General features: G+C 32.6%; 1 protein-coding gene across 1 annotated transcript; it reads left to right on the plus strand.

Annotated features, from left to right (window-relative positions):
* Positions 1–3616: 3616 nt before the first annotated feature.
* On the plus strand, positions 3617–55307 carry LOC143229339 (heparan sulfate glucosamine 3-O-sulfotransferase 5-like). Its single transcript, XM_076461537.1, is given in 3 exon segments — positions 3617–4010; positions 51378–52439; positions 52442–55307. Coding segments are annotated over 2 exon segments (891 nt in total). The 5' UTR covers positions 3617–4010; positions 51378–52000; the 3' UTR covers positions 52894–55307.
* Positions 55308–72089: the final 16782 nt, after the last annotated feature.

The raw sequence follows: 72089 nt of genomic DNA on the forward strand, positions 1-72089 counted from the left end.
CTGTCCAGTTAAAAGCTTATGCTGAAATCCTTTCAATAACATTGCCTCTCACGTAATGAGTTACGTAGAAGTTAGAAAGACGAAAACGACTTTTAAAATCCATCCATCATAGTTCAGATGCCTAAAGGTTACAAGAATGATATGTTACTTCTGTAATACTTGTTTGTTTTAATACGTGCCAGGTTGTAGAAACGTCATACTTGGATAATTTATTGATGCCTTATACGACCATTGCTGTAATGCTAAACGAGAGATACAAAACAAAAGACAAAAAGTTACTAGAAATCTGATAGTAATAAATAGAATATAAACCCGTTATTTATACAACAATCTCAACAATATGAAGTGTTGTTTTACGGTTAGAATTCGATGTCAATCTGACTAGTACATACAGATATATATTATTACACCGCTTTATTCAAACTTGAGTAAAAACAGTAATCACTAATTACCGTTATGGTCACCAAGAGGTAAAAAATAATAAAAATCAGGATTTGGAAATCTTATTGATTTTCACAGATGATCATTGCTTCCGTGTAATGTCTAGTGGACTGGAGTATGGAGATCATTGTGTGACTATTAGCTGAAGCGTCAATAAACATATTACAACTGTTAAACCAAAAGACGATTTTTATATCAAATTCGCAAACTAGATGGCTAGCTTACGTACCTTAATCGGAGTGCAAAATATTACAGAGGGTGAGCACGTTGTACTAAAATGAATTTGTACCCATAAAAAGCGATTACATTCCATACTGCCACGTCAGATTTTAATTTGTCTGACGACTATGCATCTTGACAATAGCCCTACAACACAGTTTCCGTTAAAAAAGGCTCCGTCGTAATACAGACATATCCAAAGAACTGCATCTCAAAACGGCTGGTGTTAATACCCATACCAGCCGTTCCGAGATACAATTTTTACTTCAAGTGAGTTTCTCGTCATCAAGAATATCCAAAACACATTTCTCATCCCTGTGGTAAGCTTTCATTTTAACAATCCAGTCACATAGAAATCAATATTTACCGTGTTCAACAACTTGACTACTATGTTTGCATATAGAACAGCTTAAATATATATTTCATTTTCCAAGTGTTTATGGTATGCTGCATTTAAATGAATATGTTGTAGAAACACGCTGTGTACGAATAACATTTGTCACTTCCACAGAAGAAGATCCTTCTTGATTATTTGTGTACTGCTGTCTGGAATCTGGTCAATTTTTATCACGGACTTTTTTGTTTGAATATTCTCACCTGTTAAAATACAACACACACTTTTCTAATGACTGCCGTATGGTTTGTTGCATGTTTCTTTGTATAGAATCTTAGTTCCTCAAGTTGATTCAAATTCCTTTGTTTTCTAATGTTATTAAAAAAAAAGATATCCTTGGTTAGTGAAATCTAAATGCTTGATCTGAGCATATTTTTCCAAGCCGACCAGTTTTGGGCAGCTTCACATTACCCATATGTCAAATATACTTTTGATACATTCCCTTCCACCACGACTTTATATCAGCTTTGAATGTTACGTGATTTGCTGCTTTTCATATTTAAACTAATTTTAGTAAACACAGTTAATCTTTTGTATTTTGTATTAATCTTTTACGTAGTAATGATAGAGAGAAACATTATCCAATGAAACATACGTACTTTACTTTAATATTGTTTGGGTATCAGAAATTGAAATAATGAAACATAACTTCCAAGATTTTTACCAGTATTTACGTAAATACTTTGAAATTACAACAATATGTTTAAATTGTTGAATCTTTAATAGAAAGTTTAAATTATTCTCTGAATAATTAGTCTTATTATCCTTAAAAATAACCTACTTTTTTTTTCGTTTCTAAACGAAGCCCGGCATGGCCAATGTGATTAAGGCACTCGACTCGTTATCTGAGGGTCGCAGGTTCGAATCTACGTCACACCAAACATGCTCACCATTTCAGCCGTGATGCGTTATAATGTGACGGTGAATCCCACTATTCGTTGGTAAAAGAGTAGCCCAAGAGTTTGCAGTAGGTGGTGATGACTAGCTGCCTTCCCTGTAGTCTTACACTGCAAAATTAGGGACGGATAGCGCACATAGCCCTCGTGTAACTTTGCGCGAAATTCAAAACAAACAAACGTTTCTAAACGAAATCAAATGTTTAAAGACAATAAAAAGAAACTCCTCCACAACGGAGTCTATTTTTAGAAACTTATTTTATGCTTTTATATCAAAGCTTAGACTCATATAAGCGTAAGCTATATCAAGCAATAATAATAATGATATCATATTAAACTTTTAAACTTGTCTTATTTTATGCTTCAAGAAATACACAACAACTGCGTAAGTTTTCGGTAATTTACTCCTTTAACAACTATTTGTAATTTGTAACTTCTGACTTGTGTTTCTTCGTGTTAAAAGTCTTGGCCCAATCACTACTACATTTTTCCCTTTCTCTGACGTGGGGTCTAATTTCGAGTAGTAAAGATTACGTATTATTCCAGACTGATAGCAGACCATGGTTAGCTTCTATTAAAATATACTAATGTTTGAAGTTGTGAACAGTTTGTAATCTTCTAATTTTTTTTAGGTTGAAATTGAGATAGAACTCAATTTTTAGTTCTGGTTTAATTGATAGGTGAAAATAAGAAAAAAAATATTTGGCTGGGCTCTTAAGATATGCCAGAATCCTTTTATTTCAATTTTGTATTCAGATGTGTGATTAAAAACATTTAATGAAGAAATCTTCGAGTGGCTCAGGTTTCAATAATTATGAACACTGTTCATATTTCTCACTCAATATTTGATTTTTATCCTCAAGACAGCAGAATATGATTAGGAACCACAAATAGCACCAGAAGTTTACACATTTTACACACTATGGATGTCTAAATCATTTGTTAAAGTATTTTGACAACCGTAGCCACTTAAGTAAGAATCACACGTAATATTTGGAATATCCTTTATTCACCATAAATAACTCGTGTTTGTTTATATAATCACAATTTAGGTATTGAGAAAAAAATCATTCTATCTAAGATATTCTGTTGTAATGTATAATCTTTTAATATCAATGCAACGGGATAGGTGTAAGAAAAAATTACGTTACTTCAACAATGTAACGTAGCTACATTTGGTAAAATTCACCATTTCAATGTGGAAAACAATTAAATCATAACAATTCACATAAAAGTAACACATTTAATTAAAATTTCAACACACTGTACTCGTAAACGTGAAATTTGCTTCACAGGTGAAAAATATGGAAAAGATATAAATATGTTTTTTATTTAGATTCGAAAGGATATATATAAACTTATGTATAGTAGTTGTTTTTTTCTAACCGTCTTATTTCTGTAAGCATGATCAAATACACAAATATGCTGCAATTTAGTGTGGTACATCTTCATTCTCATAATACCAGTGTAATAGCAGTATTTTGATATTACATTACATTCAAAATTACATTAGAAATTATTGTGTTTATCTCTTTTGCTGCTGAACTCTCTTAAATTGTTAATTATTTTAATTTGCATCTTCACAAGAAAGCGACGCCACCTACAATATGTTCACTTAACCAACAGCAAATAAACCTTTTCGTCGTCCACTTGCTTTTCGCTGATATTTGGGAATTTGAGTAAAGCACAAAAGCCATTGTAACAAGATTTTTTCATATTAGAAGCTGTTTTCCTGATTTCCTTATTTCAAGTTCTGTTTCGAGGCTATTGACTTGAAATAAAAGACTCGACCGACTACACAGGAAAAAATTACGTGCTCCTCACGAGCTCGAGAACGAACGCAAGGTTGTTGATGAGTAAGTAAGTTGCCTACCAGGGGTCCGGCTTCGTCGACCAGGTGAAGCATTTAGAATATATGCGCCTAAGAAGCAAGCGCAGTTTAGTAGCACATTCCATTCGACCTGCCTACTCAAGGAGGTATCACGTTATCGCAGTCCATCGACAAGGACCCCAACGTCTGAACTGATTCAGTACTGTATGCCCACAAGTTTAATAACAAGGTATGAGCCTATTTAGATATGTTCTAACTTGTTAATTTGCGATATTTTATTTTATTTTTTCAAATATTTTACCAACGCTTTTCTATTTTTACCTAACATAATAGAAATACATACATTGGAAAATATTAAGATCTCACTCTGTTATAATGTAACGATCATTAACAATAAATGTTTCTTTTTAGGAAAGGAAAAAAGGAATATATTAGATGTAGAACCCCAAAGTTTGTAAAAGCTTATATTGTATTTTTGAGTTTTTCTACCCTAATGTTTATGATTTTGTTTTACATTTTGTATTATCAATATATTGCACATATAATCATAAAAGTAGCATTATTATTTGTATGCTTGACATTATTTTATCTGAATTTTGCAAAAGAGCGTGACATACAATTTCTGATAAAGGTTTTTGTTCACCTTTTTTCATTTGTAAATCGTGTTATTGATACACGATTCTTCTTTTCAGAGCTACAAAAATTTAATGAAATATTTTTGTTATAGGGTTTCTGGTTACCATTGACTTTTATAATAGTTCTTATTTAAATAATTTCGTTAGAGAATATTTATAATGTGCTTCTCAGAAAAATCATAGAAGGTGATTTTGTAAAAGGCATGAAGAGCTGAATTCACCATTATCTTTAGTAAGAGATACGAAGAAATAAATTCACCATTATCTTTTGTAAGAAGTATGGAGAGCTGAATTAACCATTACTTTTTGTAAGAGGTATGGAGAGCTGAATTCACCATTATCTTTTGTAAGAGGTATGGGGAGATAAATTCACCATTATCTTTTGTAAGAGGTATGGAGAGCTGAATCCACAATTATCTTTTATAAGAACTGAATTCACCATTATCTTTTGTAACAGGTATGGAGAATTGAATTCATTATTAAGTTTGTTAACAGGTATAAGGAGCTGAATTCACCATTATCTTTTGTAAGAAGTATGGAGAGCTGAATTCATCATTATCCTTTGCAAGAGCTATGGGGAGCTGAATTTATCTGATTTAGTTATGAAGATTATTATTTGATAAAATTATGAAAGCCTGAAAAAACTTTGTTTTTGATTAAATGAAATTTTATGATTTAAAAAAGTCTCAACTGTTAAGAAATTCTTTATTAGAACCATTTTTATGGCATACTTAGGTAAAGTTTAAAAGTGAATTACTTTACCTTTTAATTCCATGTGCTTTTCTTTGTTTAAGAAACTATCTAAGATATCGTGTGTTTTTTGTCAAAATGCTGGAATCCAAAGCATTTGTTTCCTTTCGGGTTTGAAAAGTCATTTGAATTTTTAACCTTCTATAACTATTTGATACAGAAGTTAACATAGTTACCAATATTTGACTGTATATTTGTTCTTACACATTTCAACTAAAAATGCACATGGAAATAAACTAACTGAGCATTGAAACAAAGTGTGTTTACTTTATATAAATACGTAGACACACTTTGTTGAAATTTAAAAACAATTAATACTCAGCTTCGAAATTATCTTCTGTTTCTGACATCTATGAAATGCAGGAAAACGGTTTTCCTTCAAGCCCTTACTTAATGTGTATTATATTAACCTTTTATTGAATAATAGAGAGTTGGCGAGCGTTTCTTCCTTTTTATGAAATTCATATGCTTCAGAAGTTAACTATCTCTGTTTAAATCAATTCATCTAAAACTTAGTTTGAATTTCTAATTTGGAACTTCAAGATTAGGCGGGAAACACTGCTCAGTTGGTGAAACAACTGTAACTACGTAAGAGAGAAACTAAATTTACTTGTACTGTATATGACTACAGAGAATAAGTAAATAAAGAGAAAGGAAGGACATTTACATTACAAAATTTATTGAGTGAGTTTAATGTATAAAATATTATTTCTATTTGTCACAAATTTCAATGATCGTTGTTCCATTCGCCGGTTTTATCAAATTATAGAAGTCTTCACTTCGTGCAATATATAAAAAAGATCAATTAACTTGTTAATATTTATACGCGCAACATGTGGCTCTGTTTTCATGTTTTGAGCTTCTGGAGTTAGATAAGAATGGGACGTGTATTATAACATATTTTCACACTTACATCTACGCCAAGTATTCGATATCATCCTTTTCTCAGAAATTATTAGATACTACAAGTGTATCCGTACCTACTAAATGGAAGTTATATAAATTATTAGATAGTAATGGAGTACCCGTACACTGAACGGAAGTTAAATAAACTATTAGATATCACTGGAGTACTCGTACACTGAACAGAAGTTATATAAATTCATGATTAACCAAAGTTTATCTTAGGACAGGAAGAGTTGCTTCCTTTATATACAATTGTAAAAAACGCACATAAAAACTGCAAAACACAAAATTGAAAATGTTTTATATCTCTCCATGGAACCATTGAACCTCCATATCAAATTGGTGAAGATTCATCAAACGGGGTACTAAGTATTGGTAAAAACGCTCATAAAACCCAAAATACGAAAGATAAAATGTGAATATACCACTTGCATGAACCTAATGAGCCTCCATACTAATTTTTGTCAATATCATTCTGCACCTTGAAAAGTAGTTACATGGACATACAACAGACAGTGCTATTATATTTATATAAATACAACTAGTTTACATATATCTTTTTGCTCTCATCTGTTGTTTGTCTATCCATTTATGAACTATCAGCGAAATATTATTTATATATTCTAGTCTTGTATCTATAAATAGTCATTTCTTAGCTTAACAGCTTATCATTCAGAATTTTCGAATAAAAAAGTTGATGTACTGCTCGGAAACTATGCATCAAAATATGTTTCTAATGGTAAAGAAACACTTGTTAATTTTAGTATATCTGATGAATATAGAATATCACATAATAAAATATTCTTATTTTGTTCAATATTTAATTACAGAAAACTAGGCAAAAAAAGAAAAAATGCAACACGTAACTAGGAAAGAAAAATACAACGTATATGTTGGTAATTTCAAGGTCCAACTGTTGCTAGAAAAATAATAATCGCGCTTCTTACTTTGCAGCCATGGGTGTATTATAAGAGTAACGTTCGTATTCCGCTACTCGTTTATGGTAACATTCAAGTTGGCATTGAGTGTTGTCGATTAGCTTGTTTCCCTTTACGCTACCAGCCCAAAATTAGAGACAACTAGCGTAAATATTCGAAACGAGTGAATAATAACAAAGTACAAACTACAGGACTTACTTAACCCATAACATTAAACTCAGTTTAGGAATGTCTAAACTTATTTTTATTTATTTTTGTCAGGATTGTAATATCCGATTCTACATTACATTTGGTTTTTTATACATTACTTATTCAGTAAAATGAAATTATATTTCTCATTCTTTTGTATATTTTATAGTTTACAATTTATTTGTTTATGATTTAAAGTAGTTACGACAAATGTATACCTCCCCTGCAGATAGTAGCCTAAATAAAGTCATATTTACGTATTAGATTAAAAGTCGTCAATTATTATGCATAGGTCGAAACGCTATTGTTTCATATCGGCTCTTGGAAAGTGTTCTAGAATAACAAGATATCCAAAATTTTCTATAGAAATTTTGTTTTGTTTGTTTATTTGCGTCTTTAAGTACAAAGTTATACAATAGGCTATTTGTGCTCTACTCACTGGGGGTATCGAAACCCAACATTTAGCAACAGACCTTATCGCTAAGTCACTAGAAAATGAAATCTAATGATTTCAAATAGCGAAATGCACGATCAATCTATATAAAAAAATCCTTTCTCTTAACCAGGTAAATAAAAAGTATTTGAAACAAAAACAAAACGTAAACGTTATAGGTCTTTATTTTGAGAAAAGAGTTAGCAGAATTTCAAAAATATTTTAACAGAGTTTAATGTTTAACTAAATGAACATATAATTAAAGAAGACAAAATCATCAAACAAACCTTCGAGATAATACTAAACACAATAGAACGGGTATAATTAAGAATTTGTTGTTGAAATAAGCCATATTAAGCTGCCTGTTGTGTCCGTCGGGGAGAATCGAACACCACCTCTTAACATTGTAAATCTGTAAACTTACTGCTCTCCAGCAGGGGGCCGTAACCAAGAAGAGCTAAACATAAGATTGCTTTGCATTTGAATTTCGCGCAAAGCTACACGAGGGCTATCTGCGCTAGCTCTCCCTAACTTAGCGGTGTGAGACTACAGATAAGGCAGCTAGTCGTCATCACCCACCACCAAATCTTGGGCTATTCTTTTACCAAAGAATAGTGGGATTGACCGTCACATTATAACGCTCCCACGGCTGAAAGGGCGAGCATATTTGGTGTGACGAGGATTGGTACCCGCGACCCTCGGATTATGAGTCGAAGGCCTTAACCACCTGGTCATGCCAGGACAAAAAAAATTAAAAAAAGCCAAATGTAATGTAGAATCGGATATTACAATCCTGACAAAAATAAATAAAAATAAGTTTAGACATTCCTAAACTGAGTTTAATGTTATGGGTTAAGTAAGTCCTGTAGTTTGTACTTTGTTATTATTCACTCGTTTCGAATATTTACGCTAGTTGTCTCTAATTTTGGGCTGGTAGCGTAAAGGGAAACAAGCTAATCGACAACACTCAATGAATAGTGTTAGGGAACTACTTTAAAAAAAACATTTAAACGATGTAAATCAGAACTAAAATAATTTAAAAATATGGCATGTATTAATGAAACAAAATACTTCTTAGCAAACTAACTAGAAACCCTTAATCACTACACTAAAAATACTTTTAAAGTTCACATCACTTAGAATTACCAGTTCTATTGACAGTATTTTTGGCCATATTTCCATTTTTCAAAGTAATCCGAAAACATTTAACAGAAAGGTAAGAAGAATGTTAAGTTGAGTATTACAAGCTATAAACGGTTAAAGAGAAAGCTACAGTAAAGGACTGGTCAAAATTTCAGCTCCATACAGACTATGAGTGAATTTTAAATTAGCAACTTCTCCATTATAAAAATTATAATCGAGAAACATACGAAAAGTTTAACAAAAAAATGCTGAACTTTTTCATTTGGTCTTTTCAATTTCTTTTACTGAAAACTCTTCGACCTTTCAAAGGTAAAATTGCTTGACGTGGTTCTTTTCGGAACGCTTTACTTAACTTCATATCCAAATAACTTCTGAAATGTAAAACAGTCAATCGTTTACAAAGGATGAACTCTTATAGATGGAAAAGCAAATGATAACATCTACGACTACAATTGCGCTACTAAAAAATTTAGTTTTTTTTTTAAAAGATGCATATGGTTATAACAGAAAACTGGTTTGGTTGTGAATCAGTTTTCAGTGAGGGTAACGTTAAATAAACTGGTTGACTTTAAGCATGTTACAAAGTAGCAGAAAATTAGTAAACTAATTAAAGCTACAGAAATTCATTACTTCGTGAAACAAGCAAGCTCTTATTATGCGAAACGATGTTGGTGGTTACATCAGTGAAGAAGAAATGTTTTTACTTTAGAATTTACTCTGTTCTCTCTTTAATAAAACGGATAAAGAGATATTAATGTAACCTAGATGATATTTACAAAAACAAATTCCAAAGTGTACGATATAATCGTATTCGTAATAACGCAACAAAAGAATGTCTGGGTTTCAAGTAGAAACAGAATGAACACAACAGTCAAAACAAAATTTAGAAAAATGCTATCCGTTAGCTACTTCTTTGATCATTATGAGAGGGGTAGTGTAATGAGGTACTCCATTGTCTTCTAGTATTGCGATAATATACCATCTTTTATATCTGGCCTTTAATAAATTCAGTAGTTTTGTCTGTACGTTACATTAATGAATTACCCCTAACCAAAGAAAATTTTAGAGATAAGCATATAATTTAATATTTTCATTTTATTATGGGGGTTCTTTCTATAGGAATGCCTTTAAATTGTGAAATAACAATTATTAAATGAAAATAAAATGTATGGAGTAAAACAATGTTAATTCAAGTCACAATTTTTAACATTTCCAGAAAGAAGTGAGAAGTTGAAAAAACTAAATTTATTATCAAAACACTATTATCTTGAGCATAATATATGACACATTATACTAACTGCATGCTTTATTAATACTTCATATACAATATTGAAAATCTATATTTCTTTCATTTTTATTTTTTTACTTGTTTTCCCTGTACGAACTGAATATCTCTCTACATATGTATATACAATGATGTTTCCATGAATATTTTCATGATAATCAACTGTTTTGAAAACGGGAGAAACGTCTGAAAAAAAATGAGGCTTTAAAAATGGCCAGAATATAATTTTCTTTTTGTCCAAATATATTTTACTTTAAACTATATCTGCTGTTAGGTTTGAAACTAATCTTCAATTGATATAGTGTCAAGGACGTTCACTAATTATTCCTAGCCCCCTGTTTTTACATTTAATTTCAGTGACAAATCACTGATGGATAATTATCTTAAAATGGTATTTCTTACCGGAGATAGAAGAATATTTAATAATATTCTGAATATTGTTTGTTTCTACGCATATTCTCTGTACTAGTTTCTTAAGCATAATTCTTTCACGTTACGTGGCAAGTCAATGGATTTTCCATTATGAATATATCTTGAGTTTTCAGATACTCCTATTGTGTTATATGCATAAATTCTCGTTCTCGTACAGAATATTGATTTCCTATTGAGGTTTTGAAACTATTGAAGATTCTACTTGAAATTCTAAAGTTTCATAATAGTTATTTTAACACATATTTCATTTCCGAAAAAACAAACAAACTACTTTTGGAAAAGGAAGTAGTTTAAATGGAAATAGCGTTTTGCTTCTGTGATGAGAAGTTAGTTTTCACAACAATGTATTCCAGTTCATTCGTGATTTCTCCACACGTTTTATTTATGGTTTTCGTGTTTTTTTGCTGTCAAGGTGGAGAAAGATTGGTAAGCATATGCTGATAAATTATAACAACGAAGTTACTGCTCTTGACTTTCCTTTATCACTATAACTACGTGAACAATAAATACAGATAGAAGTGCTGTGTGAAGCAAAGCCTTTCCTTTCTTTCTTCTAACTATTTCTAAGTTGTACATTTGATACGATATAAGGCTATTTTAACACACACTCTGCACAAGTTGATGAAGGTCTGATATATTCGTTTATTTTATTTTTTGAGTTGTACTTTGCTTGTTATTAAGCAAAAAAAAGCTGCACAATGTGCTATTTGTTCTGTGCCTCAAAAAACTGAATTCCTTAACATTAATTTCATGCCAGTCTGTCAACAGAAACAAAATGATGAACTTTTGCTTTTGCCCATAAAAGTAATGATTTTGTACAAAAATTACATTATTGTGTATGTAAGTAAAATATTTATAAAAGAATATTTCAGTATGTTTCACCATTCTAGCTAATTCCATAGATATTGTGATTTTATTTGAATAAATTAATTTTTACAGTATTATCTCTCAGATAAAGAAACATACTGGTGAAAAACAGTAGAAAGAAAGCCCAGAAATATCAAACAGTGAGATCTCTTACAAATATATTTATTCAAAGTTTAGCTTGTCTGATGGTATTCCTTTACTCAAAATAGTATTTGAAGAATAACGTCCTGAGAAGCTTCAATCATGCTAAAGCTAGTTGGTCAAACAGTAATTAATAGTTCTCAGTCTCTAAACAAAATAGAATAAACGGCTAAACATGATTGAATAGAAAACTCTAGTGATTATCTACGTCACTATAAAGTAAATAATACTGAGTAAGCTCACTAAAATTGTAATTTATTATTTCTCAATAATTGACCTGCAAAACTTTTTATAGTGGGCGCGAAGAATTCTAATAGGAAGCTAACAAAACTGAGTAACAAATCAGACACTCAGGATTTTTTATAGTTTCTTTAGATGATGCTTTCATTCATGATAATCTTTTTTATATTATATTATGTTTGTTTTAAAACTGCAGTAATATTATTATATGATAAAACATAAGGTAAAAACATTTAAAGTTAACGAATACCGTACTCTAAATGTTTCGTGATGGGAAACTATTTAATTGGCAGAAAATGTCTTTTATTTTTGTGTATCAGTCAATTTATTAGTATTTGAATAATTGTTTGTTTGTTTGTTTTTTAATTTCGCGCAAAGCCACTCGAGGGCTACCTGCGCTAGCCGTCCCTAATTTAGCAGTGTAAGACTAGAGGGAAGGCAGCTAGTCACCACCACCCACCGCCAATGTTTGGTCTAGTCTTTTACCAACAAATAGTGGGATTGACTGTCACTATATAACGCCCTCACAGCTGAATTGGCGAGCATATGTAGTGTGACGGGCACTCGAACCCGCGACCCTCAGGTTATAGTAAATAAAGAGAAACTGTTAGCAGACATTTTGTCTTAGATTACGAGTCGAGTGCCTTAACCGTCTGGTCATGCCCGGCCGGCTTAAGTAGAAAACACACAAACTCTATTTATTGTGTTGGATTACAGTCGTAGAAGTTGTTTGTTTGCTGTTAAATGTAAAAATAGTTAAGAGGTTTTCTATCTTTGGCTTACCACAGATATCGAAACCCGATTTTTAATGATAACGGGGGCATCTTTTAAGGATATTTTTGTGGAAACTGAAAAAGCAACATAATTTCCACAGATCAGCTGGACCTAGCAAATCCGCTATTTAAGTCTTAGTGATAATAATATTTTTTGTGTGTACTTAGTTTATTAGTTTTTTTTTGAATTCCGCTCAAAGCTACTCGAGGGATATCTGCGCTAGCCGTCCCTAATTTTGGAGTGTGAGACTAGAGAGAAGGCAGCTAGTCATCACCACCCACCGCCAACTCTTGGACTACTCTTTTACCAACGAATAGTGGGATTGATTGTAACATTATAACGCCCCCACGACTGAAAGGGCAAGCATGTTTTGTGCGATGGGGATGCGAACCCGTGACCCTCGGATTTCGAGTCGCACACCTTAACCCACCTGGCCATGCCGGGCCTTCGTGTACTCATATAGAAATTAATATACGTCTTTCTACATTTTCGTGTTCCATTGCAGTGGTTATCAAGACCTCTTTGTAAATACAAGTAGAAAGTGAGAAGAACATGGTTTCCATGCTTGTCCTCTTCATGACCTCTTCATTTTGTTTTTATTGTTCAACAAACAAATAAAGCAGAGAAAAGATTCTCATGAACCTGCACGTATTGTAAATCTAACAGAATTCTTTAACATTGATCGGGACAGGACAGCTTCCTAATCAACTGTATTTCATGAAGTATAAAATGTGAACACAAACTTAATTTAAACGGTTAATTACACAGTGAACTAAACGATTGCATAATTAATCTTTATTATGTTAAACATTGTAAGTCTTACGTTATGGTCTGTGAATATTTTTCTTCAGCCTGAAGTTTCAATCAATTTGTTAGGCATAAGGAACAATCAGAATACAAAGAGAGTAAACAAAAGCTTTCGTGTAATTCAAATTTAATTTGCACGCTACCTTAACTTGAGGAGTTTTTATAAAACACTCTTCATGACACTTAGATAATACGACATGATTGTAGCTGCAAAATTACTTTCAAAAGTGATAACTTTCTTTTAGTTATTTATAATCATTCTAGTGTTTCGTGAAGACAAGATATTGAATGTGTGCGAGATACAGGACTTATGATAAATTTTACAAAGAAATGAGCAGTTGGTAGAAGTAATAAATAATATATGCAAGTTTGTTTAATTTCGCACAAAGCTACGCGAGGGCTATCTGCATTAGCCGTCCTAATTTAGCCGTGTAAGACTAGAGGGAAGGCAGTTAGTCGCCACCACCCACGGCTATTCTTTTACCAACGAATAATGGGATTGACCGTCACTGTATAACGTCCCCATGCCTGAAAGGGCGAACATGTTTGGTGCAAACGGGATTCGAACCCGCAACCTTCAGATTAACAACAGAGCGCCTTAACCACCTGACCATGCTGGGTGGTACAATTAACTGAAAGTTTTCCTCTATATTACTTCTCTTGTTTCAAGTGACCATGTTTCTGATAGTTTTCCTCTATATTACTTTTCTTGTTTAAAGTGACCATGTTCCTGATAGATTTTCTCTATATTACTTTTCTTGTTTAAAGTGACCATGTTTCTGATAGTTTTCCTCTATATTACTTTTCTTGTTTAAAGTGACCATGTTTCTGATAGTTTTCCTCTATATTACTTTTCTTGTTTAAAGTGACCATGTTTCTGATAGATTTTCTCTATATTACTTTTCTTGTTTAAAGTGACCATGTTTCTGATAGTTTTCCTCTATATTACTTTTCTTGTTTAAAGTGACCATGTTTCTGATAGTTTTCCTCTATATTACTTTTCTTGTTTAAAGTGACCATGTTTCTGATAGTTTTCCTCTATATTACTTTTCTTGTTTAAAGTGACCATGTTTCTGATAGTTTTCCTCTATATTACTTTTCTTGTTTAAAGTGACCATGTTTCTGATAGTTTTCCTCTATATTACTTTTCTTGTTTAAAGTGACCATGTTTCTGATAGTTTTCCTATATTACTTTTCTTGTTTAAAGTGACCATTTTCTGATAGTTTTCCTCTATATTACTTTTCTTGTTTAAAGTGACCATGTTTCTGATAGTTTTCCTCTATATTACTTTTCTTGTTTAAAGTGACCATGTTTCTGATAGTTTTCCTCTATATTACTTTTCTTGTTTAAAGTGACCATGTTTCTGATAGTTTTCCTCTATATTACTTTTCTTGTTTAAAGTGACCATGTTTCTGATAGTTTTCCTCTATATTACTTTTCTTGTTTAAAGTGACCATGTTTCTGATAGTTTTCCTCTATATTACTTTTCTTGTTTAAAGTGACCATGTTTCTGATAGTTTTCCTCTATATTACTTTTCTTGTTTAAAGTGACCATGTTTCTGATAGTTTTCCTCTATATTACTTTTCTTGTTTAAAGTGACCATGTTTCTGATAGTTTTCCTCTATATTACTTTTCTTGTTTAAAGTGACCATGTTTCTGATAGATTTTCTCTATATTACTTTTCTTGTTTAAAGTGACCATGTTTCTGATAGTTTTCCTCTATATTACTTTTCTTGTTTAAAGTGACCATGTTTCTGATAGTTTTCCTCTATATTACTTTTCTTGTTTAAAGTGACCATGTTTCTGATAGTTTTCCTCTATATTACTTTTCTTGTTTAAAGTGACCATGTTTCTGATAGTTTTCCTCTATATTACTTTTCTTGTTTAAAGTGACCATGTTTCTGATAGTTTTCCTCTATATTACTTTTCTTGTTTAAAGTGACCATGTTTCTGATAGATTTTCCTCTATATTACTTTTCTTGTTTAAAGTGACCATGTTTCTGATAGTTTTCCTCTATATTACTTTTCTTGTTTAAAGTGACCATGTTTCTGATAGTTTTCCTCTATATTACTTTTCTTTGTTTAAAGTGACCATGTTTCTGATAGATTTTCTCTATATTACTTTTCTTGTTTAAAGTGACCATGTTTCTGATAGTTTTCCTCTATATTACTTTTCTTGTTTAAAGTGACCATGTTTCTGATAGTTTTCCTCTATATTACTTTTCTTGTTTAAAGTGACCATGTTTCTGATAGTTTTCCTCTATATTACTTTTCTTGTTTAAAGTGACCATGTTTCTGATAGTTTTCCTCTATATTACTTTTCTTGTTTAAAGTGACCATGTTTCTGATAGTTTTCCTCTATATTACTTTTCTTGTTTAAAGTGACCATGTTTCTGATAGTTTTCCTCTATATTACTTTTCTTGTTTAAAGTGACCATGTTTCTGATAGTTTTCTCTATATTACTTTTCTTGTTTAAAGTGACCATGTTTCTGATAGTTTTCCTCTATATTACTTTTCTTGTTTAAAGTGACCATGTTTCTGATAGTTTTCCTCTATATTACTTTTCTTGTTTAAAGTGACCATGTTTCTGATAGTTTTCCTCTATATTACTTTTCTTGTTTAAAGTGACCATGTTTCTGATAGTTTTCCTCTATATTACTTTTCTTGTTTAAAGTGACCATGTTTCTGATAGATTTTCTCTATATTACTTTTCTTGTTTAAAGTGACCATGTTTCTGATAGTTTTCCTCTATATTACTTTTCTTGTTTAAAGTGACCATGTTTCTGATAGTTTTCCTCTATATTACTTTTCTTGTTTAAAGTGACCATGTTTCTGATAGTTTTCTCTATATTACTTTTCTTGTTTAAAGTGACCATGTTTCTGATAGTTTTCCTCTATATTACTTTTCTTGTTTAAAGTGACCATGTTTCTGATAGTTTTCCTCTATATTACTTTTCTTGTTTAAAGTGACCATGTTTCTGATAGATTTTCTCTATATTACTTTTCTTGTTTAAGGTGACCATGTTTCTGATAGTTTTCCTCTATATTACTTTTCTTGTTTAAAGTGACCATGTTTCTGATAGATTTTCTCTATATTACTTTTCTTGTTTAAAGTGACCATATTTCTGATAGTTTTCCTCTATATTACTTCTCTTGTTTAAGGTGACCATGTTTCTGATAGTTTTCCTCTATATTACTTCTCTTGTTTAAAGTGACCATGTTTCTGATAGATTTTCTCTATATTACTTTTCTTGTTTAAAGTGACCATGTTTCTGATAGTTTTCCTCTATATTACTTTTCTTGTTTAAAGTGACCATGTTTCTGATAGATTTTCTCTATATTACTTTTCTTGTTTAAAGTGACCATGTTTCTGATAGTTTTCCTCTATATTACTTTTCTTGTTTAAAGTGACCATGTTTCTGATAGTTTTCCTCTATATTACTTTTCTTGTTTAAAGTGACCATGTTTCTGATAGTTTTCCTCTATATTACTTTTCTTGTTTAAAGTGACCATGTTTCTGATAGTTTTCCTCTATATTACTTCTCTTGTTTAAGGTGACCATGTTTCTGATGCCTCTATTCGAATGTTTTTAAGTTTGTTCTTCCTATTTGTCGACTTTTTTTTTGCCAGACTCCTCATATGAACGCCCCCCGTTAGTATAGTGGTAAGTCTGCGGTGTACAACGCTAAAGTCAGGGGTTTCGATTCTCCTCGGTGGGCTCAGCATATAGCACGATGTAGCTTTGCTATAAGAAAAACACACTCATATGAATGCGATAATACTGGACATGAGCAACATTTACTGTTTTATTTCTGTCCATGCACAAGCCTGTTTCATTAACACCTGCAGCGTTTTCTTAAAATTTTCAAATTGTCGAAGGATTTTAAAGACTGAATTATATCAATTGCATTAGAAAATACAAACATCAGTTTAAAATATAAATACATTTTTACTGAAAATAAAGTGGTTTATTACTGCAAGGATATATACTTGAGCTGTATCACAATGTCGACCGTGACGAATGTATCCCAAATGTATGCATTGCTAGTCCTTATGCTTACCGTTTGATCTATAGGGGAATGATTTCCCCTAACTCCGTAAAATATTTTTGAATAGTGTTTTCATGCATTGGAACTCCTGTACGCGTACATAGAGTGTGTGCTTGTAGACGTTCTTATAAGTTTTTGATGTTTGATAACTTGAGGCCAAAGGTTATTTGTCGTTGTTTTTTATTTTCGCGCAAAGCTACAAGGGGGTTATCTGCGTCAACTAGCCCTAATTTAGCAGTGTAAGACTAGAGGGAAGGCAGCTAGTCATCACCACCAATCCCCAACTTTTGGGCTACTCTTGTACCAACGAATAGTGGGATTGACCGTAATATTATAACGCTCTCACGGCTGAAAGGGCGAGCATGTTTGGTATGACAAGGATTCGAACCCGGATCACGAGTCGATTGCCTTAACCACATGGCCATGCCAAGTCGGGAATAAACACAATGAATCAAATAACTTTTATAATAAGAAATAAACGGTTTAAAATGTTATTTTGTAATCTCAATAAAAACACAAAATCTAAGTCTTAAAAATACAACATTTCGAATTCAACAATTTTGTTTAAAAGGTTTTACAAATGAAACAAAGAAACAATGAAAGTAGATTAATATCTTAGTTAGCTTAAAAGGTTTATTCTTAACCATTTTGTTAATAGCAAAATTACAAATGCACTCTCGATTAGTTCGTACTTCACTTTACAATGGTTACTAGAATTACAAAAATTTCACATGATTACCAAGCAATGAATGATAAACATTAAGCTATGCAGTGCAGAGAACCTCTTAAAGTGTTTATTTCTTTATTATAACACTATACCAAAATCCTTTACATTTACCATTTCTACATCTTCACTATCCAGGTTTCTATGGGGAAGTCTCTTGTTATACATCTTTTAAAGCATTTTAATGTTTAATTTTCTTAATACAGAGAGTTTATGTAATTGTAAGTTCTTACTTTTCGTCGAAAACATCCTATAGTAAATTATTTTTAATTCGCGTTAGTAATCTCCACCGACACGTTGCTAATAAATATGAAGAAATAGAAAATGTAATGTGTTATGGTACAGCAGAAATTTAATGTATTATGGTATAACAGAAAATGTAATGCTTTATGGTATAACATAGGAAAATATGGAAGAATTTAATAGGTTTCTGCAATAAAAAAACACACTAAAACTTGAAACTAATTGCAATAACCTATAATGATTACAACATCCCTGAATTTTCATCATTAATTATTGACTTGGTTATTAAGTATTACACCAGTCACAGGTACTGGAACAATGAACATTTAATTTATATCTCAAACGTTTGGAACCTACTAATGAATTTCTGTTAACATATTACTGGTACCAGGTGCTAAAGTAGTTAATCTGAAAATTTATCTTAATGAAGTTAATGTCACAACTTTTTGTAATTTAATCCTTATAATATCTTTCAGAACTGATATTAAACCTATAGATGGATCATAGAGACATTCTATTAGTAATATGTAAAAAGCCATTAAGCATTTCAAAACACATGTTTTTCATAAACAGACATTTAGACCAAGTCACGAACTATCGTAAGAATTTAATTAATATCAAATTCCGATCAAAGTGAGCTATCTAATTAAGTATAAACTGAAAATCAACCAAGTAATGATTAGAATACGTTGTTTTATCAAATAGGCACATTCGCTGTTGACGATATTTTCACCGTAAACCCAATAATATCTTAAGAGTTTCCACCATCTTAGAGTTCGTTTTGTTTATTTAGAATTAAGCACATAGCTACACAATGGGTTGTCTGTGCTCTGCCCATCACGGGTATTGAAAGCCAGTTTTTAACGGTGTGAGTCCGCAGACATACCGCTGTGTCAATGGGGGTTCAACCTTAGAGATTTAGGTTATTCCTTAGATAGAATTGCAAAATAAAAATGTAATAATAAAGAATTATAAATGATAATAATAGCTATATAGAAAACATTCTAATTGATACTGTTAATGAAAGTAACATTAAGAAATACATATCTTACATACGGAATCATAAGCACAAGATGTTCCCTTCAAGTAATATCGTAGGTTTGATATTCACTAAAGAATGTATAAGGAACCCTTTAAACAATAGTCCGTTATTGCATCTTGTGATCAGTGCAAGTCTATTGAATATCTTCAGCTGTTTATATTTAGTGTAGCCTTTCCTCTGAGCTGCATTTTCACGACACTTGTTGCTGTAAAGTAGAAATTTGAAATTAAAATATGTTAATAGACTTTGTACTATTTGATCGGTGAATATTATATAAGTTCTACTGGTAATCTTATGCTATGGTTTGTGTAATTTACCACACACTCGTTGATGAAAAGTCATTTGTTACTAATTTCAGCTGACCACTTCTAAAAGTCTGCTGCTTCGTCAAAAAATAACAAAAAAACAATAGCATGGCCTCCTTGAAAATACAAAAACCCAATAGAACATGTGCTTAAACTTTTACCTCTTAGGCCTAATTTCTGAGTAACAAAATATACTAAATTATGTTGAACTTGTATACAGAATTGACAATGTTTAAAATCTTATTCCTTCGAAAAGCTTACAGGTAGCTCAAAAATGCAAGTGTTGATTGGAGCTAGCAAGCTATAAATGTACCGCTACTACAGATCACGTTTCATGGTCTGCAGCACGAGTTTTTCTGCATAATAAAACTTTGGTTGCGATGTTTAGCATATTTAGTGTAAAGAGCTATGACGCAACTGAGAACAAGTTCAATGGTGTATTTGAATTTTTGCCTTATCAGAACTTGTTAAACTTATTTTTAGTGAAGTAAGAGGAAGCAAGAATTATTGATTTGTACTTTCCATGTACTTTTGAATTTTTGCCTTATCAGAACTTGTTAAACTTATTTTTAGTGAAGTAAGAGGAAGCAAGAATTATTGATTTGTACTTTCCATGTCCTGCTGTGGAATTTTCCATACAAATATCACAGAGAAAAAACATCTCTATATAAGGCGCAATTATGTATGCATAGCTCATAAGTTAATGATAAAAACATGACATGTAGGCTCAGTGTTATGTATTGTTTCTTTAAATATTTTTATTTCAAGATAAAGCATTATCTAAAACGCTGTGAGAATTACACTAAAAACCTGAGAGTCAGTCATAATCAAAAGCTTTAGTCACTTCAATTTATATATCAATATCATTTTGCCTTCGTAGAGCAAGAGATATTTTAATAGTTACGTGTACATTGTCACTTACCAAACATTTTATAACTAAATATGCAATAACTTTCAACAAATTACTCTACTATTACCAGTTGAGATCAAATCAAGTCTCCACACCAAATACGTTAATAATCCAACTTAAAGGAAACTTAAACACATTAAGCCCAATACACCAGAAACCTGAAATCTCCAAAAAGATGCCTGCGTTATTAAAGTTAAGTAAAATTTAGGTAACCTCGATTAGCTATGCCAGTCTGTAAATATGTGAAACTAACTGAAAGATAAAACGTTAAATACAACAAATCGCTTAAGCTCGTTTTTTAAACGCTAGCTGTCTGTGTTAAGCTGATCAAGAAAACATTACATGGGGATAGTGATTACTCCAGAGGGTTGTCAGACAGTTCACCAATCAGAGAACGGCAATCTTAATGTGCGTCGGTAGAACATGCAGCTAATTAGATCACAACGGCGTGTACACTACGTAATCGTCATAAACCACGACTACATCTGCTCGTAACTTTTCAATGAATTATAAAGCCTGGTATATTGTGTTTGTTCTTGCAAAACACCACAATGTTTTCCAATTACGTAGGCGAAATGAACCTTAAAAAAAGAAAATTAATTCGCAGATAGAACCTGTGTTGGAAAGTGCACGACAATATTTTTTTAACTAGTAGAAACATAGTATTGTTTTCGTGACTAGTAAGCGCAATGTAGTTTTTTTGAGTGATAGAAATAAAGTAGTTTTTCAACTAGCAAACGCAATATATTTTTTTCTGACAAGTAAGTATAAGGAAGTTTCGTGACAATTAAGTAGAGAGTATATTTTCTTGAAGAACACACAAGTGTAGTGTAGTTTCCCTGACTAACAGGTGCATAGTAGTTTTCGCAACTAGTAAATACAAAATAGACATTAAGGTAACAATAAAACTAAGAATGATATAACCGAATCTTTATTTTCTCAACGTTTCGACTACAAATATTCTTCAGGAAATATGTGTCTTAGCCGAAACGTTGAGAGAATAAAGATTCTGTTATAGCATTCTTAGTTTCATTGTTATCTAAGTATCCGTTTGTTAACATGAATAATACTCAAAGCATTCACCACTATGAGGTAAGGTGTAACGTTCTAGACTAACAGGTACATTGTGTGCGAGTGATGTTACGTACTGACATTATAGAACATGTTATAAATTTCTTCATCCTTTTTTAATATACGCTGATTAAAATGTTTTATTACACTTTTGTATGAATTTTTTTTCTATATTAACAAAACATGTTGTTAAGACACATTCAAGCTTATACTTGCTCCTCACGTTTGGATTTCCTATGTGGTAGTATCGTACACATAAGACTGGAAGCTAAGGAGCTTCTCTATTGCCCCCAGGACTTACTACGCTAGAAACCGAGCTTCGATACCCGTGGTGGGCAGAGCATACATGTCCCATTGTGTAGCTTTGTGCTTAACTACAAACAAGCGAACTTCAACTCGTTTTTATGTTTACGATATAGTGAAACAACTGTTCGAAAAATGATGTGTGGTTAGTATATCAAGCCTATATTTAATTAACCAGATACTCCACTGGTGGAAAAGCGGTAAGTCTTCGGATTTACAACGCTAAAAGCAGCAGCTCGATTGCTCTCGGTGGAAACACCAGATAGCTCGACGTGGTTTTGGTATACGAAAAACACACACGCTATTAACCAGACACTCTTCTAGTACAAGTGCGTGCAACATAAAAACATGGCTTTCCCTCAATTCATTTTCTTACAGTCTGTTCAATATATGTGTAAAGGTTTAAAAATTGACAAATTTTGTAGGCTTTTATCAGCTAAAGTGAAATTTCATCCTAGAAACTCTAAATATATTAATTATATATTAATTTCTTCATGATGGAGAAAACCTTTGAGCTTTTTAATGTGTGTTTGATAATTTAATGAATTATGTAAGCGCTCTCCTAATCATGAGTTACCTACAATTAAGACAATGGACCACTAACTGATTCTGAATTGTTAAGTAATGTACATGATTTTAACAATTACTCAGTATTATGTCTACATGCAATAGCTTAAACATGTTTTAATGCCATAGTTGAATATTCTAGAGTAAATTTTCTATGTGGTTTGAACAGTAAAGTACCATGTTTGATATTTTATCCTAATGCTGTACAAATGCGTTGCAGCAACGAAAAACCATGGTTGATAATCTAGTGTGAACTCATGATGACGCCTTCGTTCTCTAGTTGGTTCAGCGGTAAGTCTGGAAGTTAATAATGCTATAAAAATGTGTTTCGATACCCGTGATATGCAAAGTACATATTGCCTAGTGTGTAGCTTTATGCTTAAAAAACAAACAAACAAATAAAAACAAATTATGTTCATGTATTCTCAGAAACAAAGTGACATCTGATATTTTATATAAATATATACCATTATACTGATGGTGCCAAATTTTATGCAATGATATGCTTATCCAGATATTGTAACGGATGGTAACTGGGAGTGAAATTATATTGATGTATGGTTAACAAAGAAGAAGAAACATTGATGATCTGGTGCGTATTTATACCAATATAAAATTAATAATGAAGTGCTATTGTTGATTAGCTACGATGAATTCATACTAATTTGTGTTTGACCTTGGTTAATATCTACTGTAAATTACTTTAATATGTTTTCAAAATACAAAACACATCTAAAATATTGAGGTACAAAATTAACGGTTCTAAAATCGTCACTTAAACTTCACACTTAGATTTGACTTATTAAAGAACGAGTATATTACAAGGTGACTCTGAATGATGTATACAAATAATATTCTAAATCCCAAGGAATTTTTTTTGTCGAAAGAAGATATCGGTATTGATTAAAATATAAAAAATACAAGAATTTTTTTAATGCACCTACATATATATAATAGTACTGTTTGTTATAAGCCCGTTTAACTACTTCGCAGGGTTTAGATAGATCTTCATTAAAACTGGTATGAATATTTATAAAGACCATGAGGCGATACATACAAACAAACCTTCAGTTTTGCATTACGTGTTTTGTGTTTTTTTATAGGCGGTGTTTTTTTTTTTTGTTGTTGTTTGTTTGTTTTTGCATTTTCACTACTAACTTTCCCCATGTTGATGGATCTTCACCAAATTATGTTTGAAGGTTTTTTTGTGTCCATGCGAAGACACATGCAATTTGCTGTTTCACTTTTTGTGTTTTGCAGTTTTTCAGAGTTTTTAACAATTATATATAACGAAAGCAATGTTTCATGTTCTAAGATAACCTTTCATTAATCACGAATTTTCATGAATTCCGTCCACCATCGCATAATGATTTTTCTGTCATAGCCGTTTTTATATACATGATAAATTTGAAAATACTGTACTTTTTATTAGCTTCTTTTAAATTTTACGTCTGTTTATTTTGTATTTTATATGAATTTCCTTATTAGCACCTTATGTATGCGACACACACACACACATATATATAAAGACAAACATGTATTAATTTACTTTAATAGTTGGAAACAGACTTAGTGACTTTTCAGTTACTTCACAAAATATTCGCAGAAATCAATTATTTATTAAACGTTAGGTATGTTTACGAGTTTCAAACATCGCTTGGTAAACACAACACACACCATCAACTATTTAGGCTCATGTTTCAATTTTAGTTTAACCCACAAATTACCGATTTGATTGTACACAGTTCTTCACCGGTGAGGTACACTTGTTGCATCATATCGATTAATTTTGTGTTTCTGTCAATGACAAAACTCTTTTACCGGTGTTTCATCCGTATCTTTACGGACTAATGACGCTAAAACGATAGGGGTAATCGTCTGTAGTAGACAGTGCGCAGGTTACCTACTGTGCAGCTTGCGCTAAAACAAACATGGTACAACGCTCAACGTAAAACTCTTACCAAACACATTAAGTAAAATCACTTATATTATATTAACATTAGATAGGTAACCTCACTAGTGATTAATAGCGATACTGATGGTATGTTTGCTAATACATTTGTGATTCGTATTACATTATTAGTGACATTGAAATCAAAATACGCCAAAAGGTGACAGTGACTATGTGCCCCTTTTAGGTTCCAGAGTTCATAGATCCTGTAGCTAAGACAAGGAGCTCAAAATCAACTTGCTGAATAACTAGTTTAAAAAACATGTTTTTGAAAAATCCGACTTCATCAATAATTGCAGAGTAGAACTAGTATTTATATTATTAATTTAAATATCTCTTCAAAACGATGTCTCCTATTTAAAAATATTAGAAAAGGAATAATTCCAGTGTTTAAACTAAATTAATCCTTAACCATTTTTTATAACATTGTTTTCCATTAGGTATATCCAATGGCTATATAAAGCCGAGACGAAAACTCTTGATGTTAGGTGTATTTCGAACGTTTCACATTGCAGCTTGTCCAAGGAAAACATAATTTCTTACGGTATCTCTCTCCTTAGAAACCAAGGTGTAATTTAGATAAATAATTTAAGATTTATGTTTTGTTATACAAGGAGTTACTATATAACATTGTGCATCATTAACCGCGCGTTGGTATTTTCTAACGTCACTACAAAAAAAGTAAATCTCAAGCATTAGTTTGACTTTCTCGTCTTTTAAAGACAGTTTAGTTTATTGAATTAAAGATAGTTTACTTTTTTCATGCATTATAAGTTTGATTTTAGGATTTCAAAAAAATGCAAATCCTTTTGGAAATACTCTTTAGCTGGTTAAAAACATTATTACACTTGAGGACAAAGTTTTATTGAATTATTAAGTTTTGGATACTAGAACGTAGCTGTATTTATTTTTACGAAAGTACAGTATTTTGATTTCTTAACTTTTCTTTCCTAAGGTAGAATGTTCTTCATATACAGAATTGCAATTAAGCATGTTAATATTTAATTACTTTTCTAGTGTATTCAACGAGGTTTCAGAGAATAATAGAGAGTGGTCTAATTTACAGTGTAGTGAAAGAACAGTTTTAATAAACTGATGTGTGGAATTCCAATATCAAGAAGACAAAGCTTGTATACATTTATAAAACTAAGTTTTAAAGAAATAAGGATATACGTCCAGCATTAACTATTAATAAATTTTAAAATCACTTGATATCAAAATAAAATGTATCATAAAATATACGCCCTTAATTTTGTCGATAGTAATATTTTATATTTAACCTAAAACCGACCAAAAAAGCACAAAATTCAAAGATAATTATTTCTTTCTTAAAAGCAAACTGTTTTCTTGTGATCCTCATAAACAAAGTACTTTTGGAATATATTAGATATTTTGTTTTCTGTGGGTGTTTTTGCTTTACCCTTTTAATCAATTTATGATGATTTATTATGACATATTAGGTTCAACAATATCAAAATGAATCTGTAGCTGTGCGTTTTTTGTGAGTCTATATAATCTATAAGTTACTACTTATCTTCAAATATACTTTTATTATGATTCCGAGTTTACTTATATAGAGATTTTTATCATAACTTGAAGTAAAGCTTTATAATGTTTCTTAGTTAGGCTTTGACAACGTTAGGTGTTAGTAGATAATTTGACTTAAGTCCCTTTGTGCTGTCGAAATTTATAGAGGATGATGAGGTGGTTATTTAATTTACCAGCCTATAGTTAAGTCGTTAGAAATCCCTCTATATTAAGAGCCATAGAAGATAAAGTAATAGCAATCAGATATCGTGGTTAAAAGATTACCTAACTTTAATTACCAGGCAGTTGCTGTTTTTACTATCAGATACTAATTAGATTATCTATTACATTTTTAATTAGCCGCTTTTTACATTACCCGGGAAGGTTCTAGTATTTATATCATTTTTATTTTATTTTCATAAAAGGTACGGTATGAACAAGCTTGCATAAGAATGCTACAACCCTGCTCATAACCATGTGTGCATACAAATATGTTGAAATTGGACCTACGTAGCCTGTATCACGAGTTACTACAACTCCCCAAATCATAAAGTGAATACCTTAGCTTCTGAATCTCCCTTTTTATCATAACTAATTTGGAATATACCAACGTGGCCAGATATCTAACTAAAGTCTGTATCATAACAATAGCCGTTGACCTTCATCGAATCTATAATTTAGAAAAAAAAAAAAACGGTGTTCAACAACTGGTATGACATTCATTGAATTAATCTAGACCAAATAAATAATGTAGCAAACTAGAAACATGAATTATAACAACATCCTGATAACATGGCTTAAAATAAATATTTTTTTTAATATTGGGAGTATATGTAAACAGTAATGCAGAATATTTGCATATACACTAATTAACTCCACCAGAAATAATGTTTTAGATTAAATATCCAACTATCTTCACCTTATGACATCTCTCATGTGGTTTTATGTCTATATGGTATTTTATTTATCGAGTCTTATTGTTTTAATGCTTTTCTTCCTATATTATTATACATTGTGCACTTTTAAGCAAGTTTTTCTTCCACTACTTAAAACGCAAATATGCATTCACGTTATAAACTTTAACAATGTTTATATGTTTATGAAATCTTAGTTTTATGAGTACAAGCACTAAAGTAGTTCTAATGCGAAACTAAGGCTATATCTTATCTGGCCGTAGTAGTCGTCATCCAGGTTCTGATTTACTGTCACACTTATCTATCATAATATTCGCTTCACATTTCATTAAAAGTTGGTGAGGAAGACACTAAAACTACATAGCTACGTATCTTTGGCAAAGGTACTTTGCTCCTGTGATACAGGTTTGTCTGTAGTCGCTTCACCATAGTTATGACCACAGTAGCAACCAAAACACAAGATCCATGGTTCCATAAAATCAAGTTTAGAAGACTTCAAGTTAATCCAGTCTATGAAAGGAGAGCAATTCAGCCAGAAATCTAAAGGTAAACATGATGTCCATGTTGCGTTGTGCATCAGAAATGGCGCATGGTCTTTCCTTGAATGAAATAACACAAGCACTAATGGATGTGCAATCCACACAGCTTTTTAGCTAGACCCCTAACCAAGCAGTTTATGTTAACTATCATCGGGTAGCAAATTGAGTCATCTCACTTTTTCTACCAATATCTGGTTGGCACAGAGCCGAGGGCCAATAAGAAAGGAGAGTTAAAACTACAGAAAGATACACTGGTAACTGAAATCAAGCCAACTACTTTACAAACAACAAACGGTTTCTAGCCTTGAAGATTTCATAGTTGTTCATTACTAACTCTGACATGCTTTCTGACACAAAGTAAAAATAATCTGAACAAGTAAATGAAAGAAATTATTTATGACCTCACAAATAAATTCAAAATTATATTTGTGCAGTCCACACCAAACTCATGCTACATTGCCATAATCGCAAGGTGTTAACACAAAGTTCTTAAGTTGTGACTGTCCTGTTCAGGAAACATATTATAATAAAATATTCAGTAATATCTATACCAAAACTCGGAAATTGCTCGATCATAGGAATCAAGTGTATCTATAAGCCAAAACTGTTTGATAACCAGAGGCAAACCATCATTGTTTTCAATTTCGAAACTGACTTAATAAAGACTGAGCTACACAATATACAAACATTTTTGTTAGTGTAACTACACTAACAAAACACTGTAATCATCAATTTTATTTCCTGTTGTTTTCTATCTTTCTCCTTTTGGCAAAATCACAATCTTACTAACATTCAGTTCTCTAACCATACCGGATATTTGTTTTTCTAGCGCAGTAAGAAAGGACAGAATACGTCGTGTTTTATTTCTCAGTATTGCGTAAGTTAGTACCTACAGTATCCACCGAATTTGCCATATCTTAATATTTCAAACCATAATTATTTATTAGCCTGTACAACAGTACTGTTCACTTACATTAAAAAAAATACACACTAACGTGGAAAAATCTCAATGCAAGTTGCAACAGGCACCTAAAAATCGACAGTTAGGTCGAAAATGTAAATACATTAGGTATGAAAGGTAAAAGTTTGTCTGCCATATTATCTATGGCAATTAGCCTTAAAACTCACTAACATAACTTCATTCATTTTCGATGATCTACAGGCTAACAAAATGCGCGAAAGGAAACAATTACAGGTTTCAGATGATATTAAAATGTGATTTAGAAACAATTACAGGTTTCAGATGATATTAAAATGTGATTTAGACTCATGTACACATATTTCCAAAAACAAAAATGAATGAAAATTAAGTTTTACACTTTTTGATACTATTGTTTTAAATTTTACTATTTTATAAATATTATAAACATTCGCTTTATCAAGAGTTTCATCAATAAAATATTCAAAATCTTAGTTAAAGATAGGGATTATCCACTAAACCAAAATGTTTATACAAACTTTATTTACAGAGATATATTTCGTTTATAATCGTTTCATATTGTTACACTTCTTTACTTTAAATTTAAATACAACAACCATTTATTCTACTTAGTAGGGTTTTGTTTCGTTCATGTCCAACTGTATAGCATAAAAACAGAAGTATTTAAATCGTGTATATATTTAAAACATATTCCCTTCTCGTATATTTAGTATTCCATTCAATAATGCTGTATGTGCATAACCACTTTTTGTTTTTGACTCACATGGCACAGTATATTCTTCGAATGTAGTACATCGAAGATTCAATCCGTCTATATCAATATTTTTTTCCTAAAAATGTTTCAGTAGCTAAATAATTTTCATGTATACATCGTGCATGAAGCATTACTTTATCGCCTAACATATAATATAAAATATGATAATGCTATCACAGTTAAAGCGTTTACATGAGGCTGGTCGTTTTTCCTCCAGGCAGCACACTTTCTACAGCATCTACAACATTTCTCAGCTATTGAAAATAATGTGGTGAAACAATTAAAAGATTTGAAAATATGCAATAGTGCATGACATTCTTTAGTGTCATTCACTCTGAACATTATGCAAAGCGTAAAATACTTCCTGCCTTGTAACACTAGGAACCACTAATTACATCACAGATTGGCTGCTCCATCTCTGTGGTCCATGACGATGGTACAACGCACCATTCTGCAATAGTAATAGACAATATATCATAAATTACATGTCATTTGCTAGTTTGTGATGAGCGTGTGCTACCTTGCTACACTTAAAGTAGTGCCAAACTATCAATAGCATGATAAACACTTAGAAAGCTACAAACTTCTTTCCAGTTATAAGGTATGGACCGGTTCTTAACTGCTGCATTATTCACAGGATTAGTAAATATTACATTTTTACAAACTTTGTGACTGAGAAATTGTACTTCTACATAAGTGTGCATTTTTCTGGTTTGAATTTCAAACCATAATTCTTGATGTGTTGGAATGTCATTCTCATATTCTCAACTGTGGCTTGAAATGTGTATTCAAAGTAAAATATGTCATACACATAATCTAAGTATGTCTCTTATTGCCGTTCTTTACTGAAAGCTCCGTTATCTTCTCAAACGTGCAGTTGCATTACACAGACCAAAGATACGACGTGAAATTCATACGGTCCTTCTTCAGTGTGCGAAACAGTTTTAGGTCTGTTTCCACAGTCTAGCTCTGCTTAGTATCTGGAAGCCACAACTAGTGAACTGAACCAATGAGCACTCTTTAGCACATCCAGACATTCATCTTCACATGTTAAAGAAAAAGGCATTGACCCATTTTACTATATTCACTGTCTGCAGTCGACACAGAACTTTCATGTTTCTTCCTTGTTTTCAAATTGCTAATGGAGATGACATAGATTTTTCAAAAGTAGAATTATTCCACACTTCAATATTTGGCCAGTTTTATTATTTACTGTTGCCATTGTCAGATACTGCATAGTGACTGTTTTATTGGAAGTGCATCACATAATGATGTGTGTCTGTTGTCCAAGTAAATTGGCCTTTGAATCATTAACACATCAGCAAATTCCCTGAGCAATTTTCTGAATTCATTTATCTGTGGTAAATGCAAAGTGATTGTATATTAATCATTTATAGACTTCTGAGGCTTTGGAAGTTGTCACTTTGTGTCAATTCTGTCTCTTTTACTGTACTTATGACTATTTTAGCAGATGAACAGATGAATGATTATAGTTGCAGACTAGGTGTGGTTTACAATTATGCTTTACAGGAAATAAATGCTAAACCCAACCCTAATCAACTAGAAATGGTGTAATATATATATTAATATTCACTGCCTAAGTCAAACATGAAATTATTTAGGTCATTCATAAGTTACGTAATTGTTGTTTAGTAATCCAAAGAAAATTTCAATAGAAGTTTTGTTTTCATAAATATTTTCAAAAATTTCATTTTATAAAAAAAATGACCTACCAGATTTTAAGTTAGTTTTTTGTGTTTTTTTAGGACATAAAAATTGAATTTCAGGATTTTTATTGGCCGAATTATTTGCTGTCACCTACCTATTACGTACCTATGGGTTTAAAGTAGCTTAAACACCTCAGTACTATAAAATAAATGTCAGACCAAATGGCTACTGCCGTTGTTGTATATTAGTATAAGCTGTGGTTTATAATTTAGATTTTTGTATTGTTACTTGACCAGATAGAGATTTTTAGTCACAAATTAAAACTAATTGAACAGATTCTGCAACATTATTTTTAATAAACCATAATAATACGTTCAACATTACAACAGTATATATACATATTTTCATAAACGCACTTTGGTGCATAGATCTTCGGTATTAGCTTTAATATAATATTTTTATACTACATAAGCTATGCTCGAATATCGATTACTAAACAAATTATTAAATACAAATTACAGTAGTTTCTATGTAAAACTGCTTCCATTACAAACTCCCATTAAAATATGTTATAAATATTATGAGTATTTACGAATGGAAATAGATCTTATTAAGTTCATCACTTCCCAACTTCCATACTGTTTTATGAAGCTGAAGGTACACCTGCACAGGCCAGACATATGTTTAAACTCATTCACGTAGAAAGGTCTGGATAATAAATCTGGCTGTACGGTAAGACAAGAATCGTAGCAGTAATTTAAGCATATATTATTTATTTCATTTTTGTCGATCATTGCACTCAGCAACATACATGGTGGAAAAACAGCACTTCTATTGGTTAAATAAAGCTGTACACTTTGTTTCAGTATAATTTGATCTCGGCACAAGATAACCTCATTATTTTCTCCGATCGAAGAAAAATTCAATTTTTACTAGTTTGTTTGTTTTTAAATTTCGTGTAGAGCTACACGAGAGCTGCCCGCGCTAGCCATTCATAATTTAGCAGTGTAAGACTAGAGAGAAGGCAGCTAGTCTTCACTACTCACCGCCACCTCTTGAGCTACTTTTTTACCAAACAATAGTGGGCTTGACCGTCACAATGTAACGCCCCCTGGCTTAAAGGATGAGCATATTTTGTGTGATGAGGACTTGAACCCACAACCCTCGGATTACAAGTCGAGTGCCTTAACCACATGGCCATGCCGAGCAATATTAGACCTTAAAAATCTTGCTTTTGTTTGTTTAGTTCTGCATAGACAAAATAAATGAATTAAATTACACATTGTTTTTTGAAAATATTTAAAGCTAGTAGAGTTTCTTTAATTTGAATATTATGGTTAAAACGTTTCACTAGAATACAAGTGCACACCTCCAAACATTCAGTGGGACAGCGATAATTCTATGAACTAACAACACCAAAATCAGAGGCACGATTTCCAATATTGGACATAACAGATATTCCGATGTGACTTTGTTATTAAATACACATACGTACTGTAGTTCTCGAATCGTCCCAGGTTTTATAGTCAGAATAAAGTACAACTAAATCTTTGGTGTTTTATGCAGGTACATCAATCTTTGAACTATTGCAATGTACGTTATAGCACTTTTGACAGTAATAAAGGAATACTGTGTTTACTGGATATAGAGATAGAGAGAGAATACCTAATTAACATAGGTCATTGAAATATCTTAGCTATAGAATATATACGCAATCATGATAAAAACAATATTCTGTCAAGCATAAATTTAACAACGTAATATTTCCAGTGTGTATTTGATTAAATATTTTGTATTCCCTCAATATTGTTTCTTAATTCAGATAATTTAATTTTTTGTGCATCGTTTCCTAATCAATAAAGAGAAATGATTTGTAGCTTTCGGTTATGGTTCCTAACAAGAACAACATAACAGTTTGCTCACAACTATACATTTTGCATTCTTCGTACTTTTACGTTCCACAACTGCACAGTGGTAAATCTGTGTACATAACAGTACTAGAACAGGGGATTCTATAACAGTAGTGGACAGAGCACAGATAACGCATTATATAGCCTTGTGCTTAATTACACATAAACAACTTTTTACAAACTAGACGGCTATCCGTTATTAATGGCTATTATTCAAATTCAAAAATTGATCTGACTTTGTTATCCTGCACTAGAAACAAAAAAATTTTAAAATTGATCTAAATTTATTTTTAAAAATCGGTTGTTTTGTGGTTCTGTATTTTCCAATTTTTTCATTGCAGTTTTTAAGATATTTTTAATTCACTCAATATACATGAACAGAAAAACATTATTACCAAACACACAATACAATTTATATTCCTTTAATATTTAGGGAATTTTTAAATTGTTAACTTTATAAAAACACTTCTTAAACGCATCTTAATGTTAATATTCGGAGGGAATGTTTAAAACTATTCTTAGAAAGCAGCGGAACTATAACACATATTTTCAGTGTTTTCGGGCCCGGCATGGCCATGCGTATTAAGTCATTCGAGTCGTAATCCGAGGGCCGCGGGTTTGAATCCCGGTCGCACCAAACATGCTCGCCCTTTCAGCCGTGGGGGCGTTATAAGTGACGGTCAGATAGCCCTCGAGTAGCTTTGCGCGAAATTCAAAAAACAAAACAACTTCAGCGTTTTCGGTCGTAAAGTTAATAACGATTAACTCACGATTTTCAGCTAGTTAAGGATATTCAGATTAATCATAAATCCGTGTAATTATCTTAACTGTTCTTTATAAATATATATATATATACATTAAACATTCTAAAGAATAATGTTAATTAGAGTGACACTGAAGAAAAATGGTGCAAAACTTACAGTTTAGACTGTGTAATATTTTTGTTTCGCTAAAAGACTACAATGCTACTGGATGACATTCTGCAAATCCGAATTTGCCATCTCTCAGTTTAATATTTTGAAAAATCGTTTATAAAAAGAAGCTTTGCCACCTCGACTGGTTTGTATGCCCGGATTGTAAGTTTTAGGATTTATATTCATACCATGCGCTATAAGAGTGATAACAAAATTCCACTATTCGGTCTGATAAGAAGACTCCAAGATATTACAGTTGTTGACTAACTGTCTTACCACGAAACCAAGGGCAGTTATGGACAGGTAGCCATTTTGTAGCTTTGCGTGATAATTCTAATCTTTACAAAAGTAAATGATTAAATGGGAACACAATGACAACAAACATGAAAAATAATTAAAGCAAAATTGTATACAAATTGCTCAGTGCTTATGGTCACGCTAGAAACTGCGCAAATTAATCAAAAGGACTCTCAAAACAGTTTTTAAGAAAACAAATATTTATGGAAGAATGATGCGTGAAAAGTTTAGCATTTTAGTGTAACTGATGGTGAAAACATTGCGTGTCTTCAAACACTTGACAACACCAAAAGAGAATTAGAGAGAAATCAGCTAGTCACCATCACTCACCGCCAGTTTGAAACTACTCTTTTGACAATTAATAGTAAGATTTACAGTAAAATTATAACGCCCTCACGATGGAAAGGGCGAACGTGTTCAGAATTAGGCTCAAACTCGCGATCCACAGACTGCAAATCAAGCTCACGTATTTCTTTACCAAAAGTAGTTCTTTGCAACATAAACATAAAATACAGAATTTTTCTTCAATGACCTTTCAATGGCGAACCCGCGACTCTCGGATTACGAGTCGCACCCCTTACGCGCTTGGCCATGCCAGGCCTCAGTTATACATTAATAGCTTCTATTTCCAAACCTCTATATTTATGTCTTTTTTGTTGGTGTTCTCAATATACCCAAAAAAATGGTAGTTGAGTTGTTAAATTACCACAGAATGTGGATAAATCACTGAAAAACTCTACTTGAGTTGTTTAAGTTTTTATAAAGTACAAACATGCCGACTGAAATCTCAATATGACATCTTAAATCGCATATAATGTGAGGGAAAAACTCAACTTCAGTTGTAGAATTACAATATAGAGTGACCACATCAGAAGAAACTTCAACTTGTTTGTTAATTTTAGAGTAAAACCATATGGATCTAACAACTGTGTCCACAGCGGGAACCGAATTTCGGAATTTTACACTGTAAGTCCGTAGACATACCGCTGTACCAATGGGTGACACTTAAGGTTTTAAGTGATCATGCGTAGTAAACATGTCAAGAGAAATCTCGAATCTTTAATGCTAAATCAAGAAACAATTTTAAACAAAATAAAATAAAGGTTAACGACATGCAATATATTTCTTTAAATTGATTTTTGAACCTTAATCACAATAAAAGTGTGATAAAATGTTCATTCTCGTATTAGAAGATTTATCATTGTAAACTCTATCCTTCAATTAAACCACCAACATGTACGTTTGCTAGTGTTAGTGAAGTATAGTAATTGTTTTAATAAACTCAAGACCTTTCACCTTGTTAACCCCATATGATATACCAAATTGGAAACTTTGAATGTACGCTGTTTACGTGAATTGTAAAATTCTACCTCTTCTTTTAATAAGATGTTATGCACATATTAAATTTACGTATAAATATATACATATATACGGCTTTGCTATGGGTTTAATTTTCAAAATAACTTCGCACAGTAATACAGGGTATTCGGAAAGTCACTGCTCTTATATATTTATTAACAGACAAACTGCACAGTAACTTTCCGAACACCCTGTACTATAGTATCACGTAATTGTTAAAATAAAACAGGAGTTATCAGTCAGAATATCAACATCATTTGAATAGGCCCAGATGCACTCTTTTTGGAAGTGGAGTGAATTGAATAATGAATTAAGAGTTATTATGATACTTTCAACTGACGTCGAAAAATAGCACTTTCTTTTTGATTTGGTTAAATAGCAGCTTCATCGCATCACCCATATAAGGTGTCACATCCACCCATTTGCTTATGTAATCACTCCCAAACGTTGATAGTCCAACCTTTGAAAGCACTTGCCTATTAAGTTTTTACTAAAATTATTGTAGGCCTCTTTCAACACATATATCTTGTGGTAAACCTGTTAATGTGACACTTAGTCCAACCACCAGTTGTTTCACTGTGTGGTCTTATGTAAAGTGCTAAATTTTTTTTGTTGTAGCTAAAGTAGTACAGAGAAAACAAATTACTTTTGTCAGCAGTTTTGAGCATTCCAGTTATTGAAATATTTGAAAGATTAAATACTTAAATACGTCTAATGGATTTTCAGAAATAGAGTAAAACTACTTAGCGAGGCTTGGGAGACATGTTTTCACCTAAAAACCTTTGTAAAACTATAGTTTTACGTCGTGATTAGAAGGCGGGAGATAATTACTTTGTTTTTATCAGTTAGATAACTGCCGTTTTCATAGAAAATTAACAAAAGGAATTATACCCTAAATAACTATAAGTTGGAATCAACTTCGATACCATTTAACTATTTTGAATATTCTGTTGTTTTTTTTATCCAGTAAAATTAGTTTAAAATGTATCTACTCACCTAGATACAAGAGCTTCTTCAAGACTAGTGGATATATCTTGCATTGTGTGAAACCGTTTTCATGTTGCCTTTTCCAAGCTCTAATGGCTACACAGGTTCCTGAGGATATACCTGACTACAAATAATGAAATATTGCCGAAGGTATAATCTACTGCAAACTGTAAAAGGTTTTGAAGGTGAAACTGACTGTTATATTACCGAAGATGACAGACTAGAAACATTGATTTACTACAAACATTAAATGTTTGTTAAGTATGCAACAGGTTGAAGTTAAAGAAAAGTTGCTAAAATCGAGAATAAACAAGCCTAATTGTTAAAATATTACATCACTAAAAAGTTGCTAAATTCGAGAATAAACAAGCGTAAATGTTACAATATTACATCACTGCTGATGTTTTCCCACAACCCATTTGGTCCATAATTTACATCTCTACCCAGTAAATACTATGTTTTACTAGATTAAGTGTTTAACGCTTTTTTAACATGTAAGAGCAACGTTATAAAAATTAAACGTGGCAGTTACTTATATTCAGAAAAAAAATCATTTTAAAACAATAAGCGACTAATTAGCGAAACGACCAAGCTACATATTTAAACAAGTCTAATTGTTATATATGGGCCTAGCATGGCCTAGCGCGTAAGGCGTGCGACTCGTAATCCGAGGGTCGCGGGTTCGCGCCCGCGGCGCGCCAAACATGCTCGCCCTCCCAGCTGTGCGGGCGTTAAAATGTGACGGTCAATTGGTAAAAGAGTAGCCCAAGAGTTGGCGGTGGGTGGTGATGACTAGCTGCCTTCCCTCTAGTCTTACACTGCTAAATTAGGGACGGCTTGGTGCAGTGAGCTAACAACCTACTCACTTAAATACTTGTTGAAGAATCCGCATCGATTGCGGCCCTATGTTCCTAGATGGAATCTAATGGTGATAACTAACTAACTAATTGTTACATACACCGCATAAAAATTGTTTATTCTAACATTATAAGGTAAATCGATAGACTTCTAACTCGAATGCAATGTTGCCCACTTTTGTGTTAACTGCGTTTATTTTAGCATGGTGAATTAGCACAGAGGTTTTTTTTTTCATAGAGATCATTAAAATTATTTCATATTATTAAAACTTCTTACATGTTGTCCTTCACATGCAGTATATGTACCTATAACATGCTTGAGAATTAATTTTAATATAAAAATCTCAATTTCCTCATTTGTTAAAGGAAGGGTTTTGATATCTTGAAACTATTTCTGTATAAATAGATACATAGTTGGAATAGACGATGAGCAATCAGAAACGTTAAATAGACAGATAAGCACATAAATATGTAAAATACAAATTCAGGCGTATGAATTGAACCATATCAATACTCATGTTGTGTAAAATGGATTCATTCGTATATCATATACACGTATTCACATAACACCTGATCTAACGAAAGGAAAAGGCATGAAAAGCTTTGAAACACCAGCAAACTGCTTCTTGTGCACACCTGGATTTTTTCTCACACTTGATCAATACAGGATTCAAGTCTCTGCTTTGTACAGCATTAGTCTCTCACTCTTGTCTGCATCGAAAACGATGAAGGCTGACAGGTTATAAAGAGGTTATATGTATAGTCTATGTGTTAGTCACAGTTTAACAATGCATTTATATATGTAATTTTTATTATTATTTAACCAAATGCTTATATAATTATATTTATTACTAATTTATACTGGAAAATATAAAAAGAATAACATACTTTTTTGCAAAATGTAGTGATCAATTTCTCAGTACTTTATTTTATCGAAAACGAGCAGACTTTAATGTACCAACAAATGTGCATTCATCAGTTTTTCTCAGTCGGTAAATCTCGATGGAAATGAGAGAGTAATAAGTGAGTATTCTGTCTATTTCTATTCATTTATTATGTTTGTATCTTGTCTAGTTACGAATCCGTTTTAACAAAGTTGTTTTTTTTAATATTTATCTGATTCGGTTTGCATGTTTATATGCATTTCTTATCTCTCAGTTGTAATATTTTTTCATGTACTTATCTTACGTTCTCTCTGTATCTTCTTTTACTTTTTCTGACACTTTCTAACTACCTTTTATTTCCTATTGTTTGTCTATCTGTCTACCTACCTACTCTTCTTTTTATAAAGAATAATTTAACCTGGATAGAATATCAGTGTTTTAGTGTTGGATATCTCATAACATTTCTATAAGTGTTTGAACTCTAAATTAGCAAACACGATATGCCTGTAGCTACAGTAGTGAGTGCTTATTAATATGTTATGTTAATACATATTAACATCTAGTTTATCAGTAGTTCAACAGTGAGCTTTAGAGCTTATTACCCAAAAGTTTGAGGCGCAGTTCTTACAGTGTATATAGTGATGACTGCCTGTTAAACAAACCCAACAAATGTATTCAAAATCTGTTACAGATTCACAGCGGATATAATGGTACACATCCTGCTAATAAAGCTTCATTTCTTAAATATCTATTAAGTCGTTTTATTTTGTAGCCGATGGTTTAATTCTTGTTCGGATGAAGTGTTTATGTTACAGTTGAATACCTTAAAAACACATTCCTAAAATAGCAGTATTATCAATAGTAACTATCTATTGGTTATTCTTACAAAAACTAAAAATAGTATCAAAAATAATTCTATTTAATTAAAGAGAATTCGTGACTGAAGAGTCTATTATGGAGATAAAGTATGCTTAAATCTCAATTTTTTTGGATTATCATTGTATTAGGTATTTTACATGTTTACCGGATACTGTTAAAGTAATTGGTTCTTTCACTGGATAATGATTACTTAGGTGTTTTTTTTTTATTGGATAATATCGGGTTAGTTGAATTTGTTCACAAAGTCACATTAATCTCATGGAGATGCTAATCATGACTTTCCATTTGTCCGGAGGTGGGGTTAGGCCCTATGGCAGACCTCTGTTTTTCTCCGCACTTTCAGCTATGCATCTGTTATCAGAGTGACAACTAGTTTCTTAACGTAATAAATGGGTGGCAAGATCCTTCAGACTGTTTGCCTTCCCTTTGGGTTGTTGTTAAAAATTATGGACAGCGGTTTGTTGCTTTGCCCCCGGTATCTCAATAAAGGGTATGAGGAATTAAAACACTAAAAAAATCAGGTTTGGATACCTGCGGTGGGTAAATCACAGATAGTCCATTATGTGTCTTTGCATTTTACTGCATAAGCAAACATAAAAACATTTCTCTCTTATCAACAGATATATAATATATTATTTTAAATTTTATACGAATCCTGGTGTTTAGGATGTCCAGCTTACTTCATTTTCATTTTTTTGTGAATAGATATACCGAGAAATAAAAATGTCTGGTATAGTATGTAAACGCTAACAAAACAAAGACAAAATAATTTTCAAGGGTATTTTGTCTGATGCTATTCTTACTATTAAGGTTGATATCGTTACGAACTTTGTTGTCACTCTTTTTCCATTTAAACACGTTTTTATCTTAACTAAAGGTGGCTATTGACAAGGTCATACTTCTTGTTTCCATTTTATAATCGTCAAAATCTCAACATAATCAAAGCTATCGCGCCAGGTCAAACTCTCATCCAATACCGATGTTTCAACAGACGTAAAAACAAGATTATGTTTCCCTTGTTCTACGAGTGTCATTAGGTTTTACTTATAGTCTTTCAGAAAGAAATGTAGTTAGTGGTCCAATTCTACGAGTCTTCTAGCTTCGAATAAGATGTTAAGAATTGTATTAATTCACTATGAATGATTGCAAATATCCATCATTTTTCATGAAGTGTTATAATACTTCTTTACAAATAGTTTATAACTTACTAAAAAAACATAATGCGAATGATGAACATGTTTGTTTGTTTTAATTTTGTGCAAAGCTACACGAGAGCGATCTGCGCTAGCCGTCTTCCTAATTCAGCAGTGTAAGTCTAGAGGGAAGGCAGCTAGTCATCATCATCCACCTCCAACTTTTGGATTATTCTTTTACCAATGAATAGGGGAATTGACCGTCACATTATAATACCCCAACGGCTTAAAGAGCGAGCATGGTTGATGTGACTGGGAGTTGAACCCGCGACCCTCGGATTACGAGTCGAGCGCCCTAACCATGCCGGGGCGCTGAACATGTTATCCATAAACAACAACGTTTAAGAAACATTAACTGCAATTATTTTATTGAAAATTAGCTAAATATATTGTTCAAATTATATTTTTAATCGTCTAAATGGAGTGAAACCCAATGGACTAACTGTACTATGCTTGTAGCAAGAATCCAATCCTGGATTTAAGCCTTATAGTTTATCAGTTTAGCAGGTAGTCGTATAGATTAGAACATATAAATTAACAAACTGTATAACCAATATAACAAACTGAATAGAAATAACTAACATTATAAATCAATACGCCATCAAATCATTAGCCATACGCCATGTGTCATTAGCTGGTTTCTCCCGCTGCTGGTCTGAGATTTAGGGGGTCTGGCATGGCCTAGCGCGTTAAGGCGTGCGCTTCGTAATCTGAGGGTCGCGGTTTCGCGCCCGAGTCGCGCCAAACATGCTCGCCCTCCCAGCCGTGGGGGCGTTATAATGTGACGGTCAATCCCACTTTTCGTTGGTAAAAGAGTAGCCCAAGAGTTGGCGGTGGGTGGTGATGACTAGCTGCCTTCCCTCTAGTCTTACACTGCTAAATTAGGGACGGCTAGCACAGATAGCCCTTGAGTAGCTTTGTGCGAAATTCCAAAACAAACAAACAAAACTGAGATTTAGGTTAATCCTAAATTAATAAATCAGACCAACAATGCAAAATAAGCTTCAAAACGTATCACTAACTTGATAGCCAAGCATACTTTTAAGATGTTACAAAGAAAAGGTACATAGGTTATTAATTATAAAACACCAGTTGTTTGCTCTTGAGTTTCACACGCCTTAGCAAAGTACGTAGGTTGGCCAGATTAATTAAATACGAAACTGTTTAAGTGTTCATGTATCTGAAATAATGCTTATACAAATTAACAGTTTAGTGTATGTCACCAAAAGAAATAAATTACATAGATAAAAGCACACCAGCCGCCAATCCTGAGAATTATACCCATGTTAAAGAAATAGATGTGTAATTATAATAGTCCTATTAAAAATCAGTCATGAGATGAAGTTCACGAAGGAAATGAAAAGTAAGAATATACAATATTTCCATATATTGCAAGCTCTTAGGGATAATTGTTTTTATAAGTTAGAGTTAATTTAATTCGAAAATATAAGATAATTTCCAGTTCAATCTGATATCACTGCGTATAAAGCAGCGTAACGCATGCTCATGTTTAAGGTGGCGTCACTGGGTCTGGCGTTATGCAGTAATCTGCATAAGGGTTTTCTACGTATAGCCGTCTCTAATTTTAAACTGATAAACTAGAAAGAAAGGGACTGGCTACCCAACTTCATCAAACACCAACTCTTGTCTTGTCTAATTGTGCAGTGGTGTTTTACTGCCACTCCTATAATTCATCCATGAACCAAACTATGAAACGCATTTTTGGCAACAAGACTCGGATCATGAATTATAGGAATCCCATTCAGTTTAGGCTAGCCATTGGGTTACCCTCTGTCAATGACTTAATCCACACTAGAGCCCAAACGTTTGAAAAATATATTTGTAGGAAAACAAAGATTATATTTCCATAATTTTATTAATTAGTGCGCAATTTTATATAGCTAATTATTATGTGAAATAGCACGGGTTTAAGTCCATTTTCACACGATTAAAGTAGCTACTTAATAAGGAGAGGACGTAATGTAATCCATTGTCACATGGTTGACACAATTACCAGGTTATTATGCTTGTAGGCTGGGGAGTACATTTCCATATAAGTATGTGAGCAATATTCGTTTCACACAAATGTTTATTACTTTATAAATACCCTCAAATGGATTTATGGCTATTTTACTCTAATTTTCATATAACAAGTTTTAAATATTGGCTTGTAAGTCACAGTCTGGATCTAGAAACATTTCAGACAGGTGTCGCAACTTACTATTTCTTATACTACAGCTAAATAGAACTATCAGGATTCTGATATTGAGAAACCTACTTGAAACCTACTTAAAAATGTATTCTAGAGACGGCTGGCATGGGTATGTAAACCAGCTGTCTCTAGAATACATATCAGGATTACAGAAAGAATCAGGAAAATAGTTTTGAGAAAATGTTTTAGCAAGCATGGCTATAAGACGTTCTATACTTTCAATAACTTTATGTAATATTTTCAAATTTTAGTCACATGTAACAGTTCAGTTTTGATAACTAAACAACTTTATGTTGAAATTTCAACATTTCATTTTTTTATCATTTTCTTATGACCTACATATGTTGCTAGCACAACTTCCCAACAGAATAGGGTGGTAATTTTGCAATTTTGTGCAAGATTGGCTAATGCTAAAGAAGTGTATTTTTTTCCCTGAATAGACATGTGTTTGTGTGTGTGTCTGAATCCTTATTGTTTGGTCTGTCCTGTCTTCAAATGGTCTGACAAATTATCTAATACAAAATGGTTAGTCAAATAAACAGTATTATTTCATACTAAACTTTGCTGGTGTGTACACAGTTTTTATAAATCTTGAAATTCATCTCCAACACTTATCAATTTCTACAATGAAGCAATTTAGCATTTATTCTTCAAATATCAGTTTCAGTTGTAGATCTTAACGTTCCTATAGTTATTGCACTCGTGACTTATTTCTACTTACGAATAGAATATAGTACGTGATTCAAAACTTTGCTTCCATGACTTGAGACCTAATCAGATTAGCTGATTGACGATCAACATGTTTTTATTTTGCGGAGGAAAAAAAAGTTAGACTTACCAGAAATAGAAGAGACCAGATAGATGAGAAACAGACATACCTGGGATATAGGATAGTCTATTAGAATTCAGCGAGCATTTCAGGAGTTTACTATTTGTACAATGGTCAATGGCATCTAGATACTGCCATCACTGAGACGTATCATAATTGACAAAAACCAAAGGAGAACTTTTGACCCCGACTGATTCCTTTAGAAAAATTGAAAGTGAACCAAACAAATTAAGTTGGGAAAGATTCATTGCAGTATCACGGTGTTATATACTAGTAGGAAAATACAAGTAGGCTGTGAGAATTGGGATTTACGTAAGATTACGAAGGGAGAAGTACAGCCGATCTCGCAGCCGTCTCAAGAGACCAATGTCACATAAACCACATTAATCGTTGTTTCAACCCAAAATGGAGTTGCGTCAACTGTTCTGCAAGGTTCATGATGAAGCTGAAACACATTGGACAACTATTTTCTTGTATCATGGTCACTTGTATCACTACTGTATATAATCTCCTTTACTGGGGAAATTTAAATTTAAACTGTTTATTTGAAATATGTCGTCAGGAGACGGAATGTGTAACCGAGGTGAGCTGCGATTATTGGGGTTTTGCATTGAAATATTTAATATCTTATACTTCACGTAATCTGGGCCAGGCATTGTCAGGTGGTTAAGATACTCGACTCGTAATCTGAAGGCCGCAGTTTCGAATCCCTGTAGCACCAAACATGTTCGCCATTTCAGCCCTAGGGGCGTTATATTGTGAAGGTTAATCCCACAATTCATTGATAAAACAGTAGCCCAAGAGTTGGCGGTGGGTGGTAATGACCAGCTGCCTTATCTTTAGTCTTACACTGCTGAATCAGTGACGGCTAGCGCGGATAGCTCTCTTGTAACTTCACTTGAAATTCAAACCAATCACATGAGGTGCGGTTTTATTTTAGGATTGTTTTATACTTGCAGTTAGTAAGAATTCTTTTTAGTTGAAAATGAAAGAGTTATATATGGAATTGAATTTTGTGATTTTTTTGACCGATTGTGACTGTATGGTTCATGTATTTTGTTTCATCAGCTTCATGCTCATTAACTTAAATGAATTGTTTTAGAAGGCCTAGTTTTTAAATAATTAGTTATATATTTTACATAACAATTACCTTTTTTCCAATTAGAAAATAAAATAAAGGAATAATTGTACTTCATGAAAATAATTATAAATACCTGAACATAAGAGTAAATATACGCACATATACACTTACTTATAGGGTTTTTTTTATTTGAAGTTTTGTTTGCTTGTGTGAAATTAAGCAGAAAGGAACACAATGAACTATCTTTACTCCCCACGGATATCGAAACCAGGATTTTAGCGGCGTAAGACAGCAGACATGCCGCTGTGCCACTGGGGAGCCTTTAAGTGTTGAATGAGACAAGGTAAATTTCCTACATGGAATTGTCAAGATGTGTTTATTCTAAATTTTTTGACCTATACAAAGAAGATAATTTCAGTACTTATAGCTCACAGTGTAATAATACTGATCTAAGAGATAGAAGAAATGATGTTAAAGCTGGTAATAATTTTGCTTTAAAGTTGAAATGTATTATATTTATTTGTACATTTAACTTTCAAAGCTAGAACATTTCAGGTTTAACATTTGAAATTGAAATTATTCTGTTAGCCATGTATAACTAAGGCTTCATTGTTGGTGGGAAATACAAGAACTGAATCGAACTATGAATAATTTATTAAATTACTTAATTAAGCCATAGTTCGATTTAGTTCTTTCTTCATATAAAATTAAATTTTATTTACATTTTTTTTATGATAATTAAAAAGTTTACTGATGATTACTGTTTTCTTGGGTCTGTTTAGGGTTAGAATAAGGTAGTTCTGTGTCAATCCATAATTCCATTATGTTGACCTAATGAATCGGTCGACAAATTTCTGTGCAAGAATATCGGCCAAAAGTTTGTCCTCCCAGTTTGAAATACTTAAAAAAAACATTTTTATGGTTAATACTCTTTTAAAAACATGTGTTTGTGATTAATATTCTTTTCGAAAACACATGTTTGTGGTTAATACTCTTTTGAAAACGCGTGTTTGTAGTTAATACTCTTTTTGAAACACATGTTTATGGTTAACACTCTTAAGAATTTTACTTCTGTTGTTGTTTTTTCTCAGAGTGGAGTAGTAAGACAGATCCTTTAAAACATCATTAAGTCTAAAGAGCTCAATGTGAGACAAACTTTTTAACAAAGAAAATCTCCGCATTAATCGTTTTTTATTAATTTAATATACTTGGACTTGCGAGACTTGTTATACTCAGCGTAGTAAACACGGAGTCACATCATTTGACTTTTCAGAACAGTTAAGAGCGACTTAATTTGTTGGATGTTATTATGGTTTTTATTTTATCTTCTTGCGAAGGTGAAGTTGGAAACGTTAAAGAAAATATATTTAAATTATTGCTTTTGGTCTGTATTTACTGAAAGCTCAGAACCTGAATTCATAGTTGCACGTAACGTGTTGAACATCCTGTATCAGGTTTGAAGCCTCACCTGTACGACTTCTTTGAACATAGGAGTGCTGCTGTGAAGGTGAATACTTGTTTTGTGGAAGCGTTGATGTTAAAACCTGAAACTGAGAGATTTACCAATAACCTGGAAAATATGAGATTCTTATGAGATCAATTGTTTACAAAACTCTTTTCATGATTGAGAAGATGATGATCAGTTCTCAGACGGGTGTAAACGGATCGTCTTATTTTTTTCAAATTTTCTTTGCCATCTGAGCTGAAAGATTTCCTTGCATATTGTTGTTCAGATTTGCGCTTTAACTTCTGAAAAAAACACCTGAGATACAGGAAGAAGAAGAAAACGACATGAAAACATTGTGATAAACATGACCTAATTAAACATGAAAACATTGTGGTAAACATGACATAATTAAACATGAAAACATTGTGGTAAACATGACATAATTAAACATGAAAGGAAACCTTCTCCATAACGAAGCGTGACGTACAGTTTCGATACAGGAAAAGAAGGGTCAGTTATTTAATGCTTTATTTGAAATATGTTTAGCCTAATTTGTAGTGGAAGAATTTCATGGATAATCTTCTAGATGAAATTACGTCGAGATATTACAAACCCTTGGATTTTACCCAATCCTAAACCATTCCAGTTAACATTAGAGTAGCTGCTTTGTACTCTTGGTGCACCCTGTGGTTGCATTAAGCAGTATATTTCGTTTGTTTTCATGTTAGCTAACGTTCTACTGTTAAGATATTTGATTATCAATATAATACTCTTTAAGTGGAATTTTAAATAAGTGAGGTAGATACCGTTTTGACAAACTGTTATTTTAAAACATTTATTATTATGACGTAATTGGTAAGTTATGAAGTGGACGTTAGAGTGGTTCAAGTTTACTAAAGAGTGTGTGTGAGTTTTCATATAGCAAAACCACATCGAGCTATCTGCTGAGTCCACCGATGGGAACCGAACCTCTGATTTTAGCGTTGTAAGTCCATGGACTTACCGTTAAATTAGTGAGAGACTACTAAAGAGCAAATGAAGTGCGTCCAAATTAAAAATAAATATTTTTTCAAAGATCAGATATGCCCAAATCCTCTCCTTTTACAGGTGTGTGTGTGTGTGTGAAGAGAGGGGGCTAATTACATATCCTCTTAGCAGTTCAGGTCTGTTCGATCATATGTAGCTGTTCGCTTTTTTATTAATAATTTTGACTTGTGATAATTGAAAAACTAGTTTGTTGATGGGTCCCTTTTGCTAAGAATTAAAGTTCTTTGCTTTTTTCTATTCGCTCACCGTTTTCCAAGAGCACAAGGTAATATATCCCAGTTCTGGGCTGTTAAGACATGCAAGCTGTGTCATATTTCCAATATTTTATTAGAAATATGGGTTTAGTTTAAACATAGGTTTTATCTTGTCTTGCTGATTGTTTTTCATATGCTTAATGCTTCTGTTTTAGTTTTTAGTTTTTCTTTCGCAGTCTTACTGTCCTCACTGAAAGTCATACAAAGACTGCTCTGAATGATCTGAGGCATATTTAGGAAATAAAATCGTCTGCATGAGAAACATTTTTCTCTCTATTACTGGGTTTTGTGTTATAAAGATATCCCCTCATGTTTTCCTATTAATCTGTAAAAGAGAGAAAAACATCAACTACCAGGAAAAATGTACTGGAAACAACGGAAAACCATGTCTTTAACACAGAACTGACCAAAATTTTCCTGGATATAGGTCCATTGACATTGAGCTTTGCCGTGATATTTATGTATATGTTTGTTATCTAACTGGTTGTGCTGTTGTTTTTTTTCGGAAGTTGCACTGCTGTAATATGAACAAGAGAAATTCGTGGTTGACGCAGCACGTGCTTTCTTTTGATCAGTTGTAATAACACGTACTTCGGACTTTTTTACTGCTTCAGATGTGGATTATATCTTTACGTGGAGATATATTACTATGTATAATAGTTGCAATTTGGAACACTGTACCTTTGTGTGTATTGATTATGTTTGTAATTACTTTTGTGATTTTGGTGCTTATGCATTTTTTATTTTATAATATGTGTTACGCAACGTGATTAGTCTACGGTCATTTGGCTGACCGTACTTAATTTTTATTGTTTAGTGTTATTATTTCAGTCTGAAAAGAAGATAGTGACCTGTCGTCGATTAACCACTAGTATAACCTCTATACGAAATTATTTTCAATTATATATATGTTATAGAACTCTTCGAGTAGGCTGTCTGAATATTTTTATTTATTTGTGAATATGCGAGTTATTTATGGATGTATTGTTTCCCATCACTCTTGTGTAGTGAGTGCGTCTGCTAAAATGTTTCTATGATTTATGTCTCACGTTTATTTTATATTTTGGGTTGCTTTTCCCCATTTGTTTTTGTTAACTGTTTTTTCGAAGGGTATATTGGTTTGTGTAATGTATGGTTGTGGTCTTTAGTATATTTATTAGGTCTGGATTTTTATTCCCACTGCTATCAGTTAAACTATTTATGTGCAGACTTCTGTCTATTTCTCGAAAATTGTGCGTAAAAAAACTGGAAAAAATATCCACTCGCTCTATATTGTACATGCTGTTGTATTTATATATTATGCTTTCCAAGTTTTCGTTGCATAGCTCATTTAATTTTGTTTTTTGGTAATCTGTGCTGAACTTCAGGCCATTATCAGTTGATCTATCTATTGTTGTTAGAATGCTTTCTGAGATCTAGTTCCTTGTTTCTATTTCTTGCTTGAGCCCCCCGCTTGTACAGCGGTAAGTCTGCGGATTTACAACACCAAAATCATGGATTTGATTTCCGTCGGTAGGCTCAGCAGATAGCCCGATGTGGCTTTGCTATAAGAAACACACACACACACACACACACTCTATTTCTCGCTTGTTCTATTTTCGTTTTTATATTTTTCCACCACTCTGCTGTGTTGTTTTTAATATTACATAATGTGGTTAGTCTACTTCTGATAATGTTAGAGATTTCTGTGTTTTGGAAAAAAAATGTTATTTACCGCTGTGTTACTGAAGGCCACTTTCGAAAAAAAACAAACATTGAATTTCCAATGGCCCTGACAGTTTGGTGGCTTTATTTGTAAAATTAGACAGAAATGGTAACTGACATAGTTATTTGAGGTGTCTTTAGGAATTATTGAAGTTCATTTGTTTTCCGCTGACTCTAGAATATCTCTCTAGTGAAGAGAATATTCTTGTCTGATCACCAACCTACTACTTCTAAAACAAGTAATTCTAGGGTAGAACCAATGAGTGTGTCGCCAAACGTAAAAACGTTAAAATTATATATTATAAGTTTAGTTATGTTTATTCTTTTGTCTCTGTGCTGCTGTTGATTTTTACCTAGTTAGGGACCTTTAATACAATTAATTTTTTTTTTATATTGATATCATCGATACAGAAAATATGACTTTTTAGAATCCTAAAGAATTGCCTCTTTAAGTATATTTATCTGGGACATAAACATATACTCTCCTGATTTTTCTGTCATTTCTTTCATTATACAATTAACATAGCTGCCCATACACATCATGTCTGAACGGTTTATTCTTTTCTGGATATTTTGAATGTACAGTTTCACCTACACTTGTTTTTCGAAAGTAATTTAAGAGTCCATTAGAATTTGCAGTCTTTTATATATGTATATATGTGTGTTTTGTTGTTTTCTTTCACATATGTTTTCATATCATTTTGATTCTTGCAGGACAAGGACGTCAACGTTATGTATATTTATGTAATCTATTACTATTTTTGTTTCCTTTCTCCCTTAAGTTGCTTAGAGTTTGAGGTTCATATAATTTGTGCTATTTAGGCAGCAAGCCTATTTGAACGTGCAGTCTTAGTGGTACAAAAATGAAAACTTATTTCTTAAGTAAGTCAATCAAACCTTTGGGCCATAGATAGGATGTTTCTTCACTTTTATGGTACGCATTTTTGAGACAGAAATCGATGTCGATTTTGTTCTTTTCTGCCTGGTCGATAATTATGGGGTCTCAATATCCGATGAGAAAGTTTTATTGCGGCTCAGTTCTCTGGACATGTCTTCCTCAACTTTCGATCTGTTGTGCCTGTCCACATTCTCTGTTTCGTCTATTTGCTCGTCTTTTAATAAGTTTTCACTTTAAGAGTCAGTTACTTCTATAGGTTGTTCTTTCAAGTTCTTGGCCTGTTTTGGTACTTTGTGACTAAAACAAAGGTCTGAACTTGGGATCTACAGAAAACCAGAGAACTTAAATACACATGTGATAAAAGAAAAGAAGCATGGCATATTGCCATGCGTTCTGTGCCATATAATCAATCACATTTTCCAAGCCACCGACAAATCTCACAACAAAATGTTGCAATCATTAAGTTTCTGTCGTGTTTCAGGTATTCTACCTAACTTTGTTAAATCTCGATTTTATTTCACACAAGTATTACAAACGCTCATTGCACAGGTGCTCTAATCGTCTGAAACCGTAAACCTTATGCAAAAATTTTCTATTTTTGCTTTTTCTTGATTTGTTGTGCATTGTGACGAGCTTCTGTAACAACTTTACTAGTTTCACCGCATTAATTTGTAACGTATACTTTTGTATTATTATATCGTATATTATCATGTACTTCAGCCTTTGTTTCTTGATAATTTTGCAGTCGATTTTGTATTATTTTCTCTCTATGAAAGCTATATCATGTTTGAATCTTGATGACTCTCTGTTTTATTGACCATGATTTTTTTTTGTTTTTGATACCCTTTTTTAATATAAAAATTTGCGTATTTTATAATTAATTTGAACTGTATTTATTGTACGTTTTATGTTCGCGAGCTTGGACGAAAAACAAATATAATTATGTCAATATTGTATTATGCCGTATTGTTTTTCCTTGTTTCCACTTGTTTAAAAAGCACTTCTGCTATTACGACATCTTTTTGACCTTGCAATGATATATAATGATTTGTAAATTATTGTTTATTATTGTTGTTATTTTGGAGGTGTATAACGTAACTTATGGGTTTCAAGCACTTGTATTTAGTGCATCATGTTTTATTCTGAAATATGATTATGTATATTTTATTTCTGACTATCATTTTGTCTTCTACTGCCTGTTCTTATGTTATGATTGTATTTAAGTGATACGAAAAAATTATTTTATTTTTTTGCATAATTAGAATTTTTGTATACAATGTTTGTTTAATATAACGTTTGTTCAAGTTATGTGGATTGCTGACTTTATTAAAAATTTTGAGATGTTAAGGTATAATTTTATTATTGTGAGTTGCATTTAATATAAATTTTTCACATACCTCAGTTTTCTCCTGAGGTGGATCTTGATTTATTTCCTTTTCTTTTTTTACTAACAACTCAATATTAGTGGTGGATATGCTTGAACCATGAGATATTTAATGTGTCGCATAAAGTTTCATTCAGATTGAAAATGCTCTGTATCCAAAATAATTGTTTAAATAGATATCTATGTATGTGCCTGCTAGTATATTGATCTGATAAGCTCTGTACCAATACAAGTCTATAAAAGAACTGACATTTTTCCATGTTTCAAAACCATAACTTTACTAAAACCTCATAAAACAGATATTTGAAATGGAAATATATTAAACATCCATGCCTTTACTATGTTTATGAATTACAATATTTATGTTTATATAAACAACAGAATTATAGAAATAACCTCTTTCCTTCCAGAGCCGTCTTTGTTTAAAGTGGAATCTCAACATGATCGACGACTACTTAAATTAAAACTGCCTCAAACGAATTCCCATAAGTAAAAGCATGAAGATTCTCTTCCTCAGAAGTTTACGGAGATATAGTGCAACGCTAACACATGATAAATTAACAAGAAGCAGAGTATTGCTCTACGAGAAAATGGCATAAAGCCAGCGTTTTTCTATAATAACCTGCCACAGAGCATATTATTCTTTTTTGAGAACGTAACATAGAACATGCTATTATCCCACAAGAACGTGGCATAGAGAACAGTGTTGTTAACTGTAGTATAGTGTAGTGTGACAAAATAAAGCTAAACTTCTTCCATTAGCTTTCGAGTTTCAAATATAATGCCGGCCTACTAAAGTTTTTACGAACTACATCAAAGTGTTTGATGGTGAAAACAACAAGTAACAATGTATTGTAACTCTTCATATATATGCCCTGAAAAGAGTGTCCCGTGAAGCTGGGTGACTTTATTTTAACAGAGTGCTGATAGATAAAAGTCATCAACCACGGAAACGTTGTGGTACCTCTCCAAAGGGCGACTGTACGCCTTGTGCGTGTCAGTTTTTATCGTGTCATTCTGTCTGGTAGCACACATGCTGTACATGAGATATCTGAATGACCCCATCTTGTGCATGGATAGCTATCAGGACGACGAATCGATCAATTTTGACAATTTGAGGGAGAGAATCAAACTTTCTCAGACTAAGCGGCGGTTGCCTCAGTGTCTGATCATTGGTGTAAGAAAGGGCGGCACAAGGGCCCTGTTGGAGTTTCTCAACATACACCCCATGATTCAGAGGTCGACAGATGAGATTCACTTCTTCGATAACGAGAGAAAGTACAACATGGGTCTGGAGTGGTATCGCCAACAGATGCCTTATTCCTTTGCCGACCAAATCACCGTAGAAAAAAGCCCCGCCTATTTCATCACTGAAGGAGCTCCCGAGCGAATCCGAGCCATGAATGAAAGTATCCGACTTCTTTTAATCGTACGCGAACCTGTAACTCGACTCATTTCGGACTATTCTCAACTAGCCGCAAACAAAGCCAAAAGGACAAATTCATACGGCCTTTTCGTGATCTTGTGCTTAGAAGAGATGGAAAAATTAATACCGATTATCGAGCCGTAAGGGTTAGCATGTACTCTCTTTATATGAAAATGTGGCTGGGAGTCTTCCAACGGGATCAGATTCTAATCATCAACGGAGACAAAATGATACAAGATCCTTACCCTGTGATCTATAAAATAGAACAGTTTCTGGGTTTAGAACATCGAGTCGGAAGAGAGAATTTCTTTTATAATAAAACTAAAGGTTTTTACTGCGTTAGGAATTACACTGTGTACAAGTGTCTCAACGAAAGTAAAGGGCGAAAGCATCCGACGGTTGATCCAAAACTGATTTCCAAATTACGACAGTTTTATTCTTCGTTTAATCATGAATTCTACAACTTAGCAAAGCAAGATTTTGGCTGGCCTGATGAATAACGCTTCTTGAAATACACTTCAGGTTATGTATTCTAGGTCGTGTACACATCATGTTAATGTTACGTTATTACGACTCGCGTGTAAATATATATATATATAAATAAAAAGTTCTGCATAACTTACGAGTAGGAAATGGAAAAATAAAGTAACCAATTCGTGCTGAAAACTTAATTAGTTATACAAACGAATACAATACACCACAATAATATAATAACTGATGTATAGGTGTTTTTATATTTTGTAGAACAAAGCCACATTGGGTATTTGGCTGTTTTCACCGCGTATAGCCGAACCCATAATTTAGGGTTGTAAATCCGTGTACTTACTGCTGTTTCATTAAGTGACGTATAGGTATTGTTTAATAATATTGTTAAAATAAAATACGGAAAATCGTGTAAATAGCCTTTATATTACGTATAATATGTTAATAATAATGAACTTATTTAGCAATATCTCTTTAGTACTATTTGAAGAAGGAGGTATGGAACTATAAAAGTTACATTTAACTGATAACCGTCAGTTTCTTACAAATGTTCTACAGCATGAAAGCCAACGTTTTAATGGCTTTGTTGTTAAAATAAATTGGGGAATATTTAAACCTCTATTAAATTTAAAGGAATAAACTCGTGCTTACACCATCAACAACATATATAAACTCAAAATCAGTTGGATAAGAAGTTATTCATACAAGCACGCAAAACAGTAGTGCTAATGACAAGTAATTAGACTGCTCAGGGAAATAGTAGTCAAGCTAATAGAGACAAATGTGTATCAATATATCTGCTTGTGGGTATTTACAAATAACAGTTTAGACCAGAACAACTGAGAATAAAATTATTTTCACCTTAAAGTTCCAGCTAGCTTTCTGCTTGAGCCTAAATTCTCTTAAACGATCAATGCGCTATACTGAAACGTGGCTAACTAAATTTACTTGTAGCATATATAATGAAGAATGTGTTAATTTTAAACAATGCTAAAAAATCAAAGGTAAATATTTTGTCTGAAGGAGATTTCTTCCATAAGTTGGTGTTTGAAAGATTAATTTAAAAATTATATCATATTCAGGCTTTGGCAATTTTATGATAAGTATGAGAAAATGTTATTTTGATTATTTAACTATAAAGTTCAGTAACGGCACATATAAAAGCGTCCCATGGCGGTTTCATTGTTATGGAACATTTAGGGCCATAAACTAATCATTTAGCCACCGAAACAGTTTAATTTACAAAAAAAAAAAGAATAATAAATAAACAAAAGTTCCTGCAAACCTGTATCCAAACCTGTAAGCCTAATCAACCTAAAAAAAAAAAATTGTTTTGGCACAAAGTTACTCGAGGGCTATCTGTGCTAGCCGTCCCTAATTTAGCAGTGTAAGGCTAGAGGGAAGGCAGCTAGTCATCACCACCCACCGCGAACTCTTGGGCCACTCTTTTACCAACGAAAAGTGGGATTGACCGTCACTGTATAACGCCCCCACGGCTGGGAGGGCGAGCACGTTTGGCGCGACGCGGGCACGAACCCGCGACCCTCGGATTACGATTCGCGCGCCTTACGCGCTTGGCCATGCCGGACCCTAATCAACCTAATCGCTATGACATTTGTAAGTTCTATGCAAAAGTTTTTGTTTGTTCTTTTTAACTGAGTCGTAAAAACGGAAGTATATCTCACAATATATGACAAAGAAAGCAACGCATTAATTGTATTGATAATGACCCTGTCGTTGACCTCCGTTGAAGTAAGAAGTTATTTTATAAATTAACTTTGTGTCATTTCGCAACAATCCAAATAGTTTTCCACAACAGAAACGTTTGTGAAGTACAACATAATTTATTGCTTACATATATATACTTGTAGTGAATTCACTGCTAGGTGTAAATTAACTTAAATATTGCTATTCGACGGGGAAATAAAACTTTAAATAATTTATTCTTCTGTCTATATAAACATGCAAGTTTTATGTGTTTTCTAATAATAAAATGGCACATCGTTTCTGTCTCAAAGGCTTGTTTATTAGATAAACTATTATGTTGTGAAATGTTTGACACAGCTATTTTAACAGTCCAGACTCACCAGACTTGATCGAAAATAGTATTCAACAGTTCAGTTAGAAGCAAGTTGCTCCCAGCATAAAATATTAAGACGAACCGAAATAAAACAAAATAATGTGTATGCTCACTAATTTATAACTATGCTTAAAAACACCCTAGGTGTACATGTGATCCTCGGATGCAACAGTCGAACACTGAACACATTTGTGAACACAGAGTGATTAGTTCGACGTGTTTAAAGTTCTCCGAGTTTTATTGTATTTCACGCAGTCTCTAATAAAAATGAATGTATAACCAAATGATACAACTGTACAATGTACCATATTGTTGTTGACTGTATGTTTGTATTATTTATTCAAATGTTTATGTGATCATAAGTTGATAAAATATTAATTAGTAGAGATTCTCTAAAATAATTCAGTATCTTGAGAATTATATATAAATAAATATTCTATATTTATGAGAACATCAATAAAATACTTCTTGCTTGTTTGTACTCCTCTAGTAGGAAATGTTTGTAGCATTTTTTCATATCGTTCACAGATTCGTAAGCAGATTTGTTTTTCATGTTCTGGACATACAAATTACTAATTACAAATTTGGAGTTAAGAATAAGAATACACAGCCTCCAGTTTACTTAAAATAAATGAATTTTTTTTCTCAACAATCGTTTTTCCAATTACTTAATCTAACAATTTGAAATGATCGTATAAGACGACCTCATTAACAAGAAACATTTGACTTGCTTGGGAACTTGTGGATGAGGCCTGAGTTTTCAACGTTTGCTCCTATTTCTGGGATAACAACATTTTATAATCATTTTAAGGTTAGAAAGTTGTAAATAAATGTAAACATAAGATAGATTCTTTTGTTCTTTAAAAATAACTGCAAGTATGAAAATTATGAAATAAAATAACAGAAAGTGAGTTAAAACAATCTACCGATGCTCGATGTTGATTATCATTCCTGTGTTTATGGTTTTAGAAAACAAATTATATTTTCATTATTTATCTATTAACTTTTAGTTATTTGTAGTTGTTGTTTTTTGATAATTTAGTGATGGGAAAACGTATTTTTGTATTTATATAGCTCCATATCAGGAAGTACAAAACTTTATTTAGAGTGTACTCATTTATTTATGTATCAATGAAATGTTTACGTGAATGCTAACTATTTAAGCTCTTCGTAATGTAAGCTGCTCCATTTTAAAAGACGCTCTTCCTCGTGTTATTAGGCCTTAAGAAAATTAGAAATGCAATATAGTTTGTATATTCTAAATATATATACACTGATTATCACTCATATTAAGCTGATTTATATATTTAGAATAATGTTCTCGGAACGTCATATAACAGTGTCAATAGGAGATACTAGCACGCATTTTTTATTGTGATGCAATGATGTGTGTTATGTCAGGATTTATTAACACCCTACTTGAGTGGAATCACATATCTCGTAAAACAATAAAGAGTACGTTTATTACTTTCGTGCTTCTCACTGTTGTAACGATTCTTTTAAACAACACCTGTTTTACTATCGTGTGCTTCTTCTAAAAGCTTTCGTATGCAGTTACAGTTGTGTTTAAGATGGGCTTTTTGTTTGCAACTTAACAGGTTTCTAGTATAGGCTTGCAACACACAAAATGTCATAATGCAACTTTTACCTTTATTAAAACCATAAGTTATTACAAGTAATACATTTTTGTTACTTTTAAGTTATTTGCGGATATGAAATACTAAACGTGTTCCAGCATATATGTAAAAATAGTTATTACAAAACAAGTATATACTGAAGTTTAAAGATCATTGAGACGTTCTTCTGATATAGTTGACTACCAAACAGACAGATCGAACTGCATAAGTTGTTCACAGTGAAGATATGAACGAAAAAATTCTTAAGCCCCATACAGTTTGTTTTTAATAGAAATAAGAAGATTAGTTTTGAAATTAAACCTATTTTTATTGGTAAAGTATATATTCTATTCAGTTAAATTATTATTTTGTTTGTTTTTCTGGAATTAAGCACAAAGCTACACAATGGGCTATGTATGCGCTGCCCACCACGGGTATCGAAATCCGATTTCTAACTGTGTCAGTCCGCAAACATACCGCTGTGCCACTGGGAGGCTAAATTTAATGAGCTATTTAATGAAGGTAAGTATAATTGGACTAAAATTCTTCATAATACATCACACTTAATATTAAAGCTAGTATTAAGGCTTCGCACTTTACTAAAAATTTGTTTCTGTATCATCTTGCCTCAGTTCGACAGTTGCGGGTTTTCAATTTGAATCACTTCAATTTGTTATTTTATTTTGCCTGAGACAAATCATTGTCAGGGAGAAATTTTGTTGTCCACATTTGGGTTGCACATTAAGGAATACTTTATGACGGAATTCCAGAAATGTAGGTAATAGAGCCTATATTTTGGCAGGTGCTAAACTAAACTAGTATGTAAATAAAAATATTATCACAACCGAAAGTATGTCTAAAAATTACTACTTAAATCTATGTATTACAAATACTATACATTTATACCTATTAAACCATTAAAACCAATTAATCTAGTATTAATTCGTAATAAAAAATAATGCTAAATGCAGATGTTTTTCAAAAGATATGCGTTATCTCTCTCCAAAATGACATTTTACATATTTAGTTCTACAGTCTTTCTCTTGTTTAAAAGTCTTACAGCAATCATTCAAGAAAAACATTTTTAACGTTTGGTAATCAAGGTGAAAGAGACGTTCCAGTAGCTGTTTCAATTCATCTTACAGGTTAAAGATTATCATAAACATTGTTAATTATCTACGTGCTGTTATATTATTCAAGTAATTATCAGTTGAAGTTTCTGTTGAGTACAGTTCTCTTCTCACTAAAGTTACAAATTGTAGCTAACAATGATAATGCTAGCTAAACTTATTCAAAATGTATTTTTATTTGCTAAAGACGTGGTCTCCTTTATTCTATCTGAGCTTGTCTTATGTAGTGTATTCTATTATTTTGTTTCTAAGAATGTTTAGGATGTCATCTGTTTTAACCATACTTAAAAGTATAAAGACAGAAAAAGGTTTAAACGTAATAACAATACTTGTTCTATTGTATGTGTTTTCCTTTTTTCATGTAAAACATGTAACGACCTGAATATCTGAAACATATCATGATATAAAAATAACTTGCGATATGTATGTGTGGTACTTATCAGTTACCGTGTTAAATGGGATATGATATAATTGTTGTTATAAAACAAAAATGCCTTCATTTATGTTGTCCTGTAGCTTTGGAAATAAGTCTAAGATAGCAAAACATTTTCATAAGATTCAATTGTTCTCTTTGTATTTGTAAAATGACGAATAGTAAGAATACTAAGGAAAGCTGAAGTAACCATTCAATGTATATATAAATACGTATATGTAATACTCCGAAAAATATTGTTTTCAAGAATTTTGACTCTGAAAGTAATTTAAAATTCAACAAACTGGTTTGTTTTACCTTCACTTGTACGGTAATCAGTGTTATTCTTTGTTCTAATCACAAATTTCTGTGTTTTACAGGGCTATTTAAAGGTTCTTCGTGGCCAAAAATAAATACTTTTATTTAAAAAATGAAATTTCTTTGTCAATTGAATATTTGTTAATTAAATATTGAAATATATATATAGAATAAAACGTCTTAATTTGAACAAAAACAACCTAAAATTTTCTATAATGCTTTAGATTGCTTCAAATGCAGTTTTTCACATTTATTTGAAATACTTATTTGTCAAGAAAACAATATAAACTTGTTTTCTCTGTAAACATTCCTCATTGAATGTGACGTAGTAATACAACACATCTCATTTAAATTTACCATGAGAGGAAGCGGAGAAAAAGATTATATATAAAAGGAGAAACTCTTCATCAATACAATGAGACTGCAGCTCAACGCAATAATTCAGTAGTATATTTATTATTGCGAATACGGAGAAAACACATTTCACATATAACTACTAAACAAGTAGAAGAGTTTCTAAGAAACATTTTCTTTTCATACAAGTCTAAAACTTCACACATTTAACTCTTCTTGCGGTTAATTTAAATTGTCGTTTTAATTTTGTAGTTTGTCTGTTGAAGTACGTTTAATTCCTTTTAACAGGCACTTCGTACGCAATTTTCAGATTAATTTATGAGAAATACAAAACGAAATAAAACTGAAATACATCACTGTTTATGCTTCATAACGGAGTTTTCTTGATATGCTAATAAAATTTTTATCGTTTCACATTGTAGATGAAAATATTCACACACTGAAAACTTGTAATACTGCAAATATATGCTCAGGTTTTCTATATTTCGGCCAAACTGAGCAAAAGCACACTCACAAAAACCTTTCGAAGTCGAATTGTATGTATTTAAACTATCAAATTATTTCATTTTAATTACGATTGTTACAAAAAGAAAGTCAATCCTTCATTCTGTACAGTAGAACCAGAATTTAAGTTACAGACAAATTTGAAATTACAATAAGGATACATCTTGATCTAAAATAAAAAAAACAACAATAGAATTATACATTGTATAAATCTTCATGGTGTTAAAATTTTGAAGAGAAATAAAGAAACTCTATTCATTAAAATATTTTAGAATCATTTTTAAATTTTATTTGATGTATCGTACACTTTCTAATATCAGATTTGTTATTTGAACTATTATATAGTTGAAATTTCTACCTTGCATAATTTGTAAGGCACTAATGCACAAAATAATTAATAATATTCAACTTTTCACCATTTGCTTGTTTTAATCAAATTTTAGTAGCAATTAGTTTTATAAAATGTGAATAATGAACAGGTTAGTTTAAGCAAATTATAATGATTAATACAATACCTAAGATAAAAATATTATACCAAAAAATCCTAATTCTGGTGTATTATAACACAAATATTAATGATAAACAAATTACCCTTCACCAACTAACTTATTCAGCCCACGTGCTAACAGCTGTTTTCAAGCAGTTTGCTAATATAAATAGCGTCTTTATCACGACTATGTCTGTGTGCTGTATCTGGCCTGAAAAGCTTTGGTTTGAGCGTAAGACATCGTCGGCACTGAATACAGCAGACATAGTATGGTTGACTTATTTCCATACACTCTTCTTTATTTCATTCGGAAATTATTGATAACAAAAATTATTAACGCAATATTTTTCCATTGACGGAATTGTTACTTGACTCGCTCAAGGATAAATAAAACTATCTTACTGGTTCGTCAGCACTTCCGCATAATGATCAGATTAATCCAAGAAACTAATAGTTAATAATATATGGTATTAAAGTGAATAAATAATGTAGTGTAAAAATATTAATTATAGTTTTCTTTCATTGTGACATGTGAATGATTAGGAACGATGTTTACTGTATGCAAGCTATTAGAAACTGAAACTGAAGTTTGCAGGTCCGTCACACTGATCAAATAAGACTGCTTCTAGACTGAGGTGGCACAACTCATAAAGGTGTGACAATCTGTGGTCAATAGATTCTGACTCAAATGTCAAGCCATAGAAGAATACACTGAAAGGCAAAGCCAGTGTCACAGAATATCTACAGGTACACTAGGCGACCAGTATCTGAGAAATATAGCCCTTAGAGCTGTATCAGCCGCGCTCGGGATCTCAGGAACGAGCTCCACGAGCTAGGGAAGCGCGCGTTTTGTGCTCAACTGTCAGGACAACTCTTTATAAAGCTAGGTTCAGATCATCAAAAACACCAAGTAGCGTCCCTATACTAACCTCAAAGCACCGAATAGCCCTGCTAGCATTTGTACAAGAATATGCCACATGGACCCTTCGACAACGTACCATTATGTCGTTTACAGATGAGAGCAGGTTGTGTGTATTTTCAAATGATCGAATGATGAGAATCTAGAAATTAAGGTAGAGCAATATTCAGCCTGTAAAATTGGAGAGGTGGTGGCTCAGTCTTGATTTGGTAGATGAAGGATCCCTAACAGCAGGACGTTACATGGATTAGATTCTGCTTCTCTCATTTGCCCTTCTATAGGTTCTATCGTAAATGATGCTACACATTAGCGGGTTAACGCCCGCCCTCACACCGCCAGGATCAAGCAACAGCTTTTGTCAGGATGAAAAAACAGAGGTGCTGGACTATTAAATTAAGTCTCCAAACATAATTACATTTGAGCATGTATGGGACTTGCCATAAAGAGACAACTTGCTCTTATAACTGTCCAGACGGACAACGTGCTCCTACTAATGTCCAGCACCTCAGAGGTGCCCTAATCCACTAGTGGACTCTGCTTCCTCAGCCAATCATCCCAAATGTCTGCAGCATTATGGGAACAGGTACAAAGAAGTCATAAACAATAGAGAACCTACCAGGTACTAAACATTAATTCTGTTATTTTAATAAATATTTATTTCATATTTCAGCAACCAAATAATGGCATTTTTGTTCATTGAAAATGAATTTTGCGACTTGTTTTGTATTACTTTCCTATGATATCTATAATACAGAATGTCGTCAATGTTAAACGTCTTTTTGTGCTTTTATTTTTCTTCAGATTAAAAAATACAAACCTCGTTATCATTTCTGGGTAGTGCAGAGTCTTGGACCAAAATGTTTCCATACTGTTCTATGTTGATATTATTGCTTACATGCATGAAGTAGTGATTGAGTAAATCTCAGGATACTAATAGATCAAGATGGAATATGATCGCACAAACATGTATGAATCGTTATTCTGGTCTATATAGGTTGTTTTGAGCATTTGTTCATATACACTTTTCAGTATAAAAGTATGTGCTTTTGGTTTAATTTTTATAGAACAGATCTACACTTTGCTCAGACAGTTTCTCTTTACAAGTTATGCGTTGTCACATGCCAGAAAATACAGGGCGTCAAATTGTTTGACTGTCCAGAAATTGCATGAAGCAAACGGACTTTTACAGAAGAGTAGTGTAACCCCATTGTACTGTTTACAAAATCTTAAAACGTTTAGTGGTAGACGTCGAATATCCATTGCTCGAGAAAGTTGTGTCTTGACCAGGTTAACACCTCAAGGTCGAACGTAGTTTTGTAGCCTTACGATACGAATGGCATGAACACTTTAATTTCTAGGTATCCAGAAGAGCAGCGAATAGAAGACTGATCAAACAAGGTTATTTTGCAAGAAGGACTATATGCAAATCGATATTAATCACAATTCACCGTCGTTACTGTGTTACTTGAACAAGACTACATACTAACTTACGGTTATGACAGTGGCTACATGTAATCTTTTCAGATGAGTCCTATTCCGATTTGTTAAAGCTGATGGTAGAGTTTGTGTTTGTCATTTGCATGGAGAACAAATCAAGGAAGACTGTTTTTCACACAGGAAACATACAGGAGGGTATGCAGTACATGTTTGGGCAGCTGCTTATCACGGTGGAATTATTTCTCTTCATATTCTCTAGAGAAATGTCAGTGGCACTTCCTACAGGTATCACATGGAGACGATTTCTGCCATATGGTACGGCAAGATTTGGCAATAACTTTGAATTGTAGGATGATAATACCACTGCTTACAGTAAGAATATTGTACAAGATTATCTCAACCAGGATAACATCACAAGATAGCCATGGCCAACAAAGTCTCAAGATTGTAATCCCATTGAGAAACATTGGGCAGAACTGAAGGGGAAAATTGCTCACCACAATACTAAACCAGCTACTGCAGGCTAATTACAGTGCCTTCTTGTGACAAGTTTGGATGAAACCAATACCTCTTCGACAGCAAGCCACGTTGCCTTGTGGAGATTATTAGAGTACGAAAGAACTAATCAAGTATTGAATGTTTAATAGGAACTGATATAAGGTTACAGACAATATGCATAATAATTTTATGTTATATTTTATTATTATATATATTTAGGTAAGGTTTTGTTATAATAAATGAAATGCTGAATTACATATATTTATACAGGTGTCTGATAAAATTATTTGCTGCTCTAATAAATCGTTCATGATGTCCATAGAATCTGTCTCCTTATACAAATCACATATGTAGATGTTTTACATAACATGCATTTCTCTGTTTGATAGTGCTAAGTTATTTATATTCCATCTTCACAATAATGGTCTTATTTGTTACAAGGTCTGGCATAACCAGGTCGATAAGACACTTGACTCGTAATCCGAGAGTCGCGAGTTCGAATCTCCGTCACACAAAACATGATCTCCCCTTTTAACCGTGGGGGCGTTATAATGGGATGGTCAATATCACTAATCGTTAGTAAAAGAGTAGCCCAAGAGTTGGTGATGACTAGCTGCCTTCCCTCTAGTCTTACACTGCTATATCAGAGACGGCTATCTCAGATAGCCCTCCTGTAGCTTTGAGCGGAATTCAAAACAAACCAAACATTGTTGTTACAAGATACGCATACATTTTGGCCAAAGCTGTAGAGCGAATTATCAAACATATGTATTTGAGTAATTAATAAACAGCTTAGTTTCACAGAACTTTTAGAGTTTGTCCTTGAAAGTATAAGTTTGCGATAATATATTTCTAGTTTGTTTTGGAATACTGGTATCCGATGGTTGTTTCAGGGATAGTGTACAGCAAATTTCTGAAACTGAGAAGTAGCAGCAGAAAAAACAATGTTCTTAAATCAATCTTCAGTTAAATCCACAAAAACAAACTCAAATTAACTCCAAAAAATAAGTTTTCAAAAACAACTTTCCTTTATATATACGTTATTGTTTTATGTAAAGAATAGTAAAAACACCAATTTCTGTTTTCTTCCTTGTAGTTTTGCATGTGTCATTTTACAACTTCGTCTAATACGCCATCAAAATGTTCTTTTTATGGGAACCAGCAACATGAATAAGCAACCATGCTCGTTCTCAAGTCGTCACTTCCAATTGGAAGCATGGAAACAGCATCGTCTGCCTGCAGTTGATTTAACGAACAAGAGCGTTGATTGGAGAAGTGTACTGTCTACCATCTCTCCGCCCTTTTCGATCGTACTCAAGGGAGTCTGCGGCTATCTTTCCGATCATGGCAAGGGGACCCCAGATGCTTTTCGGATCCAGTTGAAGGGCTGATGAAAAGACACGTGATCTCGCTATGAACCTATATTTGTATAATTCGTATATGCAGCATGAGGCCGCAGCTGGTGGAGAAATGTAAATGATCATTAAACGTTCGTCAATAACACGACAATTCTAAGTCCACAAAGGTTTCATACAAGATCAAGCTATAAATAAAACGCGTTTCGTTTACAGTAGAACCACTACTGTTTTAATTTGTTGTCTTTAAAATATTTCCCTGTTGTGAATTTCTGAAACTCATCTCCACAAGTGGGATCCTGAACTTCAAGACCAGTTTTAAAATCTACATTTCGCGAATTCAATTAAAGTCTTCATTTTTAAGTTTATATGTCAATTTACACCAGTGTTTTTACCAATTACTAAAAATAATGACCATTTTCGTCAACTGACTGCTTCATTCTCTGTACAGCGAAGTAATGTGTATTTTTGTTTCACGTTACACTCTAGTGTGTTATAAATTATTTTCAAATTGAAAAAAATCACGAAACCTTTTCATAAATACGAGTGACGCAACTGACAACACTTTTTTTTTCGGGGATCTTTCAATAACTCTCCTTATTACTTTATTTCAATCTGCACTTCGATGCATTATACTGCTAATAATTATCATGAACCCAGAGTATTTTGTAAGTAAAACATTTTACTTTCATATCTTCATCGAGCTATACTTGTCATGCCTGATGTTTAAGGAAGAAAATTAATATTTCTGTTAAGTAGTTATTCTAGAATGTAAGATAATGAACTACATCTTCACTAAGCAATGCTTACCTCGTATCATATTCGATAATGATAAATTGTACCTTCATCAAGTTTCCATTGCTGCGTTTCCTACCATTTCCCTTAATTAAGATGTACTGAAGCTTTCTCATTTTCTGGATTTTTTTACATCGTCTTTAACTTGTCTTTTTTCAAGTATCATGAAATACGTGATTCGAATAAAAAGGAAAAGAACAGCAGATGAAATATCGCTAATAAATGTTATTCTATTGGCAAAATTATACACACAGCAGACAACATTTTCTTGAAACCAATTTCATCTGTACGAAGTCTCGTACTAGCATGGTTTTAAAGATCTGTGAAGTGTGGGGATGAGATCCTAGATAATGTAGCATTTCTCTAATGAAGATTTCACGATTCGGGTATGATGTAGATGACATGCTCATCCATGAAAACAAAGTAGTTCTCTCGATCTTTAAAACTGAATTCAATCTAATATATCTAAACCTTTTTCTACCAATGTTTCGGCTCATCTAATTCAACCCTTTGTTCTACCCGAACTGTGGAAAAATTGGAATACCTATAAGTTAATTAGCAGAAAGTTAAGACGAAACCAAGCAGCAACTAATGTTCCTGAGGGCTACACTAGTTATTTGTAAGATTTTACTTCATTTTGTTTGTCTTTTGATAAATTAAAAAGGCTGCCTGAATAGCTAAAATAATACATTATGAGGTATGTCCTTTTTCATGTGAGTTGTATAAATACAAGCTGGAAATACAGACATGTACAAGAAATACAGTAGGCCAAGTGTCATTTATTACGGGCCCGGCATGGCCAAGCATGTTAAGGCAAGCGACTCGTAATCTGAGGGTCGCGGATTCGCATCCCCGTCGCGCCAAACATGCTCGCCCTATCAGCCGTGGGAGCGTTATAATGTGACGGTCAATCCCACTATTCGTTGGTAAAAGAGTAGCCCAAGGGTTGGCGGTGGGTGGTGATGACTAGTTGCCTTCCCTCTAGTCTTACACTGCTAAATTAGGGACGGCTAGCACAGATAGCCCTCGAGTAGCTTTGTGCGAAATTCAAAACAAACAAAAGTCATTTATTATCTGGAACAATGAACCTCAACAAAGTGGATAGTGAATATTATTAGACAATTAGCTTGAAATACTAATCAGTATCATTCTGTGAACTGGAATGATTCGAATGTCCACACTTGAAGGAATATCCGCGTGGCTACTAGACAAGAACTAAACTATTTTCTATAATTAATAATATTAACAAAAGTAACTATATAAAATCATACAGAATTATCTAAACACATGTAATTACTATCAAAAGTTATTGTTAATTCATTTAATTTACAATGTATGCCAATGTTTGAGCTAAGTATCAGAACTGAGTAGGTACTAAAATTACGTAATTCAGTGTAATGTTCTAATTTTGTGAAACTTGAGTACAGAAGCACATTATGTTAAAATAATAATAATTTGATCAACAAAGATTTATAATCACAATGAAATGGTTTATATTGAAGTGATTTACTGATTGTTTGTTTGTTTGTTTCTGAATTTCGCACAAAGCTACTCGAGGGCTATCTGTGCTATTAGTTTAGCATAACAGACTAGATGTTAAAGATCACCACCCACCACAACTCTTCTACTCTTTATCAACGAATAGTGGGACCAACATGTAACGTTAACGGCTGGGAGGACGGGCATGTTTGGCGCGACGGAGATGTGAACCCGCGACCCTCAGATTACGAGTTGCACGCCTTAACACACTTGGCCAGATTTACCTGAAGATGTGTGACTAATGTTCTTTAACATGCAGTATGTTATCCAACAATAACCCTCTTCATTATGCTATTAAATTATTTTAATCTATTATTAACCTTGTGAACCTCTCAAACAGAATAAATATTTGTATACTCTTTTGTTCAATATGCAGTATACCCTTCATGATTGTGTAACATATCATTCATACACTTTCTTGCTTGCATATATTGTCAATCGCCTCCCAGTGGCACGGTGATATATCTCCGGACTCCCACCGGTACAAACCGGGTTTCGATACCTGTGATGAGCAGAGCACAGTTAGCCCCTTGTGCTTAATAACAACTGCTCCCAATTAAATTTTTATTTCCATTTAAATGATATAAGGTAAGCTTCATTAATAGAAGTACCGTACTATTTATACTGTTAATAGTAAAGTTCTTAACCTAAGGTAAAGAATGTCTTATAGAAATTTGTGAAGGATATAATGTTTAACTGGAGTTTTCATGAATGTACTGTCAAGACAATATTTTACAAGCATTCGCATACTGAAAAAATATTTGTACACTTTCATAAATTTTTATTGTATTTTGAAATAACAAAACAAGTTTGTGTAAGATATTTTTTCATTTTTTAACTGTTTCTATTATTAGATAGGTTCATTTTGACTATTTACCAAAAATAATGCAGCTTTATTACATTTAACCATATGGAAAGTAATCTATTTCTTCATTTGTAATGTACATGTTTTACAGGCCGCATTTGTTGGTATACAAACGAAACTAAACATAACTTATTTCATAAATATCCTTTAGTACTTACGATAAAACTCAAAACTGGTTCATAACTCAGTAACACATTTACTAACTAACTAATTAACTCATAAAGTGATTGGTATTTTTATATAACTATTATTTTGTTCAAGCCTCCTAAAGGTTCGAGACGTCACGTCAAATCTAGGCATTCAGAGAACGTCTGGGTGTCTAGCGTAACCGTTATGTCGTGCTAAACATCTCTCTAGCAAACAATACAGAATACTTAAATTAGAATAATAAAAACATAGCCTAAAATGCTGCCCCTCTCTGGCCTCTGAAGTCTCTTGAACAATCTAAGTACACAAATAAAACAGTAATATATTAATCTTTAATTTACATCGTTAACAGTAAATCACTATTAAATCAACATTCTGATTAACAAACAAAATATTAATTATTTTCTGAACTCTCAAATATATTTTTGGTAGTTTTCTTCTACAGAACTTACGGATGAGACGACAACTTTCCTTTTACATTCACTTGTCATATTCACACAGTGAGAAATCTCTTCATATCGATAGTGAAGTAAATCCTTGGTGGTATTCTGGAAGTCATTACAACAAGAACCACAGGCTTACTTGCTTCATGCAATGTATCTTATAGAGTTAAACAACTAGCTCTTCTCCCATCCACGCCCTTTCAAAGATAATCTTAAAGTTTCTGTCACTCCAGATTTACTGTCTTCATTCGCGTGCCTATCTTTGTTGTTACTTAAAGTTCATCATTTGATGGTTTAATTGTCATATAGTGCGTGGAGTGGATGGTTGTAGACCGTGAAGCTATTTGAGACTAGTTTATCATCACTTTTGTGTTTCCCCATCAAATCATTTCCAAAACACACTTCTTTTTCGATGTCTATTACACACATATCATATTGTGTGGAGCACCTCTATAGGTAAGAGTGACTTTGAATTTGCTTCTTGCTGGAACTTGATTTTCATTTGCTGTTTGCATTAAGTCATATATTTTTCTTCATCTCTAGAAGTAATTTTCCACCATTCATTACCAGATTGCTTCATGTAATTGCAGTTGTAGAATTACTGCAAACTCACTATCATCAGTCTTATGGACTGGCTTCTTTAAATAATACAACCCCATTATACTAAAACTAATGGGTGTTCTTATCCTCAAGATATAATCTCTTTGGTCTAATTTCTGTTAAAAATTTTTTCGTTAAATTTTTATATGGAGTATTCATATTTGCACACGTATAACTGTTAACATCTCCTGATATAATTTGTGAGTAAATTCTAGAAATACGTTTTTTACTTCTTAGTTGGAAGACCTTCTATCCTGTGGTTTACATCTCTCCAAGTAAAGGCTTTTTCTCTGCAGTTCGTGGAAATACGCACTACAAGTTGAGGTGAAATACCTGAGTTAACGGTAATCTAATGAATCGTTTCAACTCTTCTAGACTTTCATCAGAAAGAGTTGATGTATCTATACTAATTCACCAATGACGTATTTAGTTGCTTATTTTCTATTTCAATGGATTCCGGCTGTTGAGCTTCCTTTACCTACTTTGCTTTAACTCAAATCTCATAACTTCTCCAATATCCCATTTACAAATTGGTAGGGCGCCAACAAATCCACCATTTCATGTAGAGTACCATGTAAGACTGTTAGACAAATCTTTCCAAATAACGTTCAGAATATTGTGAGAAAAACTATAGATTATAATAAAGGAATATTTCCAAGAAATTATTTCCATGTACACAATATAAATCGGTATTATAACTACAACAGAAACTCCAGAAAATAAAAATAAAAAACTTAATGCTCTAGATCTGGATTAAGCTGTAGTAATTCCCAAAGCAGGTTAATATTTCTTCAAACAAATTGAATTTCATGACAAAAATTATTTAATCCTATCCGCGTGGTTATTTTACGATCAGTAAATTATAATTAGTAGTTTAATTTAAATGGCCCCTGAATTAACAGACTATAATTTAGACTTATTAATAGGAGAACTAACTAATACTTTGTTCTTTCATAGTTTAGGCGCTATTTTACCAAATTTTTGTTTGATAAACAAAATTATTTTGTGATAAACAACTGGTATGTCGGACTAAACTGAAATAGATAGTTCTATATTCAATCGGTGTATTGAAAATAGTTACAACAATGTAAAATCTTGCTCGTAATTACAGAATTATCTATTATGTTATTATTCTTTTATTTCAAGTGGGTTTCTCGTCATCACTAATTCTAATTCTAATTGGGAATTATAATACTTAATTTGATGTCTCTAGCTTTGTTACATCGTATTTATTTAATTTTTATTTGTAATTTCTGGAAAGATGTCAGTTTTGTAATACAGGTGTCACTAGTGATAATCTTAAAATTGCAACTTCCTTAGCTCTCAGGTCGGGTGTTTGGCGAAATTCAATAACCTGATATTATTATTATTTTTGGTTCCGTTGCATTAATTTTGAAGTGACATTGTCTAGACCAGATAGGTTAATATTTTGAATAATATAACTTGAATGGGGCAACTTAATTAAATAATGTAACAGTTTGGATAAAAAAATCATTTGACGAAACAACTCATCCTTCCTCATAGCTCAGAACTAAAGGGGAATATTTATAATGGCAAAATAAGGTTTTGGTACCTACAGTGGACTGAGCTCGGATAGTCTCTTGTTTATGTTAATACTTAAAAGCAAATAATTTAAAATAAATAAATATAGTTTTCTCAATCTTTATTATTTTTCGAATAGACACTGAAATGCGTAGGTTAACAAAATGATGGTATTTTGGCTCTCTGATACAAGTTAAGTGTTATACGAAAGATTACCTCTAACTGGGCTGTTTCTAACTCAGTTATTTAGATATATATTATTTATAAGTGTGCGTATTATGTACGATCGGTGAGCTAAAGCTGAACAACGTGAAATAAGCAGGTAACTCTACCATCCTTTCCAACAGAATAAAGATACTTACAAAAATGTTATCAAATCTTAAAGACTGGCACAGAAAACAATGGGTACTTTGATTACAAAGAAACAAATATTAACATAATTGACAACCAAAGACTCAATATAGTACCATTAATTGCTGATAATGAAACTAGTGAAAAAAATACAAGCTTTTGAATATGTCCCTCGTTGGGACAGAGGTAAGTCTTCGGATTTACGACACTAAAATCAGGGGCTCGATTCCCCTCGGTGGACGCAGCAGATAGCCTTATATGGCTTTGCTAAAAGAAAAGGACACACACACACTCTTTCGAATATCTGGGATCAGTAATAAATAAAAAGCAGCAGCTTCGTTTCAGAGTAAGTGTAGCAGAACACAATTGCTCAAAAATTAATAAAGTGGTAAATAAAGCAAGAAACTTCACTAAGTCTGAAGGAAAAAGGAAAAGATAAATACTTACATCCGTATGATAAGACAACATTTTAAATACAACAGAGTTGACAAACGAACAGCTTCGGACATGGTGGAATGAAGGAAGATATTTCCGTATAAATGGATATTGTAATTTTTTTACCGTACCAGTAAATCAGTAGCTATAATATTACCAAAATGTTTTATCGTCTTGTATAATCACTGACGTCAATGGTTCTACATCAGCAAAATTTTTAACAGGATTATTAAAAGAAGTTATGAATTACAGTTATCCAATAGGTTGCTATAATTATAGGTACTAATATATTTATACGCGAAAATTTTTCACATATTTTCGGCAAATTTGTAGAAACGAACAAAAATTAGAACAAAGTATGATACTAGTTTACTTGGGTATTTCATAACAACTAACTGTTATTCTGCATCATAACGAAACAACAGATTGTAAGCAGTTAGTCTGTGCTTTCTCGTCAAATCCATCCAATACTTTATTTGTTGACACCTCAAACAACAATACAGTGGAACCACTAGTTCTTTTTTCTGCACTCCCTCTCCCCCGTCAAGTGATCTCGATGATAATAGCCTACGTCTTAATACATATCGGAAGCATCGTGTCAATGATCTATATATCAGGATAGACGTTGTGAAACACTTACTCTTCAATCGCTGTCCCCTTCCATCTTTAACCAGTAAAGGCTCATGGGCACTATTTGGCACTTACTAGAGTAAGCTAATAAAAGTGGGCCTTCTCGGGGTTCTCCTGTTTCTCCCCACATTTAATTCTAGGCATTCGATTTACAAATCCCTCGCAGCCCTGAAGGATCACAAGACCAATATCGGTCGTTTATTTTGTTATTACAACGCCATCGATTTTTTACTTTTTGCTTGCAGCTCAACAACTTCTCATTAATATATTTTTTCCTTTATGCCTCTTTGCGTTTATCCTCCCAAGTTATTTTCAAACACGAAAGGGTAAAGTGAAAATGGTTTTCCAAACACACCCAGTTATACTTGGCTTTAAACCTTTCTTGGGGTCAAATAATTTTTAATCGAAATTATTACTACTGTTCTGTTCTGTTCTCAATGCAGTAAAAGTGATATTCTGTGAGGCTTTAACAGAATGTTGGTAATAATACAAAGCCTCTTAACTCTGAAGGTAACAAAAATTTCCAACCAGCTAACAGTTTCAAACATTATAGCTCTATCATTTTTTCCACATTTTTTAGGCGGGTAAATTTTATTATTACTCGTGTATGTCTAACAATAATACTGAAGTATTTGAAAAATTGTTTTGGTTTCTAGGAGTGATAAAAGAAAATTATAGGAAGGAACTAAAAGAATTACGATATTTACCTTAGGCCTAACATAATACCAATTTTTCTACCACAATTAAACATTCCAA

Source organism: Tachypleus tridentatus, chromosome 10 (genome assembly GCF_004210375.1).
Source record: "Tachypleus tridentatus isolate NWPU-2018 chromosome 10, ASM421037v1, whole genome shotgun sequence".
Lineage (NCBI taxonomy): Eukaryota > Metazoa > Arthropoda > Merostomata > Xiphosura > Limulidae > Tachypleus > Tachypleus tridentatus.